General features: G+C 34.9%; 2 protein-coding genes across 2 annotated transcripts; one reads left to right on the plus strand and one right to left on the minus strand.

Moving 5' to 3' along the window:
- Window positions 1-24,628: 24,628 nt before the first annotated feature.
- LOC132549847 (uncharacterized) lies at window positions 24,629-29,031 on the plus strand. Its single transcript, XM_060213821.1, has 4 exons — window positions 24,629-24,710; window positions 26,407-26,470; window positions 26,829-26,918; window positions 28,812-29,031. The coding sequence occupies exons 1-4, from the start codon at window positions 24,629-24,631 to the stop codon at window positions 29,029-29,031; spliced, it is 456 nt and encodes a 151-aa protein (XP_060069804.1).
- A 1,684-nt stretch (window positions 29,032-30,715) lies between these two features.
- LOC132549825 (uncharacterized) lies at window positions 30,716-60,568 on the minus strand. Its single transcript, XM_060213798.1, has 17 exons — window positions 60,511-60,568; window positions 59,426-59,718; window positions 57,676-57,881; window positions 56,127-56,364; window positions 55,321-55,435; window positions 53,163-53,274; window positions 50,954-51,049; window positions 50,604-50,654; window positions 43,774-43,858; window positions 42,372-42,431; window positions 39,474-39,650; window positions 37,880-38,024; window positions 36,089-36,197; window positions 34,853-34,925; window positions 33,308-33,472; window positions 31,337-31,470; window positions 30,716-31,076 (listed from the first exon to the last, which is right to left on the minus strand). Exons 1-17 carry the CDS (start codon window positions 60,566-60,568, stop codon window positions 30,716-30,718), a joined length of 2,478 nt encoding a protein of 825 aa, XP_060069781.1.
- Window positions 60,569-63,077: the final 2,509 nt, after the last annotated feature.

Consider the following 63,077-nt stretch of genomic DNA (forward strand, 5'->3'; position numbering starts at 1 on the left):
CTGACGAACGTTGTACAATTGTTGTTTAAAAGTCACCATAACTCGGTACTGGCATTGTACATTAAACAACATCAACAAAATTTACAAATGATTCGATAATACTCCAAAATACCAAATACAGTGATAATCTTAAACGATCGTAAGTAGCATCACCCTGGAGTCGTCAAATGTCTTTTCTTAAATTGAATTCCATATGTAATAATTGTTAACGGTAACGATTATGATGAAATGAAAATTCAATTTTTATTTGAATAAAGATTTCATCAGACATCGCGCGCAGCACTGACTGGACTGGGGCAGAAAATACAATCTTACGCAAAGATCGTTGATATCAATTTGCAGTTTTCATTTGATTTCTCTGCATTCTATTTTCTCAGTGTCATATTTTTATGGATCTTATTCCTCATTCTAATTCCGTGTCTCATTGACCTGTCATTTTCAATTTGCAAAACTGTCACTACGGAAGACGGCTGTATTTAAACTTGTAATAGTTTGTGCGTTTCCGTACAATTATTTTGGTTTGGGTGAAAGTGTTAACAGCAACAGTAAAACCAATAACTGTTGTGATAAAATGTCTGCACAAAGTAACAGTTTAGACGTGAGAAAACACATCCCAATATGGAAGGTGTCCAAACGTACATTGAATACGATTGCAACGACTACCATTTACTTGGGTAATAGCTAGGAAAGAAATTTAAAATGCATATGTTTATTCTCAGAATATGTTCAACATTTTCATGTTGACGGGAAAATAAATGACAATTCCTGTTAATTGGATTGAAAACCTGTTATTGAAGGTCCTTAACGACATTGAAACCAATGACATACTTAAAATGCAAATATAGCGTGTAAAATGTACATCTAAATGTAATGAATGGTAGCCATTATTGCTTTTTGAAGGACTAACTTCGATTATTTTTTATAATAACACAAAAAGCAGAGTGTACTCTAAATAACCCGAGAAGCGATTTATGCAAAGAGTGCACTCCATTTTGTGTGTGTGTGTGTTATGGATCAATTCCTTATAACTTAATCACAAAGTGCAATATTATTATCATTTATAATGGACGTTACAAAACGGCGTTGATTCCTTTTATGTAATGGGATGATGGTATAAGCAAATGACCAATGAAAACGCCTGTTTCAAAGATGATTGAATTATGTGATATTAACATGACGGTAAGAGGTATGGTGCTTTACGTTGACGGATCACCTATTTCAATTCATCCTCTTGGTCGTCGATCTAAAAAAAAGATTAATTCAATGGCCAGATAACTCCTTAATAAATTACCTTTTGTAATCCTGAAGATACAAAGGACATTGTGATGGCATTCCTCCACGTCTTACTATCTGTGCTACATGAACTGTCTTACTGTCTGTACTATAGACACTGATGTAGGACTAACATGGGAGTAACGTCTTGTCGTCTGTACTACAGGCACTGATGTAGGACTAACATGGGAGTAACGTCTTACCGTCTGTACTATAGACACTGATGTAGGACTAACATGGGAGTAACGTCTTACCGTCTGTACTATAGACATTGATGTAGGACTAACACGGGAGTAACGTTTTACCGTCTGTACTATAGACACTGATGTAGGACTAACACGGGAGTAACGTCTTACTGTCTGTACTATAGACAATGATGTAGGACTAACACAGGAGTAACGTCTTACCGTGTGTACTATAGACAATGATGTAGGACTAACATAGGAGTAACGTCTTACCGTCTGTACTATAGATACTGATGACGGACTAACATGAGAGTAACATCTTACCGTCTGTACTACAGACACTTATGTAGGACTAACATGAGAGTAACATCTTACCGTCTGTACTACAGATACTGATGTAGGACTAACACGGGAGTAACGTCTTACTCTCTGTACTATAGACACTGATGTAGGACTAACACTGGAGTAACGTATTAGCGTCTGTGTTATAGACACTGATTTAGGACTAACATGGGAGTAACGTCTTACCATCTGTGTTAAAGGCACTGATGTAGGACGGACACTGGAGTAACGTCTTACCATCTGTGCTAAAGGCACTGATGTGGGACTAACTTGGGAATAACGTCTTACCGTCTGTGCTAAAGGCACTGATGTAGGACTAAGGTGGGATTAACGTCTAACCGTCTGTGTTATAGGCACTGATTTATAAATGATCGACATTTTAATTGTGAATTCTATATTTAAAGCATACGTACTTGTCCAATTTGAATTTTTTTTTCGCCACGCTTTTGCCCAATTTTTAAGGATAGGATTTAAACCACTTGTCGCAATGGATTAGGTTAAATTACCTATAAGTTGGTACATGTGTTAAAATTGCATTTAAAGCCCTGAAAACCCCCATGTTTTAGTGCTTGTTGCGTCAGGCAGCAACCATCTGTAAAGAATAACAGGACACAAAGGCGGTTATACACCACACTTTTTTCTAACAAAGGTACAAATTATCGGTATCGCCTTGTGGATTCTGGTGTTGATGTCAAAGGCTATATCAACCTATTTATGTACGTGTTGTAACTAATGTTTGACACTGTAATAGGAAGAATCAAAGGATCAAACAGATATCCGAACACCTGTCAAAGTCGTTAAGTCACAAGGTTTTGGCTGAAGCCCTGGATCTGCACAGTAAATTTAAGTCTTGATTCAGATGGAAGGGTCGTCTGTCATTGGCTAAACCAATTAATTGAAGTCGTGATTCAGATGGGATAGTCGTCTGTCATTGGCTAAAACAGTGAATTTAAGTCTTGATTCAGATGGAAGGGTCGTCTGTCATTGGCTAAAACAATTAATTGAAGTCGTGATTCAGATGGAAGAGTCGTCTGTCATTGGCTAAAGCAGTGAATCTGAGTCGTGATTCCAATGGAAGAGCCGTCTGTCATTGGTTGTGCATGTTATCCCTTTAACCGTTAAGACCACAGCCATAATTACCATCAAGGGAATTATGTTTAATTCAGTCGGGTTCTAATATCCTAAACTGTGTCTACAACATCTAAAAGACCTATGGTAAAAAACAAGACATCAATCAGATTCATTATTTTGTAAACTGTCCTTTATCTAAGCGCCATTTTTATTAACTTTGCATTTAATCGTGAACGTTTCTCCATTCCACACATTTTATTTTAAGTTTTGATTACATGTCAGAGAGACACTGCATTAAATGGTCGGAGAGACATTGCAACAGTCAGATTAATTTATCTACATGAAAGTGCAGGTGTTAATGGTGTGAATTCCATATATAGTGCATATAAACAGTACAATTGTATCTAAAACAATCAGACATCCTGTATAAAATTCTTTACCTTTAAAGCCATCAGGTGATCGTATTATTCCGATCTGAACACGTCAGTTGTCGTATGGAGGCATCTAATCGCATTGGCAATGATCGAATAGCGACGCGTTGGTGAAAATCTAATTGACACAGCAAAGGAAAGACGAGATTATGTTCTGCCACGTTTACTGGGTAAACTGGAGATTGTGTCGCTTTCTCTCCAAATTGATGTTGGACCAAACGCCACGTGATATCTTCAAACTGCTTAACACGCTACCTGTGTCTTATCGTCGGTAGAAAAACTGTAGACTTTATTTAATCAAGCCCGACATTTGGTTCTTTTTTTTTTTGCCATAATGGTTATATGCTGGCATCCCAGTACTTATTTCTGTCTCTCTTTGGTCTCCATTCTCAGCGAATTTCAGTCAATTAATCCAGTATCAAAGGCTGACACCATTTATCTCCCATGTTAAAGGTTCTAAATTCATGTGATTCGCATAAGATGGCTGGCAAATGTGTTTATAGCCACGGCTACATGTAGGAGTGTTCCTGTTGCATCAAGCTTACTTATTTGGCTCTGCATGAAAAATCAGCCATATGTGTTTATCATGTCTACGTCCTATATATCTAACGCTTACATAAGGAACTCTGGATTTAGGGCTTTATATAGCGGTTTGTAGTCATGTAAACTTTGTATAGTGGCTTGGTTATTTTCAAAGTTACACAAACACGCGATAAAGTTCGTATTTTGTAACTTTTGAAATAAGTAAGAGAGAAGAAGAAACAACCTACCACAACTACTCTTTATATAACCTCTATATATCAGTCTTTCTTCATCCTGAAACATTTCTGCTTTAAACCATTTTGTTAATATTACGAGTAGGAGATTGATCAATTTAATTACAAAGTTACATATAACCCGATGTCGCGCAGAATTACGCACGATATGATATGTCTCGTACTTGTGAAGACTTTATTTGTTTCTGCGATTTTAATCAAACTCCCTGCCAGTCAACACATAGTTAGATTTACAATGACAAATAACACAATAAAAAAACCCCGATCAACATGAAATACAATGTAGTTCGACATTTGTTAAAGTTTATTGAACAATGTCCATTTTCGACTCGAAAGAACTAGTCTTATACAATTTCAAATAAGATTGTTTTATCTGAGTAAATATTCAGTTAAGCTAACAGAATTTGCTTGCAAAATGATTTAATCAACGGATCTTGTCTATACAATATCAGCTGAAATAAGGTACGGAACTGGCCACTTCCGGTCATCACTTTATCCTTGTTATTACGGCCGTTCGGTCAATAGCTGTGTCTGACGTTCAATCGAAGCAATAATCTTGCCAAGTCGGTGCCTAGACATAGACTTTCTAATCCGATGAACAAACGATTAAACGCCTTTGTGATTAGAACAATGGCGACAGACGGATAATCACGTAACTTTCCGAACCACCTCTTGTTTGTATGCGAAACGTTGACAACTTTTATACAATCAAACAGTAAATTTTACAAAGAATATAAAGCCCTTCCCGTTGTCAGCATACCCCGACAAGTTTGATTCAGAAGAATGGTGATATAAATAAAAATAAATAAACAGTACATGTTTGGAGGTGATTTCAGAAGCCTCGACGGGAAGCCAAATTAATTAGAATAACTTTTTTTTCAAGTCATGACCCCCTTTTAACGTTTTTTAAGAAAACGACATAATATATGTTTATTTGTCAGTATACCATAAGAACCCTTGAAATGGTCTACATCTCACTGGTTTGGATTTAGAGTCAACATTGTGAACGGACGAATATGTCTATGTCACAATATTTCTACTCAGGATCGAACCTGGAATGACCATTGACGTGTAGAAGACCTATTCGTGGTCGTGTCGATAGAGAGATATTGAAAGCAAAAAAAATAACTAAATAACATTCCCTGCCAACCGTCGAACATAAAAAATAACACAGAGGTATGTCGCAACTGAATAAAATATAACGTAGATTCGACAAAGTGATAAGCTGAAAACGAACGGGTGAACCAGACCCATCAATATCGCATGCCCCAAACACCCGATCTGCAGCAGCTACATAACTCTTTTTCGCGTTGAATGGATAAGGTATTGTTCTACACGGTCTATGTCTTTCCTTCTGTCAAGAGGAGGTTGTTGGGGGATTTAGAATGGAAACATTGCTTATTGCTTATGTGAGATAACTATGATAAATATGATAAACCTATAGCTATATGCGGTAGAAGTTTTCCTGTTGGAACGTTTGTTTACGTTGTATTGCTATGTAAGCAATATAGTGCGCTAGAATGCAACTCTGCAGTGGACGGCATTTTAAAATCTGATTAAAGATCAAATGCTTCCCCATCGCATAACGGATCCTGTTTGATAATAGTCATACTTTGTCTGAATGTCGTTTGTGGATGCAACATTTACTGTCCACTAGGTACACTTCTCCGAATTGCGCCTCTCGGAATGTACGTTGAGTCATGTTAATCGCCTAGCCTATTGTAGTCGTCATTGAGAGTTTTGTTTTTCATTACGCAGTATTTCCTCAAAAAATGTAATGCTTAGAGTAAAAAAAATCTTTGTTTTCCCTTATGTCGTTACTGAAGTGAGGCCAGTTCGGGGTCCAATAGTAACCTTTACTACAATAACTTTTGACGAAATGGGTAAATAAAGACAGTGACCTTTTCAACCTTAGTGTGCAATGACATGATTTATGTCAGCTTCGAAGAAATTTGGCACTTTATTTTCTCCCACATGTTTAAAATTTGAAAATCAAGACGAATGTATGTGAAGTTTAGCGGAGAGTTAATTTTTCGACTTTTAGTCCCTGTAGTTTCCTGTAACCTGCATGCCACGTTTGAGTACATACACTCTATTTGAATGACGTTCTTTGAAATTATCAGATAGCTTAAATGAAAAATTGCGATATTTACAGAATTACGGGGCTAGAGCACCTCCCCATCTAGTTTTTGTCCTTTCATTCGATCAATTCTTATTTTTCTCAGGTCAAAAATTTAAGTCCATGCGAGCCAGAAGGCAGCGTAAATGTATGATGAAATTTAATTGACCTTTTGTCTCCAACTAATTTTAAAATTGTAATGAAAGGTGCCTTTTTTACCAACCGTCGAGATATCATACATTGTCGCTGTACAGTCTTCCCGTGATATATATCAGTGATACGCGACTGACGTAAACGACAATTATCCCAACTGAAAGTTTTTTAAAGCATCATTAGATTTCGAGAGCTAAACCCCGAACAGAGATCAAGAATGATTTGTTTGTATGAAAAATATTAATCTTATCTCTCTATATTCGCAAGTTGAAAGGCAAAACAATACTGATGTGAAAACGCACACCTTGTAGACATGTTCATAAAATCCTATATTAGAAATCTTACTGAAGTCGTGAACTTATTCAGTCAGAAAAAGGAGAACGGCCTGTCCATATTTTTCATCATTCTTTGTTCGTAAACATTTCGCATCATCAATATTTAAACCAATATCCGTGTCTCTGTTACTATGAAGTTGGTGCTGATAACACCAAAGCTCTGCCACATCAATAAAACAATATTGAAGATCATACGTTTATCATGACCTTATCATTTCATAAATCATTTATTTAGTGTTTTTCTCACCGTTCCTTTATATCATAGAAATTTCATCTTTATTACTTTTCATATGACGTCATACTAGGTTTACCGCTAAGTTTATTTGGCTTCCTGTTTCCGTATTGCATCTGCACATGATAAGAAGTTTACCTTTTCAATGGTGAGCAATTCTTTTTACTTTTTTTTCATGTTATAAACAATCCCTTCTCTGAAACAGTTAAATGTATTCCCTCTTTTAACACATGAGCAAATGCAAAGCCTTCATCAGTAGTTTGTAAATGTGTAGTATACACAATAAAGAAGTGTTGTGTTTAACCAAACAGTCTACCTTCAGATCCACAAAGTCGCAGCATCTCGCCTAACAAAACGGTATTAATTAGCGTCAACTGTATCTTCTTCCTTGTGTTTATCCCCCCCCTCCTTCAAGGCAGTGTGATATACAGTTAGCATTAGTTTTTGTTCTACTCCTGCCATGTTTAGTCAGGAAAATATTCTTCAACCCACACATTCTGTTAACAGTAAACGGTCGGGTACACTATCAAATCACCGCGCCAGACAGTCAGTCGCCAGTTCTATGAACGTTTCTCGACTTTAAATGATTTTAAATCCTTTAAATCCCCTAAGATAACATGACACATCGTAAGGAAACATTTTTACTAAGACGTTTCCTAACCTCTTATGCTTTCTACTACCGAGGGAATTTTCTTTGATTAAGAAACATTTGTTGATACTGGAGCCTTATTTGTATCAATAATATCGCGAGGTTTGCAAATGCTCGCACAAATTTGTAATTTCACATCTTATAGCATGGTTTATCCTGAGTGCCATTTTTTTGTATCTGTTTCGATTTAGTCCTGGTATACAGTCGAAAGAAGCACAATAATGTCATCGACTTTAATGTTACTGCGTCTAACGAAACAATGTGGATTAGCGTCATCGATGGAACATGTCTACTCCAATTGTAGTATAATGTATTTCGATCTCGACTGAGTCATACTATGGTTCGACCCCCAACCCCTTCCCACCCACCTTTTGAGCTGGTCTTCTTAAGCTTGATGCATGTTACGTTATGACTGCATATTTGTAGAATACTATTCCTAAAGTGGGCTATAGTGGTCTCGACAATGACTCTGGATAAGGGTGAACCATATGTCATAGTCCGTGCGTATTGCGGGAGGCCATCTTGTCTGGGTTAGCGTTGAGTTAGCGACTAATTTGATTGGACAAGTCAATTGGTCCATCTAATAGTTCACTACTGACCACTTTATGGTACTTTTGTCCATTTGTGATTAGGGGAACGACAAACATGTCCTGCAGAATCAAGTTATACCATAGAAGGTGAGAAAAAAATTGGCCGAGAGAACAGGTTCCGTGACAGCCTGGTCAGACAGTATTGATCGTGGTAGGTTTATGGAGACACGAGAACTGTTCTATCAGTGGAAATATTTGTTTTTTTATAGGTTTTTATAGGTATTTGTGTATAGATATGTGCGTCAATGTGAAATAACGTACCGTTATGATTGATATGTTGCAACTAGAACTTGGTGTATGAATCATATTGATTTGTCAGAGCGCCAAATGTCAATAACACGTACGAGATGACACACTGAAGTAACACGTCAGTGTCATTATGATATAAATATATATACTACTCAAATATAAAAAAGCTGGTTTTTAAATGATTTGAGGATAACGACAACTTCAGTATTATGCGACATAAAAACTGATTAGGGCGCTTACTAACTTTTCTGTTTAAACTATGGCGTTTGCATGTGAAGTATCCATTTGGAATGTAATGAGACCAGCAATAAAACTTGCCAGCCATTGATTTACTACTATGTTGCAAAAATACAACTCCGGGTGCTTTTCTTTTGTTGCCTGCATTAGGTTCTTTGTTCGTTCCTTTTGTGTGTGTGTTCAACAAAAATACCCTTGGCAAAGAACGAACTATGGTAAGACATATACCTAAAGAGACGAGTAGACATCTAAAATTGATATTAGTTAATTTAAAGATGTTCATATATTACTTGCTAGACACTTCCTTGTTATTTCATTAGGGCCACCTCTATGTGCGTCGTTATGGAACTACATCTCCTCGCGCGGAGGGGTCTGTGCATGTTAGATTACAGTTTACCGCAGCACAGAATAAACAGATATTAATGAGAACAATAAAGAAACGTAATGGTAACTTTGATGTTATCACACATGTATCGTGGATCGCTCGCTGATTGGCGAACATTCTGTTGTCCTTAAAACATCGTTTATATCGTCATTATATAATCGTTTCATTTTGTCCTAAGTATGCAAATTTAGAAAGAAGTGCGTCATTGTTGTCGAAGAACATGCAATTGACGGTGTTGTATAAATGTGAAGCAATATATGGGAATTGTGACGCTGACGCTCAACAATATAGCTAAGATACATGGCGTATAGGCTGCGAGGTATTATTTGAAGTCGATTCTGTTTGATCAAGTCATAAAATTAATATATTGTGTTCTACTTGGAATGAAGTAACATTCTGTTTGATGAGATCCCGTTGGAGACGGGATAATGATATCTACAATATATCAGACTCTGAAACACAACACATTAAAACGGAACACTTTATCCGAGAAACCTTTTTGAAACAGTCGATTACTTCTTTGATATTGCTTGATTTAGAAGTTTTACATCAGCTCACGTGAACAGTGATTACATCATTCTGTTTTTCCCGTTTGGAAACATCCTTTTTATATCTGTATAAATGATGACGATTATTGATAGATCGAGTAAAGCCTTTCAGGATTTAAATCCCTTCACAGAGCAATGACTACACAAAAACCACTTGACCAGATATGATCTCATTCACAGTTTAAACGTCTTCTCTTGTATTAAGACATTTTTAGAGACATAGTGACATTTTTGTTTATAGTGCCAAACTGTTATCTTTCTTTGACGAACTGATTACTTGGTATAGGACCGTTGGCTTACTGGGATTTTCACAGTATAGAATATTCTGGGTCGTTAGGCGGCTTGATCTAGTGTCACTGTGTTACTTGGACAATTATATGTGTAAAATAATGTGGACTGTTGAGAGGCTGAATCTGTGCCACGGAGTTACTGGAACTTCACAATATAAAATATCTGGGTCGTTGGGCACCTGAATCTAGTGTCACTGAGTTATTGGAACTTTCACAGTATAAAACATTCTGGACCGCTGGGCGGCTGAATCTAATACCACTGCTTTACTGGGACTGCCTCAATATAGAACATTCTGGACCGTTCGGCGAATGATCTAGTACCATTGGTTTTCTGGGACTGTCTCAATATAGAACGTTCTATTGTCATGGCTATACTTAAATGACAATGATGTGATTATTATCAACATTATTATGGACAGCACATTACAGGACATGTGTGAGTAAAGGTAATACTTTGGTTGGATTAAAAACTACAAATAGAATTTACGCGAAAAGAGCCACCCAACATATACACAAACTTAACAAATAACTGTGGGGAACCTTTACTACACTGGATGTAGTACCAGGGCAGTATAAGATGAACAAAGACAATGGAAGCAGGAAGTCAAGAATAAATTCTAATTAAAGAGATTTTTTATTTGCTCCTATGTGGACGATTTCTGCTTTTGCACTTATGATAGGACGCCATTGCTTTTTACCAATTACCTTTGCCAGGTTGCATGAACCATCTAGTGGTGCCATGTAGTACTTTGGATAATGCATTGACACTGTCATTGAATAGTTTCGTTATTTAAACAAAAAGGGGCACCAGAATGACGATAAATAATGCACTGACATTGTGATCGAATAGTTTTTTGATTAAGCGGAAAGGGCACCAAAACGCACTGACACAGTAATTGGAACTTTTTTTCTTTTTTTTTTTTTTTTTATTATTTTTTACAAAAAAGGGACTATAAAAGGATTTTGGAATACGTCACTATCATCAATATACACGCACACAATCCCAAAAATTTACCTCATCCAAAAAACATCCCTACACACACAAACATAACCCCAATAAAGAAGTGAAAGTGATCAATCTCAGGAAATCAGTGTTCTGAGAATTAATTGGAACCTACGGTAATCCATTAATCCGTTATAGATATATGCTGTATACGCTTAGGCTACATCGTGTAGTCTCGATATGGGTTGGGTTAACATAAGGCCAGACAGAAAGGTTTGAAATATCCCAGGGGATGGTCGGAAGCAGACCACGTTTACAGATCAGAAGCCTCGTCTACAGCCTTGTTTTGAACTATTTTTTTAAAGATATTGTTCATGGGTAGACGAAAATTGAGATTTTTTTTTCTAAAATCTTTTTCTATTTCAAAAATTAATTTGGTCTTAGAATGGAGACTTGTCCGAGAAACAATCACAGTACATGAATACCAGTTGGAATACATACTGTATGCCCTACAGTACCATTACACATCAAACATGGTACATTTATATCGGATTTCTATCACAGTTGTTGTCAACCATCAAGTACGATGAGCTGCTTTGATTGAAAACCACCGCGACATGAACAAAATAATGATTGTCCTACCAATGTAAATGATGCATGTGCACATCAATCGGGAGATATCTACCATATCTACCAGCATAGAGTCACAAAGATTACTATGGAAAACTCCGACTCCCTAGAGCCAATGATCCATACAGTCTTTGTTTCCAAAAGAGCAACCAGGAAACGGGAATACTTGTCTGACAAAACATCAATTGGCGATATGCTTGTTATGGGCGCAAAGTGTTTTTGATATATATCTAGCCTTTTCCGTTGTGTTGGCGTTAGCACGTGGTCCTTGCAGATAAATGACGTATGAGGACAGTGTCCACGTGATGGACGATTTGTTCTAAATGTTGTCATCTTTTGAAGACGGCGACGTGCTCAAAAATTGACATCTGAGTTCCAAATATTGCAAATAAAAACATTGAAATACATTTTTTTTCAAATAAGAATAATATTACAGCTTAATTTATATCTAGTTAGGGTTTATAGGTATTTACATCCTTACATATTTTATGGAAAATTCTTACCTTACATAAAGCAAACACAAAAATCTTATCCTTTATATAGCAAACACAAAAATCTTATCCTTTATAGAGCAAACACAAAAATCTTACCCTTTATAGAGCAAATACAAAAACCAAGTACAAAAAGCTGACCTTTTGTAAAGCAAACACATAGATATGACTTTTTCTACAGTACATGCATACCATATGACCTTTAAACAGCACAGAATTAGCATGTGGCATTTTCTAAAGCAAATACATAACTTTGACCTTTCATATAACAAATACATATCAAATTATCTATTTTAAGTGACCCATTGACATTTGATAGGGCAAATACAAATATCATTATATTTTTATAATATATTTCTCAGCCTGTCCCTTATGTAAAAATTTATTTTTATCTTTGTGTAAAGAATAAACATATAATTTGAACTTTTAGGGAAAAAAACAAATATGCAATGTTTTTATAGTGCATGGAAATGTATATACAATGTTACGAAGCACATACTTCGTTCTGACATTTAAAGTATAAAGTAGTGGGCGAGAGAGCTTGCCGGTACACTAATCCCGATTCAGCCATTATCGAATCATCCAGATATGATGGGGAATATGTATCTATTAGTCTGTATGCACACTAGTTCCACTTCTGAAAATGTCTCTCATATAACCATTAGTGTCCTGTATATGGAAAACCGTCTCCGTGTTAACATGCACTGCAGGTAGTGCAAGGTGAATAGCGAGCCAGTTTATTATATTATCTGATATCTAAATGAAATCTGAAAAAATCTGAAATGTAATTGATAGACGCTCTATAGATGGTGCGATGACGTCTTCATTTCAATACGTTTAACTTCAGGAAGAAGACCTAAGAACTATTTCTATATCTGTTTCATACTTCATTTTCTTTTCCATTAATATTTAATCATGTACTGAATGCTGTTGAACAGACCGTCTTACTCAACACAGATAATATGGTATTAAAAGCTAAAATTTCATTTTTAGCGTTAAATCCCGCTTTATATCCTACGTCAGTTTTTCTACTATCTGAAATGGTATTTCTAAGTTGTTTTCTATATACTCGAGAATGATAATTGAGCGTGGGTATGTGTTGTTGCCAAGTAGTTTACTTTGAATCAGAGATTTAAAAAGTACTTTCAATAAAAACGAAACAACAACGTTGAATGTTGTCTACATGTAACATGTCTACCTCACTGGACAGGATGCGGAAGACCCACCTCATGTTATTCAAAGCAATTAGGGGTAAAGTGTATTACTTCAAGGAACAACTACGACAGGACTAGATCTTTGATCTCAGCTTCCCTAGAACAACTAACTTGTTCGGGAAGGGATCGAACCTGACAAGCTTGATTTTTACCTTAAATTGTACGATGCCCTGTCACTTTTTCAAAACAAAGTACAGATCATGGCGGCCCAAATGTTGTTTAACTTACACCTTTCTTCAATTATTGGATCATGTTACTTTATGCGAACCGCATGGTTGAATTTCTGCCAATGAACTTTTCGTCCACGACATGCACGTGTGATAATATGATATTGAAATACTGTGCACTTTTTCAACGTTACTAATAGAGCAGACTGTTAACACTGGAATCGAATGCTGAACTGTTTTGATCATCAACAAGGAAGAGTCGGTGCATTTTCGTGATCTATTCTGTAGAATACTGAATCCTGATTATCTGTTGCATTAAATTGGAATCCACTCCCTACCTCCGGTTTTATTGCTGCAAATTAAATATTGTTGATAGTGAGATAGTCGACTCTCCTACACCGAGTAATACCGATACCATATATGGCTTCCACTACAAATGAAATAGCATCGGTATTAGAAGATCAATTCCCAGGTGACTATCCTGTTTCTAGTGAAAGTAACACCGTCATTGCTGGATCTGCCACATGCTGTATTTGATTTGAGCATGCATGCGAGTACCTCTCTGTAGGTTCGCTGAGTACCACAAAGTAGAAATACCTTTCCTTCTACGCGTACTTATTGATATGAATTATTTTGTTATGCAGGACTTCAACAATTTGTTGGAATGCAACAGTCACATGATGAAATGCATGACTTGGCCTCAGACAAATATGAATACAAGCGTATTATATAGTTATACCTCAAATCCTTTGGGAAATACGCGTGCCAATCTGTTGGCATGTCCTTACTTAAACTAATTAATCAGAATGATTAATTCATTGAACAGTCAAGCTGTCGTTGGATGGTGTTAAAGATTGTATCTGGGCGTTACTAGAGCAACATTAATATAATGTTAGGATATTGCCAGTGAAACATGTTCTTTAGTTTGGCAAATATATAAAGACTAAATGTTCTTATAACACAACCAGTTACAAATGTATATGTGACGTCTTGATGGCGACTACATGGTCACCTTCATCAGAGGAATGACCACTGTGTAGTGTATTAGGCGGTTCGACTTTCTCGGGATAGAACATGGTTTATTCTAATGTATATTTGGAAGATCATATTCAATCTGTTTTCGCTATAACCATACAACTATTTCATGCCATTATAGTTCACCTCAATGAATACTGCAGTCGAAGAATCGTTTCGATTAGGCACTGTCTCGCACAGTTATCGAAACTGTATACTGTTCTTACTGTTTATATGTTCTCTATAGTGTTCACTTGCGATGCGGACGAACTCTTTCATATAAAGGTTCACATCCTATAAATTAATCATTGCTTCAGAACCGAGACGACGGTGGTACCGAAATGTTGTGTATTGGAAATGATTTTTAAATCTCAAATTTAATAAAAAGTAGCAACTACAAAACAATCCACATGTTTCCATACTTTGTTATGTTTAAATACTAATTTCGTAATTTGAATGTTTGATGTGTTTTTTCTATCAGTTAAAAATATCCAGGTTAAAATTTAGGATTATATTTTTAAAATATTGGATTTGAAACAATTTCTGTATAAAATTGATATTTCTGAAAGGACTTTCATCTCTTACAACCCATATGTCTCGAAAACATAGCACAGGTAGCTGTCTGAAATGTCTGTCTCTAAGCAATGGGGAAACCCAACGGGGATTTGGGGGCCTTCCAGGACAGCGTTTCTTGTCTGGAAAATAGCAGAGTGTTGTATTTCATATCATTTCATCGATTGGACATAACTCTTTGGCCAATCCTATCAATAAAATCACCAGAAAGCAGATGCAGTCGACAAAAAACTCTTATCAATACCTGTATGCAGTTATGCTTGTTTGATGTTTTAAATCCTTGAGATACCTATTGTCATAAGCCACGCAAAAGGATAATGCTTGGATTATAGTGTCATTTCACTGACGTCATAGCCAGTGCACGGTAGCTAAGTGATAGCTAGTCATGCATATAACAACGGTCTAACAACACTGAATTGGTCATGCAAGTTAAATCTGAACGGCAAACAGACAGACATTCATTAATGTCTTATAACTTTGTCTTACCGGCGGATGCTCAACACCAATGTTAAAAACGAGGTTTTGCTCACTTGAGTTTTTTTAGAAGGGGAGGATTAGAGAAAAAATACATGAATTTCGTCATCATGCAGTGAAACCAAAAGGTACAATTCTGAAGCCCTGTCTGTAACGACCTGTGGAAAACCGAAAATCTCTACCGTTACAACAGGGATAGCAGGTGCCATTTTCACGTCTTGAATGTAGGGGCGTTTGGGGAATTGAAAGTTTGTACAATTATGGCACCCTAACTGTAGTGACGGGCTGGGTAACTCGATGTTGTATAGGGTAAATGTAGTGGGATGTAGTTGATCAACACTTGGTTACTATATCAACAAACATGTCGTGCCTGTTACCAGTATCGATTTAACTGATCAACGCCGCCTAAAAAATACAGTGTTATATCGCAAAATAAACCAATATATAAACGTAATCATTTTAGGGCCACATCGGAGTGAAAAAAACAAGCTTTATTGTAAACACATGGTTGGTTTATATGTTTAATCTTGTTGTATGTATATTCCTTTTGATAACAGTTGCACAACACGCCATTCTCATTGATGGTAAGCATTTTCATGCCTCGCCCTTCTTTTCATGGCGATGTTACAGGCCTACTTGTTAGATTCTTTCCATGCTAAAAAATTCACAACACAACTTTTTCAAACAGAATCATGTTCTTTAATCTTCAAAATTATCGCCCGTCCTGATCTAATAAACCACTGTAATCAAAATGTTCTGTTCAGGTCATGATTAAATGTATGGGTTGGGCATCAAATAGAGACGTTATTTACGTAACAGACAGGTTAGCCCTAACGTGATAAAGTAAGCATTATTAATCTGCCGCTGTAATTGACATTGGTAATGAAATCAACAACATTGATTAATGCATATAAATTGAAACACGTGAAATAGATCTAATCAATGATCCACCATTCCAACGATTTTGTCAATATTGAATAAGATATACGTATAAGAATTCAAAGATTTCTTAATGGATATTTGATCTATTTCTAGGTTGTGATCTGTTAGTTAAAATATGCGAATATCGGTGAAATGGTATGATGCTAAACGTGACGCATTAACAATTTTTCCTGAATTTCGGAACAGTTTTCGAAACCAACATGATCACATTTGGACTGTCGATGTTGAATTGCAGGTAATGTGCACAAAGTCGTCAACAAAGCAAAAGGCGCTCACCCTTCTGGAACACATAGTCTTTCCTTCTTGTACTCATTCAGGGTTCTATAATATCGGGTCAGCGGTATAAATCTTTCTTATGTTCGGATTTTTCTATAGTTTCATCGAATTTAAGTTTGAATTAAGATTCTTATGACCTATTTTTCCCATTTGTTTTACATTCCACTTAATATATTTCATACATGTTTTACATATGAGTGTTTTCTATCACATGTGGAAACAAGATTTCTTAAAACAAATTATTAATGTCTTATTTAATATTTTCGTGTTTTCGACTGGTCGTCGTAGTTTCATTAGTAGATTAGAAACAAAAACAACATCCTATCGGTTACAGAATCCTACACGCAAATAAATTTCGTTTTTATCCAAACACTAAAACTGCGTCGGAACATATGACATTATGTCAGTAATAAAAATTTAATTTGTTGAAATGTTTAATTGGAATTTGAGAATTTTCGGAAACCTATTAACAAGCATATTTACACACTGGAATAGTTTGATTCATATATTAAAATAAGCTGATCGCATTAACGACATCATCCTAAATGCTGTAATAGGACACAGAATAAGTGATTTTTGTTTGTGAAGTGTTTTACTTCTATTGTACTTCGCTGTTCTGTCCTGTCATTTGATCGGTCATAACAGAAAATAATTAATTTGATAACAGCGAACATAAACGTCACGTTTTCTAAATATTTTCATATTATCTTGTCACATTTTAACGTCCTGGAGTTTAACAGCGTAACAATAACCATAGTTTTCGCTAGGATAATTGATATTTTAATCAGTCGAATTTACATATTAACAATTACGTAGAACATCAGTTTACGGTATTTTTGAACATCTGGTCCTGAAAAAGTGTGTTTTAATGATATTTTTGCAAAACCTTATCAGGCCCACTATTCCAAATGAGCTTATGTTGCAGTTGTCTTTACAGAGACGGTACAGAACCTATTGTGGTCTGACTATTGCATCTGACATATTCAGAGACACAACCGTGCCGTATAAAGTCATGCAGTTGTGAACAATTACCTTTACAAAGCGGAGTCATGTGTTGTCGGGCTGATGTGGGTATTTTACAGACTATGCAGGCCCATCTTTTGTGTTTTAGTCATTGTCATTCCAGGTCCAGAGCTAGCGACCAACAGAATAACCTGTTTACAATTTTACAAATACTCTGTTCGGATAGAATTCCAATTGAGCCTCTCTGTGAGGGAAAAGTGATCAGATTTCCATGCATATCAGACGACAAACGACATCATCAGTTTATTATCTCGTCCAGTGTCAACTTTGTATCACGACATCTCCTTCCAAAGCGTTCACGCACCATTTAACTTTCAATGTACTAATAGCACAATGGTGTTCCATCTAAACAATTGTCAGCGCAATGGTACGGTCAAAGCACCGACGCCTGTCAATACACTATGTACTTCAAAGTCTAATATTTGTGTGATAATTTTTTAGTGAGCATGGGACGCCTTTGTATCCCCGTAAATAACTCTACAATTCCCAGCCATGCTGATAATATTTTGATATGTTGTGTATTAAAAACAAAGAAATACCCAGGTTACGTGTGGTAATAACAGTTACACAATCGAAGTATCGCAGCAAGAGTCCGATGAATAAGGGAGAATTGTCAGAATTATATCGTGTCGTCCGTAGTGACATTTTGGTATCTTATTTTTTAATACTTCTGAATGATTTGGAATTATTACTTTTTTGATAATATTTAAATAACATTAACAACCTAATTTCCAATAGGAAAACGTTATAATCAGCGCTTGTTCAACAAATACCCAACAAATTTTCTGTAAATACTCAACGGATGCCATATAAATACTCAATGTATGCCTGTGGATATTTATCATATTTGATCAAAAGATTCTCAACGGGTACTCAACAAATTTCATAAGGATATTCGCTAAATTCGACTTAAACTCAGAATGAATTAAATGTGAAACTCAATCTAAACTCTTATATTCAAAGTAGTTTGACGGATGCGATATTTGATGATATGAATACAATAAAAAAGTGATTTGTATAAATGCCAATTCATTACTTGAGGTTTACGATCTATCAAATTCAGCATAATATTTGATATGTAATATTGGATCTAATTATGTAATGAAGAAATAGATATGATTCACTGGTACACATTTAAACCTCAGTACAGTGTTGATCTATGTCGCTTTGGAAAATCAATGAAATTTCCACGTAAACATGTGCAGATGTGTAGTATTAATCGTTTTTTTAATATTATTTATATATATATATAGTTCTGAACACCTTACGAGCTGATCTAATTACGTTATCACGGCACGGGTGCGGAAGAATCAATCATACTGGTGTTAAATGATATTTTGTGATATACAATGCATCTAACTGAAGATGATATACCACAATAAGGCCACATCCCCAGGGATACTGTGACAGGGTTAGTTCAGAAAAGGTGAGGAGAAATGCCGGTTTAGATGTGTCAGCTTTAGAACTACCAATAGACATAAACCACAAAAGTCACTTAAATCCATCAAACTTTCATATGGCTGAAAAATAATCTTCAGAAAAAAATTGACGTTATCTCAGGAATTCAACACACACACAATGCCCTTGTGTAATACTTATATGTGTTACTCTGGTGTTTTACCAACATCAACAGATATCTGATTACGGTAAAGATTATATCTGTAACATACGACTCTTTTACACGAATCAAAAATTAATTCGTCCAACGAGACTTTGCTTGATATTACTAAAATACAAGTCAATTTTCAAAACTGAAAAAATAATAAAAACTTCGAAGATTTCTTTATGCGGGTCAGGTTAAATTCACACAACTAAATTGTAAAAAAAAAAATAATAAAAGAAAAGAAAAAAAACTAATGTCAAACAGCCTCAACCTACAACACATACGGGTTTCACACATAAACAACTAACATCTTGTTGCGGAAAGCATTACAATTATCTGTCCGATCATTGTGTGTAACACCATGATGACATCGTACATGAGGGTATATATATATATATATAGTTACCAGAAACATTAAAAACGTGTTCATTATTGACAGATATATTCGTATGTATTATTGCGGAGGAAAGGGCGTTATTGTTATTCGAATGTAGGAAAGGTCATTGTATAACTTCCAGTTTATTACTCTGCTGATGAACAAATACTACTTTCTATTCGTGGAAAACATACTTAACGATTCAATAGTGTTCGTGACGCAAACTGATGGGCGTTTGTCAGGCGGAAATATTTCAATGACACTCCCACATTGCACCAATACTCAAAACCTTGAGCGACAAACAACAAAGGTAGCCAATCCTAGGTGTTCCAGGCTACAAAGAGTGAGAAAGAATGTCGAAGTAAAAACCAGTCCAATGTGTGCCTATTTTCTGTGATATCTTTTGAAAATTGTGAGCGATGACGTATTTTGGATAAAACGGAAAGTATTATTTCTGGTAATTTTATCACTAAAAAGATTTTGTTTAATTTTTTTCATAAAAGATACAGTCCAAGCGTTTGAAAATTAATATTTATGTTATAAGTAAATCTCAGCAATTTCGTAAAACAAATAGTACTTTGTTGTACCGTATTAATGACAACATGCACTAAAGTGTTTTTGTTTTCTAGACTTTACTTTTTCATAATAAAATCGATGGATTTTTATCATGGTTCACAGGATAAACATCTCATCTGAAATTCTGTCTATCTTTGCTTAAGACTTGGTATCACATAGGAGGTTAACATATAAAGAGCATAATACTCGCGGAAGAGGAAACGTAAAAAACTGTTCTATAGAAAGGAGTAACGTGAATGCTTTATACTATATTTGAAGTCACTTTCATAACACTAATGAAATTAATGTAAAATTGTTCATTAATGTAAAATTGGTTGAGACTGATCAGATATTTTTTAAAGATACCACTATCACGATACTACCAAAAAAATTACTTCAAATTAAAGAAAAGCATGCGTCTAATCAGAGAGTGTCTCCATAACTGCCATTACGATATAGCTGTGGGTGTTACATTGGCCTACAGTTGGTGTCAGATCGGCGAGCATTTCCTCGCCCGGGAACATACTATAACTGATGCGTATAACACTTATCTGAGCCTAAGACAGCATGTATGGTATGAACTATACCTGACTAGGATATTTTGGTCGACAGTAATATGTTCTCTGACGGTAAATTATTGAAAAGTTGTGGGCGGAAGAAAACAAATTAGCTTTCGGAAATAACAACTGGTCGATACGGCTATTACAATGATGTCTTTTAAACAACAGTTGAAAGCCTCGACGTTTATGGTTTTTAACATAGAAGACAAATGACTGTGGGAGACAAAACACATACTTAAACATGTCTAGCGCACTATGACGTCATTAGTGAATGTTCGATCGGGTAAGATCAGGTTATATTAAAGTACCTTCCTCCAGGACGATTGTGTCTTAGCAATATCTCGGCCAAAAACTAAACAGATTGGACTAGATAGAGACACTTCCTGGTGCCGGATATACTTTCGTAAGTATGATATTTGCGTTACCAGAAACATATTCGTTATCATTTATTTCGAGATAACAGACACCCTAGTTGTAGATTCGTGAGTGTTTGGATTCGTGATACTAGGGACATATTCAGGAGTTTTCACATCATACCAGCTTTATTCTTCGTGGTACTCATATCTTTTGTCTTCTTAACCTTACATGAACATAATTTTAAATTGAGAGATGTTTTGCTAGGAAACTGTAACAAATATTTTCCAAGCTCGATATACCACACGCAATATAATCGCTAATTAGTATTTTGATTTTTATTTATTTAATGATTTTTTCCCCATTTTTTCAAAAAGAAAAAAACCGCTTTAAATAAAAGCCATAAACGTGACTGAAATATGCCTAAAATAACTTTGTTGCATAAAATCCGTGTCCAATAGATTTATGCCTTTAACACTTCCATTGCATTTCAATAAACTGAGAGCTAGATTGGAGTGATCGGAGTCTCAGTGTCTCAAACTGTCAATACTTAATAGATTAATACAATACCCTTGTAATTGAAATTGCCTTCGCAACAGTTGTTGGCTGATATTTCAGTAAATAACCGAACAAACGAAATTGATGTTCTTACACTAATTTAGCTTGCAGTCATATATCACAACACCAGTGCAACACTGGTTTCTGAAATTTGATTTGATGCGATTATCTGTGGTACGGAGATACATCTGTTTCCAAGAATTATATGAAGGAATATATGTCTAACTCAATTTTCCTCGGGTACTCCAGTTTCCTCCGACTGTAAGATCCTTTGCACGCTTCTATCAGGGCGAACAAGAGTGAGTGATATACACTGATAGCTTGTTTGCAGTTGTTGTGAACTAAATAAGTTTCTATTTATATGCATATCAAATATTGTTTATCGAGTCCGTACATTCGTTGTAGCTTGAGCATCAAAATGATTGTTGGGTATTTTGTGTCAGCTCTCTGTATCTCAGTAAATATCATATTTGAAGTTTGTAGAGTCTGCAAATCCTAATGCTTGAGCTTGTAAGAGCTATACGTTTAGAAAGTAGAAACGGGCACAACTGCATATAATCATCTTCGACTTAAGAGCATTTGCAAGTCCCAATACATAACACCATTAACAAATATTGGAATACCCCCAGACCCATGTCTAAGAACTTAATTAGGAATTTTCTACACTTCCAAATACTTCAACTTAGAGTGACTAGATCAATCGTCATAAATGTTACCTCATTGTAGTGTAAGCATTTTTACAAACCTATAATTGTAAACAATGAATCTATTGTGTATATGATAATATAGTTCCGTAAATGTAAGTGCGTGAGAAATTATACAAAGAATTTCGCCTGCACCGTCAGTATTACTCATCAGTCATATATAGTTTACAGTAATAAGCATCAATCAGTTCGTTAAAATACAGTGGAATGTAGTCGCTATCATTATCAGAATGTATAGTTATATATAATGTATATTTATTGTTAGACAAAGAAGGTATCTTAATTAATGAACGCATGGAAACTACGTCTGTCCAAATATGAGAAAAAGAATAGACATTTCTAAATGTTTACGCTGCCGGTTTAAGCAGTATAGGGAATACCTTCAGTCTCAATGAAAGCCATTTTTACCAGAAGGTGTGATGTCATACCAGTTTGTCTTACTATATCAATAGAATTTCGTATCTGTGTATTCACATCCGTGTTCATATAGATCACGACCGTTCCAGACACTTTCTATTACCAGTTGTTATCTAAATCTTACATAGCAATGTATAAACATATATATATCTCAGACATGTAATTTGATCAGCTAGTGATGAGACGGGTATTTGTTAGAAGTCTAATGTCCATTGTCTGATGTACAATAGAGCAAGAGTTTTGTCTATAAATTGCGCTAAATGCTAAAATAAAGCTGTTTTCCGTCACTGCAGAATACAGCAAAAATATATTTGGCATGTGCATTCCGACAATGGCAACGCCAGTTGCAGGATAAAATTTAATTATTTGTTTACGCTTTTATATATTTCATTGTTTTTGGCACTAAGACATATTTCATTGTTTGTTGACACTATGACATATTCCATTGTTTTTGACACTAAGACATATTTCATTGTTTGTTGACACTAAGACATATTTCATTGTTTGGTGAGGCTATGACATATTTCATTGTTGACACTATGGCATATTCCATTGTTTTTGACGCTATGATATATTTCATTGTTTGTTGACCCTATGACATATTTCATTGTTTTTGACGCTATGACATATTTCATTGTTTGTTGACACTAAGACATATTTCATTGTTTGGTGAGGCTATGACATATTTCATTGTTGACACTATGGCATATTCCATTGTTTTTGACGCTATGATATATTTCATTGTTTGTTGACCCTATGACATATTCCATTGTTTTTGACGCTTTGATATATTTCATTGTTTCATTTATTTTTTGTTGATGTGCTGATATACATGTGTATTTATTATACAGACTATACGATATATTACATAGTGTTTTGATTTTGCAATAGAATATTTTGTTGTTTTACTTTTGGTTGATATTTGCCGACAAGACGTGAAGTTTGGCAGATTAATCATTTGCTGCATTTTGTCATCTATATTAGTTTCATTTTTTCTTTGTTCGTCCCTCGTGTCAAATCAATTTCAATGCCCATTTGTCACCAGTCAAAAAGCAACCGCACTGTCTCTCTGGTGCAACATAATAACGTATCCGTCTTTATTTCATAATTATTGAATTAAAACGTAAGTAAAAAGTCTCAAATCGATTTTACGGAATTACAGGAAGTTTTCGATAATTTTGTAATCTTATGTGTATTCAAAAACTTTCGTATTTTCAATAAAGGCACATAAACCTGTCATCTGATGAAGCCGTCCAGTTTTATACAAGAACTGTAAGACACCACACAACAAAGTCTGTTTAACATCGTTATAGTTCGTTTCGAAAATGGACGATACTTCTAAGGTCATGTGAAGGTTCATTTGTATGTTATACTACTTATGACGAAACCTTTTCATCTTATATTTAAATTTAATTTCATTGTTTCCCTTGGTATTAACCTGTTTTCGGAGAAGACATTACGACTTGCATACTATTGACAACGTACTTTCATTTAAAACCCATTGCAAATGCAATATTTGAGAGTGTGTAATCTCATGCGACACCAATTAATTTGTCTTTCTATGATGTAATTACAAGCAAAAGAAAACACATTAAAGAAATTGTGTTTTAAAACACAATATCGAGTAAGGTCTGCTGGGACGAAATTGCTTTGAGACATTTTTTGTCTTCCTTCCAGCTATAGTTTGCACTAAGACACATACTGATTGCTTTATCTTAAATAATTACGCAAGCATGAGATAGCAAGAGGTATGTCATTTCAAGAAATGTTTGTTTTGTGTTTTATGCGATTTGAATGTGATGTTTGGAATGCACAAAAACTGTTATTTGTTTGTTTGATCAACCGCAAACATATTTTATATGTTCCAGACAAAGAAAACTTTCTACCGTCATGGCAGCTTCGATGTCTTATGTTAACCTGGGCCTTGCTTCGCTCTTTGTCATCGTGTTGTGTCTCGGACTGTCATTAGCAGGTAAATCGGGATATAAAACAGCATTGCTATCACTTCAATATGATATGTTTATAGAATTGGAATAACCAGAAATAAAACTCTAATGACAGCAAAAGTGGATGCCTTAATATGGCATTGTGCTTTGATTGTTGTAATAAAATGTATGACAAATCCGTTCAGATGACAAAATTAAAATCATAAAACTCAAATTAATGTTGGCAATATAAAGTGGTGCAAATAGAATTTAATTCCAGAAACATCTACTTTAATCTAAAAATGACTGGTGTACAAATGACACCTTATGGTATTAATAAGCCACAGGCAGTAAAAATTACACATTGTGATAGTAGATTCGCTATTACGGAAATACCTTTTCTGTTCATCGTTCTACGTTCCTCATCAATTGCTACTAAAATAATTGCTAGACCTTTCTTTTTAGCCCGACCTGTCGTTTAACGTCTACATAAATTCTTTGTTTTAATTAAATGCGTCTTGGCTGATCGTTATCAGAGATCAAAAATCGCATAGTTATGAATGCTCTCTGAAGTTTCTGTCCAAAGAACACTTATTCCCCCTGAGTCAGTATGTTTCCAATCAATTTGATGTAGATACATATACTAGAAATCGACCATTTTTCCTTGATATGTCCGTTTCACTTACATAAAGTGCAACGTGATTATATAAACGACCCATACATATCTGGTGCACTACTATTTAATATAGTTTGACATAGCATAAACAATAAAAATATACATTATACTAATTTCATTTGACTTTGGAATCATTATTTGATAATGTCATTAAATAAAATAACAAAATCGATTTCCTAGTTTTATAATACAATACAAAACGGTTCACAGCTGTTACTTGGAATTAGAATTTAATGCGACATACAATAATGTAAACAGCTTTTCTGAAATATCATTGGGCGTCTTCAAATGAATGTATTTATTTCAATTTTAGATAATGAACAGCAAATTCAAAAAATTTAAAATGCTACATGAAGGTTTGCTTAATTCATCATTTAACTGTAAGTTAATCACGTTAGCTGTCAGATTCTGTGACGATTGTTTTCCTCCTAAAAGTACAATTGGTAATTTTACACGAAAGTGGTGTACTGTTTTCACACTGATCTCGTTGATGATTATGTCATGTATGCGTACCGCCGTCATTTCACTGCAGTGTCATAAAAAAGGTAGCACGACAATCAAAAGGTCACATTATTGTTACACCGGACTATCTAGACCTTACTATAACGAATCTAAATATAAGTCTGCCTCACCCTAAGGTAAGATTACCGGAAGCTACGGAAGATCTCGAAAACATTCTTTGAAGTTACAGTGGCAGCTTTGCATATAGCTGATAGGCCTGTAAATATTAAGCACGTGAGAACTTGAAACGAAAAACGTAAAGAATATAGCACAATTTCACGTGGCTAAATATTTTTGGGGGTCAGAGAAATGGAAATGGAGAGTTTTTTCATTTATTTATTTATCAAAATTGAGGTATGTCACTACAATGTAAGTAGGCGTTATCATAAAATGACTATCACAATAAAAAGTATAACGTATAGGTGTGCATAATTGTCTATAAAGGATATTTATGAAGTATGTTATTAAAATGCTCAAACAACTCTTGTTATCATAAAGGTCAACTGAACACATCTTGGCCTCATTAATGGATCGGAGTAAAAGAATATCTGTTTGTCTCTTTTTAGATCAGTTTGGTTATCCATCGCTTGAGGAAGACAGTCTCGACGACGCAGTTTCCGCTGACAAAAGGTATATAGTATCCATCAGTAAATAAAACCCCAAAGAGTCTCATTTGGATTGAAACATATTACAGTAGTATGGTGACATAAACCACGTGCCTGTGTTAAATTATGGTGTTTTAACTTGTGAGTAACAAATATTGGTTATCTCGATAATTATGATGAAAAAGGAATTAATCGATCACAGCAAAGTATAAGAGTGATCAATTCACTTACGCTTGACAATTGTATAACCGTTGTTAACTCGTATTTAGAATATATTTCTACTTAATTATGCCTTAACATACTGCTTCCTTTGCGTGAAATTTACAGTATTGTTTTACTTCACTGACAATATGTGTACATTCGTACTCTACTCTTTCTACCAGATACGCCATGATGTCCTACGGCTATGGACGGGGAAGAGGTAGCAGAAATAGGTATGACTATTACAGAAACTATTACGGCAAACGTTACAGGCAAGTCGCTATACTCGTATACACGACAAGACATGTTCTTTTCACCCCTTCATATCCTTTTAAGATATATTTCATTCACAATGTCGTCTTCAGACATTTTCCAATTTTCCTGCTGTCATTCTGCATGCGTTTTTGTGGCTCGTTTTACTCCAGCTCCAAGTGATCTTGCCACGTGATTCCGGAACCACACCTGCGTCGCCTCCTGGTGGCATTTCACACAAACGTAATTACAACCGTAATGTAATCATCAATGTATTTTTGTCGGTTCCAAAATGAGTTAGCGATAACAAGGAGATCAATGAACCCATTTTCTTCAAAGATCACAAATAATCAGTCTATTTCGACATCATGATTAGAAAAAAAGACGAAAAACATAACTAAAGTGTCGGAACGTAAAAGGCATGTAGTCGTATTAAATTATACCATTTAACAATGACTGCTAGAATACCGGCTTTTCTTGATATGAATGGATGTAAATAGTCGTTCCATTCAATTCATCATCAGACGACATGTGTGTTGCATGTTTAATGTAATTGGAGTTAAAAATAATTTTTGACGTGTACAAAAACAAATGCCAATTTAGACCATCGCTTTATCGGCGGAAACGCCTTTTATGATATTAACATTTGGTAGTAGAATTGGAATACCTACCAAAGGAACCCCCGTTTTTCAATCAAATATAGTTCCTAAATACCTATTCGCAGATTACTTATGAACAGCGCAAACTCTGTTAAGCTCCCTATCATACATGAATTTAATCTCATTTTCACACTGAAAGAAGAAATTTAAACGTTGCATATGTCATTTTGTAACTATGATGAAACGTTTAGTAGGAGGATTACTCTATCCAAATAAAATATTGCTGTATTTAGAAAGTTTAGTACAGACTTTAGCTTTGTCTCAACATATCATCAATACCTAGTCTTCATTTTTTTGCTTTTTAAGACGAAATATATACGCATTAATTTCATTTCATTTCAAGAAAAGGTTTTGATATAAATATTAACTTGATTCTGTGTACTTACTCTAATTGAACAAGCGTACATTAAACTTCTGACACCAATACCAATGTATGCATGAAAGACCTGCTCACCACCCTTGCATATGAGATTATAACTTCTACTGGTAGTAGTAGTAAAAGATCTCCCACCAGCCCCAAACCCAGCCTCTTAGTTCCACTTATTCTAGGCATATAGCATTTATTATCATCAACTATGAACTAACATGAATAAATGGAATGAAATTAATGTTATACCCATTTCAAGTATTGTTGTTGTCTTTTGGCACTTCAAAATGCATATCAAAATGCCATGCCGGTATTAATCTGTCGATTTCACAGGATCCCATCAGTTTATTATAGGAACTTTAGCTTCCATTTTATAGCCAGTGCGTTTTCTTTTCTATTCGATAACCTCGTAAAATCCTCAAGTATTGTAAACATACTCTCCTCTAAAATCATAACAGATTCTTGATATGTTTCAAACGTATGTTTTATTTTATTGTTACAATCATTGCGTATGATACTTTACGTAAACTATCTTAACAACAACAATATAAATGAAATAGCGCTATCGATAGGTAACATAATAAATCCATTAAAGTAGTACACAAAGCGATATAGGAAATCAATACTTATTAAGTTAATAATGAAGAAAGATAATACTCTATTTTATACGTATACCTTGTAAATATATTCCTATTTCATGTGAAGTTTTCATTGTTTAAATCTTCTCCTATTTCCATGTTACAACAGTTTACAGATGAAGAATTCGCGGAAAGATAGCATTAATAAACACATACATAATCTTATAACAATTCATTTTTATCTAAAGTGTATTTACTTTTGAATTATGCTTTTCTTATAAATGATTGTAAATGATTGTCTCACTCCAGGTACTATTCCTACTGGCAGCCATGGAACCGCCTCCCAAACAGGAAATGCTACCGGCAGAAATGTAACTCGAACAAAGACTGTTGTCGATATCACAATATTTGTGACAAAAGTGCCAAGATATGTTACGATTGTTGGTATGGTTACCCGTGCAGAAGCTCACGCGATTGCTGTGAAAGATTTCCCCACTGCAGCTCCAGAGCAAAAATGTGTACAAATTAAGATACGCATTCAAGTCACATGACGTCACTGAATCCTCGCTCATGAAAAATAAATCCATATGACGCATTTTCTATTTTTGCTATGCCTTTTTTGTGTCGAGGAATGCAATTCTTCTCATCTCAACATGACCCTGTTTTTGACGTTAAGAATTATCCCACTGTTATTACAGATTATATACCTTAGCAAAAAATCTGCAATCAGACTTCCGATTATATTAATCCAATAGTCCATTCATTGTGTAAAATTTGTGGGTTTTTCATTAAATATTTTGATTTGAATAAGATCGTTTGCTTCTTATCTTTAAAACATGTATCACCGCATTAACTCGTTCAAATGATCGATATCATATATACCAGAAAAATATGTGGAGACATGTCTTTAAAACTTTCATGTTTATTTCCACGCATTAATTGATCGAACGTTATTTTTATTTAAAAAAATAAATAACATGGCATTTAAGATATTAATATAATAGAGATAGAAATTACATTAAGTCGTAAACATTTTACCAATCTTTTATCTAAAATACATCTATATTTCATAAAATGATATTTTTTCTTGGCGGCACCGTGATACTCGCTCTACAGAGTGCATCGAAGTACTGCAGAGCTCGTTACTGTTCAATAATCTAAATAGCCAAAAGAAAAGCCGATTGTCGGAATTTTTTTGTTCTTTTTGTATCTGTAGGATTTTTTCACTAGCTACAGGATTAACTGTAAATGCATAGCGTCATCATGACATAAATATAATACATTTTTCTTACCAAACTCACTATATGTATTGCCAAGGGGGTGATAATAATACACAAGTTACAATAAAGGGTTTGCAAATTGCTTAAATTTCTCTAAAAACTTTTTTACTCCTTACAAGGTGACGAGATTACAATTGTTCCAAAACATCGCATTTCACGATAGTTTTAACACCATATTTAGTTAAAATACACCGGACACAGGGAATAGTCTCTTACATAATTGAAACACAAAATAATTACTTCCTTTTGAATTAAACATCTTAAATTGTTAACATCATAAGTTATGATGAAATAGTTGTTCAATACTGAATCAGTTATTCGGCTTTTGTCAAACTTATTTTGAAGTATATGTGCATGGAAGCATTCCAAGTTCGGTTAAAATGATAACAAAAATTGATAAAGAAAATAATTTGAGAGTTTTGCGTTTTTCATCTCAATTCAATATTTAGAAGTGCATATTAGTATGTCGAAATGAAGTAAAGACTTAAGATTCAGTACTTAGACATACATTTTGATGCACAACTATCTTTTTTAACGATACAAGCAAGTATGTATTATTTAGCATGGATGTACATCTTTCTACGAATTTCTACATTATGTTGGTAAAACTGATGCAGATATTTAAGCGTATTTTCAGAAATTAATTAAAATTACAGCAAAAGCGAAATACAAAAACAAAGGAGGCATGTTTTCCATGACCAATATTTACATCAGGTGAACATTCTGCTGTCTATTATTCCCTGCAGAACTATTAATCGGTTCCCATATATTGTATGACATCACTATGTATGAACTGTAGACAATATGACATTATCACCAAGGCCATTGCCGATTTATCAATTATAATCAGTAAATTATCTAGTGTGACGAACGTAAAAAAGTTAAATGAAAAAAAAATATTATACAAAACATCAGCAGAATGTTTAATTCTACCTAACGTAAAAACAATACAACGAAAAAAATACTAGCAAAAAGTAAATCCAGTCGCATTGTTAGTGATCTCCCCTTGTTATTACCAGGGCCGTGTGACGTTAATGGGGGATGGGTAGATGAAACATAACTCGTACAACCGCTCAAAGACGTGCTAAACGTGGCCTGACCGGACGGTCCGAGTTGGCATACAAAGTTCCTAACTTGATTGTTAATAAGAAAGGACATCTCCAGTTCCTCGAATGGTACCCCCGTCACCACCACATCCACAGTTATCTCCCCTCGCACCACACGGTTTACGCGCTGTGGGGACATGGGGACCCACTTGTTGACCTCTCCCAATACACCAATTGTAGTTCCATTCCTGAAACGATATCAGATTGTAGCTTATTCCATCTTTAAAGTTATGCAAATATAAAGGGTCCAATTAATTCATTCGATATTTTCTTCTAAGTTTATATAATCTTTATATCATAGTCGTAAGCTTCTCGTGAAAATAAGGTTTGTACATTTACCAATTGTTACTATGTATTGATATGTTTATAGTAAATTATCGAAATGCTGTGTCATAGTGGTAACAAAAATTTCAGATAATTGATTTTCGAAGTATTAAACCTAACTCACATGAAGTAGACGGTGGAAAAGTAGTAGAGACAGAAATTTTCGTCCGTACAGTTTCTTAAATGAAGCGGGTTGTTGTCATCAAACTTGGAAACATTGTATACGTCGTTGTAGGAGAATACTACACCTGAGGTAAGCTAATGAAAAAATAAACATTGTTAGAAAACACATCAGGGATATAGTCTCACCTCATGTTGTAATGAATAAGATATTTATATTCGACGATTTAAAATATGGACATTTTCATCTGATTTAGTTTTTTTATCATTATATTCTTGTTTAACGTGAACAAGATAGCACAAAGCAGTGGAATAAACGTTTACTACAATACATAACGGAAATTGAAAAATGAGTGAAATATGTCAAATATTGGAAAGCGAGGACAGGGTGGAGGCGACTGGCTGTCCTGTTGGTAGATGACAGATCTTTCGCGATATCATCATATGTGACTTGTAGTATTGTTATCGCCAATTTCTGAACATTTTATTAAAATCGTCTTTCAACTATTTCAAAGCATTTCCAATATAGAATATCCACTGCTATGTTTTTTTCAAAAATGGATGCTAAATACAGTTTCATGTATATAAAAGAAAACCGTATCAGCCCCCCTTCCGCCAGAATTCTAATCCCAAACGAGAGTGAGTCTTAAAAGTTCTCCGACATGATTCTGAACACGACTTATACATGCAAATTGGTAGATGACTCATGGCTATAGAGTAGATTGCATACGAAACGGAACATCTTTAAAGAAGAAATTAGATTAACCGATCCATGTAAAGACAGTTCTCATGAATTCCACGATTATGTAAGAATATTCATCATTTAAGCTTAATTTTGTATATATGTGATTGGAAAGTTAACCATTTGGTTCCAGACAATATCTTCATTGTTTTACACTGTAATGCCATGCTGTGGATTTGATGCGATCGATTGAAAATTATTCAATTGTGTTTTGACTTCAAAATAAAAATTTTAATTTATGCCTATAATGGCATATGTAAATCCAAGACTGAAATAGAGTACAGGATTAAATATTATTTGTTTGCACTAAGAATACATAAAGTATGGTTAATATGACATTGTAGTTGCTGGCAATTTGTCTCCACATAGATTTTCTTGTCTTGATTCGTACTTTGTTATGCACATAAGTCTCAGTTAGCTTCACGTTTCGCTTATAAACAGACTTAATTAGATAGGGTCGTCCGCCAAGCATGCTATACTACGTTTAATCAAAATCATATGAGCCAGGCCGTAATTATGTCGCAGAACGGTATGTAATATTTATAATATATTGTAAACAGAATGGTATGTAATATTCATAATATATTGTAAACAGAATGTTCTGTAATATATATAATATACTGTAAACAGAACGTTATGTAATAATTATAATATATTGTAAACATTAATGAACTTTAGCATTCACTCTAGCTTTATACAAACAACATACAGAAACCGTAATTGTCCCAATCATTTTTAGTGCATTTCTTCTCGCGCGAAAAGCACTAAAATAAGGTAACCACTAAAAGCGGTATTGTAATTTAACTATCTCTGCTTTGAAAGATATCAACAGATACTGTAGTACTTAAAGCAGTCAAGATAAATCCTAATCTTAATCTTCAGAAAACTGTGATGCTCTCCCTGTTTTAATGTATATGTTACAAAAGATATTTATACTTCATTAGAATATTCCCGCAACATTTAAACTTAAGTGGGTAGCCATAAATTATCAAAAGCTACGTCGTTTATCGCGAATTTATCAGGAAGATGTCTCTTTTATTTGAAATGTATTAAATTTTGGTAAGGATTTTACAGCTTAATGTTGATCAGTGTTTTATCTAAAAATCATACTGTTTCCTGCAATACAAAAATTGTAATGGTTAAATCGGTAATTACCTGCTTGAAAGGCGATATGAAGAGATCATAAAGAGAACTGTTTAGGAAATGGCATGTAAAAAGAACAGAAGGTTTTACCTCCGATGGAAATTCAGTCTGGTTAGGATAGATAACATAGTCTGATGTCATATTGGCTGCGAACAGAATACCATAGTAAGTATATGGTGCTTGGTTTTGTTGCTTTATCTTCGAATAAGTTGTCCATACTTCTCCGTTAGGTCCGTCAGCACTTGGCATTGCTTTCTTAAAAAGGTTAAAGCAATATACAGATATAAATGAAATTTATTTATGATATGTTACAATATCAAAGATGATGACATTTGTTTTTCCTTTGTGTTTTTACGACAGGCTATTGCTCAATTCAAACTTTAACAAATTCATTAAGCAGTGACGTGAAGGATATCTATATATGAACATAGATAATTGATTTTATAAAAGTCCAAAGCAACAAAATTGTCACCCATAAAGCATTTTCAAATGGTAAACATTTTGATATTTAACTATCAGTCAATGATGCATAGACCCCACATTTTAAAGCCAATGAGGCGATCGACCAATAATCAAAAGTGGTTGAAAGACGAGACAGTGCACTAATCCCAATTTCTTCATTACGTATGTCTGACACTCTTCGAAAAAAGTCAAGTACATGTTTATATCCTGAACGTTGCCACTATTCAAATGAAATAAAACGTGACATGCAGCTAACGGTAAGCCCTGGCGTCGGAAAATCAACCAGTAGTATCTACCCCCTGCAATATCGATGATTGTACAAAAGACATACAACTAGAGTTAGATGAAGAAGTTTAATACAATTGCGTTTAAAAAAATAAAGAATGATACCAAAGACCGGGAAAGTTTCGCCCCCGTTTAATGTTTACTATTTTCGTTCAAGAACAGAGACCGTGAAATTAAGATGGGGCGATAATTTGTTACACTTAAATGACCTTTTTATACTATCCTCAGAGGACGAAATGGACAAGATTCTGTTAATATAATGGCTCAAGGGTGAATATAACATGGGGCGAAAATATCCCTGTATACAGTAATCATATGGTAATAGGCGAGGTGTTTAGTGGAATGGAGTGGAGGAGGACAAATTTTCGCGATTTTAGTCGCAAAAATAAACACCTTGAAAATAGAATTAATCAAGATAGTCTATGTCCGTGCCATTACATCTGTAGATGATGCATCCTCGCGAAAATTTGAAATATTTGTAAGCATGAATTTGAATATTTGTTTTGGATCTATGAAAGTAAAACGTTTTTGAACTAAATGTAGATTACGGCTTTATGAAGAAACATTTAAGGATTAAGTTTTTAAAAATATTTCGATCACACAAAAAAGATATCTGTATATTGATATCTTTTGATAATGAAAATTAATTAATCATGAAAAGTATGATTTGGTACCTCGAATATGCTCACCTTGAGACATGCATCGGATTCATTCTGAAGACTTAATCATGTGAAAAGTATAAAGTTACATGTACACATACAAGAGATCGGTTCATTACAGGTTAATTCAATTAAGTATCTAATTGAAATCGAATTTCCTTGATGTGCATTACATCTTTTTGTGTTTTGCCTGTAACCAGACAAATTGTTATACCTAAAAATGTATTACCTTAATCAATTGTCGATCAATAGCTTTTGCGGGTTTAGATGGTTTCAGAATTAAACCGCCATCGTTGCAGCATCTGCAAAAATATTGATTTTTTTAAATCGTGTAGCGTTTCCTCCATAACTTTTAAAATCAAGAAACGGAAAAAACGCCTGAATAATATTTGGCAAATCTCGCTAAGTATACACTAACGTGAAGGTTGCATTAAAACACTCCAGTAATTCAGAATTAGATCAAATTGGTCCAAATAATGAAGTGAGGCTAAGGAGCTGAGTTCTAATACCGAAGCAGTGAATGAGGAAAATCGATGATTGAACGAAATGTCAAAATCTAGATGGGCAAGTGCACTAATACCACGATTTAATACCTTTCGTAAGTTCAATATGTCCGATAACTTCAGAAGAACGTCAAGTACATATGTCTAATAAACCACCAGCAGTTTCAAATATTGTTCAAAAGACCCAAGTGAAAAGCACGTTTCAATATAACCGATATGACAGCAAGGAAAGCAATCATTGAACCACCAGTCAATCTAATGATCATAAAACATGTCCAATTTCATATGGCGCAAGGAGATACATCCAGATGAAAATATTTTGACAACATTCAATAATCTTCATCGAATTAGCTTCGATATGTTAATACCGAAATTTGGAATATAGGAATGTTGCTGTCCAGGAAAGGAAAATTCAAAATAGGGAAATTAAAATCCTCACACATCTTGATAGTTCCTGTAGGTATCATAGTAGGGAAAGGTCGAGGTCAGCTGCTAATGTAAACGAGATGACTACTTGATTTCCAAATGATGTAGATGTGATAAATAATTTTCCTGTTATCTGAAGACAAAACATCCAGACAAGATAAGTCAGCCAAGAGAAGGGCAGAGTAATAATAAAAAAGATATTATTACGTGTTTTTCACGTGTGATAACAGGTTAACCGTGTTATGTAAGGCAAGGTTAACAAACATATGTCTTTAAAAGATTTGGAATTATACAGAATAAAAAAGGCAAAACTTTGGAGTCATCCGATCGGGATAAGGCTTTCTTACCTGACGATAAAACGGAAAAATCAGCTTATTGGAATTGAAGTCATATTCACAAAATCTTAAACTCGTGAATCATCCAGTTTGAAATCAATGCGGTATGGACAGTTAGAATTAATGTTATGAATCATAATTGAACATGAGAATAAGACAGCCAGAATCAGTGCTGCATGTAAAATCAAATATATTTCGCACCTAAGCAGCTCTTCTCTATTAGTGGCATTCAGTTTATCGCCTGGTCCGACTGGTCCTGTACTGAGTGTTGACACAGCTGATTGAAGGGCTGGATAGGGTTCACTTACATCTGTAATCAATATTCAGGATGACCACATTCCATGAAGACTTTCATTTAAATACATTGTAGATTTTCTTTGATGCGCAAGTAATGCTTGGGGTCTTAAAACCATAATGCAGATGCTACTTGCCTTATTTTGATGACGTACACAGACTTCATTAATTGATTTTTCAAAAAGTATAGCAGATGGTTTCAACAATGTTTCTTTTTCCTCTGATAATTCTATCACCCCGTTTCTATAACAACATATCTGTTCCAGGGGTCAATATGTTTACATTATGAAATGATCACATTGATGAAAATACCTTTCAAAGACAGAGAACAAGAAAAAAAATATGGAAGAGAAGAAACCTAGCGAGTTCATAAAACAAAAACCGGCATTGTAATGCTAAAACATGAATCGAAATATGCATTTATTCCATTATTCAAATATCTTTATTAATTATTATCATTTCTGGATGACTCTAGAATAACGTCAAGTTCACGTTTGTCATCCTTGATCGTGATCTGAAATTAAGCCAACTCATTGAGACGGTCTATGAAGACATTTCAGACGTAATCTACAGCTAACAACCACAGGAAAATTCCTGCACACATTCTCTATTCATGTGTCATGTGGACTGTGTTTTGGAGAGATATTCAGATATTCATCTCAGCAATATGATGTCAGAATTATTTACAATGATTTGATAATTCGTTCTCGTCACATACGAAATAATTTCATTGCAAGTACTGAAGGCAAATCTGCAAAAATCTGACAATTAAACATAAATCTTATTGAAAGTTAAAGTTGGAATCCAAAAACTGATACAAAGTTGTCAATTAAGCAATTTTCAAAAGACTATCGCATCAATACCGGAATATATATCATTATGTATAGGATTGGGAAACAACTCAAAGTCCCCGATAGAATATCAACATATAAACTATGAATAAATCATCAAAACATTTTCTGGCCAGTTTTCCCTAGCATCCAAGTAATAGCAATTTTACACGACTTTGCTACAGTATAATACGAGTGCACAAGTTAGGATAAGAAGGAAAATAATACAATGAAATTAACGAAAAATATTTTGTAATCTAGTATCAGATAACCCATCTCAATCATTTTATTAATATTCCAAATTCAAAATACAAGGGTTTGGTGATTACGACAGTTCTCAATTCTTCTCAATTGGCTTTCATGAAAGTGATTAACGTTGATTACAACTTCATTTGCTTCTTCTGCTTGCTTCAGGTTAATTTAAGGCATAAAGAATTTCAAATGAGTTTTTATTTTAAATTGTATTTTATTAAATAAGTCCTAGAAATGTATATTTTTGTGTGCGAGCAAAATTTCAAAATTTCAGACGGGTATCCTGAAATCCCATATTAAATGAAATAAACTGGAGAAATGTTTGAGATGTAACATTATGATTATAATAGTGAAATAAAAGAATGTTATTGAAGGAACAAGAGTTCACCGAAGACTGGAAGTAGCTATGGCTAACCAAATTTTCTGAGGCAGGAATTACTCCGACTCCATATATGGCTAATTGGAGAGGCAGTTTTTGTACCCAGAACGGCAGAGGAACGGCCTTCGTGTCAAAACATGATCTCAGTCAGATAAGCTACGCCTACATGTTTCTAACTACACATCGAAGACCCTCTGTTACCAATATCGCCATACCAAAGAAAAAAAGAGTAGTTACCTGGATAGCGAGAGTTGCCCAATTGACTTTCTGATGTCCAAAATGTATCTTTATACGGTGCAAGGCCCATTGCGTTGGCAAAGATGGATGAGACTCCGATCTTCCACTGGTCAGCAACCAGGTGATAATCCTCGCTTACTCTAGCCTTGGTAAAAAGTGGGGAAGAAAAATTCTCTGAACAGCTTTTCTTGTGTGAAGAAACAATTGTCATAACTTATACGCATTAAAAGGTTTACTATAATTCATTAATTTGAACGATGGTGATCACAGCAAATAATTTTAATTAGTGTGTATTTAATATTCTGTGGGAATAAGTAGGAAGAGTAATTTCTCAGAATAAAACTACAACGTTATTAATTCGTAAAGTATTTCAAGAGGACGGGGGAAATCTAAAACATTGTTACTTAGATATAGATAAAACTATGAAACCAAACATTATAAATGAAGTAGACATGAAAGTAATGAACTATTTTCATTTAGAAGGGAATATGGAGTTTGTTTTATTAGGGCCTGTACCACTAATGAGTATGTAGTTATTGATGCTCAAAAGTTTGCTGAAGTTATTATCCTTTTTATTTAAAAAGAATTAACCAATTTTTATATCGATAAATATCGAAAAATATTGTTTTATATGCAAATAGTTTATACACATCGTATGACGTGAAAATGTTAAAAATGATCACTCGGAATAGGACAAACCGTTGAAATGTTTATCAACCTGTTATTATTGATGTTTAGGATAACGCCGCGAGAGGAAGATGGTGGTGATATCATTTTTGTAGATTGGTTGATTAAGACTCTTTTAAAAGTCATCAGGATATCGTCAATTAGTTTTATAACTAATTTAGAGTGTAGTTGAAGGCATTACATGTCTATATTGACATAACTGTTTTACGGCACCTGTAAAATTATTCATCGTTAAATCCGTATTTACATCATTACGTCATTATTTTGTATTAGAAAATTACGAGGTTTTCTTACAGATTAATGACGTTATTTGCTCACAAACGAATAGTGAACAATCATTATATGATCGGTAATTAACTTTTAATTGCGAAAAGATTGAACACGCTTAATGTGGACACAGAGCTACCTGATACTTGAATTTGAAATAGATTTCAGATACCTGTATAAAGTTTCATGGATGTTTGACAAAATTTGGAAAAACATATTTTGTATCAGACATGTTACTTATTCTAAGTAAATAACCAAATAAGAACTGAATGCATGCATGTGTTGTAGAGAGCTGAAAGCAAAAAGAAGTAAAAATAGCACCAATACAATGAACCATAGCAATATGATTTCCCGACAACTTGATCTTCACAATTCAGAAATATGGTGACAACTGCATTTCTGTGGCTTCAAACACTCAAAACACTGGACACACATGTTCAGTACTAAGAACATATCATTAAGGTCCTGCTAAATTGTATTAAAAATTGTCCTCATTTCTGATGAATTTTAAAAAACAAATCGAGACTTTCTACACATTGTAGCGGAGAGGTCATTTGATGTGAAACGGTAATATATTTTATTAAAGGTTTTCCCACTGTCATAATTTAATGGGGAAAGTGCACGGAAGAAGCATAATAACCTGTGTGACTGCTGGGTTTTTCAAACTCTGTAAAGCATGTTTAGGAAGTGCCATACAGTACTGAATCGTTATGTTGAGTTTCTGAGCGGCATCGTTCATTTGTTTTAACCATCTTTCACCAAGGGTAAGGTCGGTCTGGAGGGCGACGGTGCCGATAGTCTGAATGTTCAGCCAGTCCTACAACATAAGAAATTATTTGAGAAAACGAATTGTCCATACACTTTTAAACATCGTGTTAAATTTGACAGTTTAAGTATTTTGACTATTCTGCGTAATTGTTATCATTTATATAATATAATAAACTTTATTTTACAACAATTGCGAAGCAAGCTTTTCCAACTTATATCAATCACTCTTGTTGGCTCGAATAGAAGCGCGCGAGGAGTCTTAGTATGGGAGGAAACCGGAGTACCCTGGGAAAACCCACGTGGTCGGGCAGGTGACCCCATACCTTTTCACCTCCATTCCGGGAATCGAACCCCGCACGGCTAGGTGAAAGGCGAGTGCGTTACAACTGCACCACTGCACCACCCGACCACCCTGTTTTGTGTTATTTATATATAAACTCTATTTATACTAGATGTATGCTTATTGCTTCCAAACAGAATCTTGGGAGACTCAAGGAAAGTCTCAATCTTACAATAAGGGAGGACCTGTGTTCCAGGTAAAAGGTACTAAAATTGTTGACAGTTTACTCTAGCCAGCGTATATTTCCTCGGTTGTTTCAAAAATCAGCCCAGGTTTAGTATTACTACGGAGTAATACAGTCTGGTCTGGAACTACTGAAGCTTCTCTAGACAGTCAGAACGTCAAAAGTGTGCTTCCAGAGTGATTTTAGAGAAATCGTATGATGCTTCTTCAACAGAAATTTGAAATGGATACCAATTAAAAAATATTAAGTTCAAAAAGTCAATTATGACATATAAATGTATAAATGGTATGGTACCACAATATCTTTCCAGTGATTCATTTTGGCTGGAAATGTTCATCAGCAGTCTACAGGGCAGGTATCTAGTAAAATTGCATTGATTCCAAAGCACAGGAAAACTTACTATTCCTTGTTCATGTTTATGTATCTTGCTGTCAGGAATGGAACAAACTTCTAAATTAAATCAAATCTGAAGCATTTTTTCCTATGTTCAAGCAAAGCTAGTTTGCTATCATTTGAAATCTTAACGAATTAATTTTTAGATTTTCCTTCTAATACCATTAATGTTTTACTCTATGCTATAACAGCATATAACTATGTCAATTATATACTATAGTATATAAGTATGTATGTGTAATAGACAAATTGTCCTTAAATGATCAAACAATTTGCATGAACTTTTGTGCATTCTGTGATATTCTTAATTATGTACCTGTGATAAAGGTATGAACATCTTTTAATGATGTTGTGAACAATAATGTATTTTAACATATACCATGTTTTACCAACAACAGGACCCTGTGGAAGATTAGCCTCGGCTAAACAGGTTCTGAAATCCTTATGAAATAAAGTATATTATTAACTTAATCACAATGTGACAAGAACAGTGGGAATCTAATATTATATTTTGAAACGTTCGCAAAATAGGATCAAAGAAACATCACTAGGTAGAGCATTAAAAACAACGAAAAGAATATCAAGTGCATCGAAATGATTATCGAAATGATTACTTTTTATTTGATGCTATCGATGAATCAGGAAAGTTTTATTTAGATCCTACTAATCGAGAAAAATTAAATATTTCAATAGAATATTAGTACACCTGGAATATAACTAACAATTATTTGAAATGTCATCACTATTACTTTGGATTGGTGGGGAAATATTTAGCTCGATAAAGAGACGGGAAGGGGAGGATGTTACAAACAAATCAAGAGACAGAAATCGACGGAGATTATGTTTGTTGATTACCATCATGATTAGATGAAAATCTACATATGTCGGTGCGACAGAAAATGCCCCTGTCTGAAACCAAGGATAAGTATGTAGCTTGTTTGTGCTACTGTTTTAATAAGTGCTCTTGTAACTTTTCTAATCCTGAAAGGTATTGGTTGAACGGGGCTGACGTCTAAACTAAATTAAACACTGAAAATGAAAACTCTCAAGGGTCATCAATATTGAAACAAATCAGATGCAATTGCATTGCTGATAAAGGACATAAACTATGTTAACAAAGTGTGTAGGATGCACGCCTGGGCAATATAGTTTCACTCACTAATACAAATGTGTTATTTGGATGATTATAATCTCATATGTTGGAAAATTTTATGAAAGATAAAATGTCACTGAAGATCCTCTGGGCCAGATAACTGAGCATTGGATCTGATATGAGTATATGATATTGCAATGATAATGAACATGTCTTCCTCCAGGGTTTTGTAGTTGATTCTCAAGTTAAAGTTATAAAATCCATAGAATTGAAATATATACGTGATTATATATCTGGTCGGTCCACTTTGTTAGAATCTTAATTTTAAGAAAATGTATGACATGTAAGCACTGCAGGTATTTTGTCATAACTAAATACCGATGCCTGTAAAACATGAAAATGACATTTCGTAGATTCTTAAACTCTCTAAATTCACTCAAATATGACGTTTTAACGGTCTAAACAACACTCTTCTCGAGGAATGAGAGAGAAACTTGTATGATATTTGACAGTACTTGTTGCCGTAACAAAATCAAGGCCTGGCCTAACTCTTATCATAATAACACTGAATACCAGGTCTCTATCATTTTAAGAGTTCATGAACGGAAACAAAGTCAAAATGAAATAATGACAGAAGATGGCCATCGAGGAAACTATATGTTCCCACGTTTATTTATATGAAGGAGACATAAGATCGTATTTCCCCGTTATATACTGTACTTTTTCGTTAACTTTCGTTAATTTATGTTGTCTAACCTACCTGTTCATACATAATCAGGCCCCACTGTTTGGCTGTTGACAGAAAGTTGTTCCAAAACGCCTGAAAAAAATACAAGCAGATTTCACTAACTGAATATTGCTGGATGACTTCTCGTCCCCGAAGTTTACATGAACCTGCTTGCCCCGTTCTTGTTCATTTAAATAGTGGTACGGTTCAGAATATGTGCATATACTTGAAGTTGCTTTGAAATTGGCAAGTGTATATGAAAAGTACAATAGCGATGTTTAGTTTAGTTGACACGTGTGTATAGTTAATGCTGTAGCATTTCCTGCTCAAGCCGAATTGTCTTACACTCAATGTCAATGGCCTTAAAGGATAAATCAAAGCAAAATTCCAAAATTGCAATGTATGTGTATATTCCTATGTTTACCAGGAATATTTACAAAATCAGAATTAAATTATCCTATGAGAATTTTGAACGTCGCTCAATTCCAGTTAAATATTTTGATAACCAGTATAATGTTAGTACCAAACCTTACTGTGATGTTTTCCTGTGTACAAGGTTAACATAATCCTCTATGGTGGTAAAGCAATATCAATGTGTTAACTGTCATATCACAACTCTATTGCGACGTCAAAGGTTTCTTTAGGCACCGTAACTCGCTTTTTTAACTGTCTATACGTTGACATTTAAGAGACTTTGAAGGCTTTGGTGGCCAAACATTCAAACATTTAACTTTTGTTCCTATGGGGACTTGGTGAAAGGTTAGGTTTCAGAATGCTATTTGAAGCGAAAATCAGCATGCCACTGCACTTATATTTCCGCCACAGGCTGGCTTCAGTATGTGTTAAAGGAAATTATTCATTTTCGCGTATCAGTCTTACTTTTTCAGAATAGTAGGTAATCTTTGTTATTTTCTATTTTTCATTTATAGATAATAGGTTATAGTGTTATAGTTGAACAATAACAAAAAATGTGATAACGTTAATTTTTATTGAATTTAACGAGTTTAAATCTGTATAGCAACCACAAAATAAACATTTTAAAAAATGTCTTAGATAGTTAATTTGACAATGTTATAAGACTTAATGTTATCACGACTTTAATTCATTATTTGAATGGAATTTATCTAACTCTAAATTTTTATTTAACAGCAATTATTTAATAAATAAGAACTTATTTGATGGGTTCATCGCCCCGTGAACAGTCAGAGCCATTTTGAAGAATGGACTCAATTTTTTCAGTGATATATAAAAACTCCCTGGATGTATTTGACACTATGCATATAGTAACTATGTATATTCAATATTGAATGTATATTCTATTGTGATAATGCGTTTGTACACGCTAATATTAATTTTCTGAATTAGTAAGTTTACAGCAGAGTTCTTGGTTACGGTATAGAATTTTAAAATAAACAGATGGTGTGTGTGGACTTACCTGGTCATCAGGAATGGAAAGGAGAGTCTCTTTGATAAAGGTGTAATTTCCACCGTTAGTTTTGTCGTAAATATTGTCAGAGGACCTAAATAAAAACAAATACTAGAAAATACATAACCGCAATTCATCAACGAACAAACATATATCTTTACGTTACATTTTAAACATCATTCAAAATGGCGATATTCAGTATCATGGTATTTCATGGTATTTCATGGTATTGTATGTGGTAGATACAGGAACCTGACATTCTTCTGAAATAATTCAATACTGAAAGTTAATGAAATTATTGAAATTTGGGATAAATGCGCCTCCTGCTGGTTTCCTATTTGTTTATTTTATCTATTACTTTGCCAGTTAGATTTTCCACCGACAGCTCATCAACTCAGGCCCTTAGATCGCCGACGAGTCACAGAAGGATGAAACAGCTATATGATGCAGTTGAATTAATTGATTAGCTCTGCTTTATATCTTATGCTGAATTTGTATGAAAAGTTGTTCTTCAGTTTTTTTTATTTTATTTTTTTTTTTTTTTTTGTATTTTCTACATCACTACTTCTTTATACCATGTGATGCAATCATCTACATCTGAGTTTTCAGAATTATCTTTTAAGTCATATATAGTCAACGAGCACCAATCTCGTTTGTATAAAACAATATATATAAATCTTTTTTGTGAATCAGATTAACATTGAGTTGTTGTGTAGGAAGGGGTGGTATATGTTGACGTCAGGCGAGTAAACAAGCCGCTCTAGCAATATTTCTACTGAGACTAGGCATCAAGATTCATTTTTCACGCGTGGATCACATATAGGAGATTCATTTACCATTATCAGTGTTTACTTCTATGTTCCGATTTAGACTTGACACCGGGTTATGCTCCTGGGGCTGATTGTATTACGTTAGATATAACTAACAGCGTTAGTGGAAGTCTTGACGACGCCCTGACTCTTCATGATGAAAGTTACGATTATGTATTGAATTAACGTTTGAGTGAATTTCCCTTGGGTACACAAAACTGAAATACAACACTAATGAAAATTTGGTTCTCATGGTAATATGAAATGACATGTAACGTACGGCATGCTCCTGTTTGATAAGGAGTGTTATGTGTAGTTGACACCTACAACACAACATTACAGGTGATTAATTCCCCATTAGAGCATTTACTCCATGTAAAGCATTAGAAGTGTATTTTGAATGGTCGCAATTTTTGTGGTTGAAATGTTGTTTCAATGAAAGCGAGACCAATGTAGATAACATATTAAACGTATAAACGGGTTTAATACTTCACAGCGCTTCAGCGTGTCATATTGAAATGCCTGTTACAAAATGCAGTTTACACACCAGTAATAATAACAAAAGAGAAACAAATATTTCTTATATTTACATTTTGAAATATTTTTTTCTTTGTTAACTCACCTGAGAAAACAATTAATCGTCATTCATAGGACTTTAAAGTGAACACGCACGGACGGAAAAACCAAATAACCGATGAAACTGCAAAACAGCTGATTCCAATTTTACAGAAAAGTATGTCAACTAGAGAAGATCCACAATTATATCATCACTTAATAAAACTTTTGTGAGATATTTAAAAAAATCTTCACATTTCCATTTACAAATCGCTTTGAGTTTTCTAGTTTAATACAAAATTAATTCACAAAATTGAAAAAGAAAAAACGCTATAGGGGATTCACACTATTTCTTACCGCAATTATATAGCAGTCGGGCTTCCTACGCGCCACACTTTGCGTTTACCGAAGTGTAAAGATTAATTTTGCTCGTAAGGCCAATTAAGGAATACACAGCGTGAATGTAAATATTTAGAAATATAATTTTCACTAACCCGCGGAGATAGTAATTCGTCAGACATTTTGGAACCATGTAGCCATTTTCGTGATACTTCATATTTATGAACACGAAAAATCGATCCTGCGAATTGTTCAAAGCTACTTAAACCGCCAGAATTTAGTCCAGCGGGAAAAAAAACTGATTTCAAGTTATGTCAATCACTCCCATTTAAGCTACTTCCCCATTGTAGATTACCAGCCTAAGTCATCTACTCAATTGTTATTTTTATTTCATTATTGTAAATCACTCAATTAGCTGTAAAATACTTACTGAACTGTAAGTAAACAATCCCTGGTCACTCTGTAAGTCATTTCTAGAGTATTAGAAACTTACACCACTACGAGTCACTCACGCCACTTAGGTTATTCCACAATTATTCTGTTATACCACTGTAACTCCTTCACTGCACTTTAAATCATTAAAGTCATTTACTACACTGCGTGTCACTCTATACACTATGTGTCACTCTATACACTGTGTGTCACTCTATACACTGTACGTCACTTTATACATTGTAAGTCACTCACTATACTGTACGTCACCCTATACACTGTGGGTCACTCTATACACTGTAAGTCACTCTATACACTGTAAGTCACTCTATACACTGTAAGTCACTCACTATACTGTACGTCACCCTATACACTGTGGGTCACTCTACATACTGTAAGTTACTCTATACACTGTAAGTCACTCTATATACTGTAAGTCACCCTATACACTGTAAGTCACTCTATATACTGTAAGTCACTCTATACACTGTAAGTCACTCTATATACTGTAAGTTACTCTATACACTGTAGGTCAGTCTATACACTGTAGGTCACCCTTTATACTGTAAGTCACTTGCTACACTACATTTCTCTCTGCACTCTATGTCTCTCAAACCACAGTTAGTTACTCCCACCACTGTAGGTTTCTCACACAACTATAAGTCACTCACATTTCTGTGAGTTTCGCATACCGCTGTAAGTTTCTCACGCCACAGCAGTCTCACGCTTCTATAAGTTTTCTTACTCGACTTTAGGTTTCTTACACCTCTGTAAGTCACTTACCCCAACGTAAGTCACTCACAGCACTTTAGGGCAGGTTTCTCACAACAGTGTTAGTTTCTCATACCACTGTATGTTTCCCACACCACTATAAGTTTCTCACACCTCTGTGGCTTACTCACACCACTATAAGTTTCCCACACCTCTGTGGGTTACTCACACCACTATAAGTTTCTTACACCTCTGTGGGTTACTCACACCACTATAAGTTTCTCACACCTCTGTGGGTTACTCACACCACTATAAGTTTCTCACACCTCTGTGGGTTACTCACACTACTATAAGTTTCTCACACCTCTGTGGGTTACTCACACCACTATAAGTCAAACTACTGTAAGTTTCTTATACCACTCTAAGTTAATCACACCACTAATGATTTTTCACACTACCGTACGTTTCTCAAACAAATGTAGGTCTCTCAAAACACTGTAATTTTCTCACACCATTGTAAGTCACTCACACCAAAGTAAGTTATTCACACCGCTCAAGGTTTCCCACACCACTGTAGGTTTCTCACGCCAAAGCAGGTTTCTCACACCACTGCTCACACCTCTGTAATTTTCTCACACCACTTCTCACAACCACTGTAGGTTTCTCACACCTCTGTAATTTTCTCACACCTCTGTAATTATCTCACACCTCTGAAGGTTTCTCACACCACTTCTCACACCTCTGTTATTTTCTCACACCACTTCTCACACCTCTGTAAGTTTCTCACACCTCTGTAATTTTCTCACACCTCTGTAATTTTCTCACACCTCTGTTATTTTCTCACACCTCTGTAGGTTTCTCACACCTCTGTAATTTTCTCACACCTCTGTAATTTTCTCACACCTCTGTAATTTTCTCACACCTCTGTTATTTTCTCACACCTCTGTAAGTTTCTCACACCTCTGTAAGTTTCTCACACCTCTGTAAGTTTCTCACACCTCTGTAAGTTTCTCACACCTCTGTGATTTTCTCACACCTCTGTGATTTTCTCACACCTCTGTAAGTTTCTCACACCTCTGTAATTTTCTCACACCTCTGTAATTTTCTCACACCTCTATTATTTTCTCACACCTCTGTGATTTTCTCACACCTCTGTTGGTTTCTCACACCTCTGTGATTTTCTCACACCTCTGTAGGTTTCTCACACCTCTGTAAGTTTCTCACACCTCTGTGATTTTCTCACACCTCTGTTGGTTTCTCACACCTCTGTAATTTTCTCACACCTCTGTTATTTTCTCACACCTCTGTAGGTTTCTCACACCTCTGTAAGTTTCTCACACCTCTGTAGGTTTCTCACACCTCTGTAATTTTCTCACACCTCTGTAGGTTTCTCACACCTCTGTTGGTTTCTCACACCTCTGTGATTTTCTCACCTCTGTAATTTTCTCACACCTCTGTAATTTTCTCACACCTCTGTTATTTTCTCACACCTCTGTAAGTTTCTCACACCTCTGTAATTTTCTCACACCTCTGTAAGTTTCTCACACCTCTATTATTTTCTCACACCTCTGTAGGTTTCTCACACCTTTGTAATTTTCTCACACCTCTGTGATTTTCTCAAACCTTTGTAATTTTTTCACACCTCTGTGATTTTCTCACACCTCTGTAGGTTTCTCACACCTCTGTAAGTTTCTCACACATCTATTATTTTCTCACACCTCTGTAGGTTTCTCACACCTCTGTAGGTTTCTCACACATCTATTATTTTCTCACACCTCTGTTATTTTCTCACACCTCTGTAGGTTTCTCACACCTCTGTAAGTTTCTCACACCTCTGTAATTTTCTCACACCTCTGTAATTTTCTCACACCTCTGTAAGTTTCTCACACCTCTGTAATTTTCTCACACCTCTGTTGGTTTCTCACACCTCTGTGATTTTCTCACACCTCTGTAAGTTTCTCACACCTCTGTGATTTTCTCACACCTCTGTAAGTTTCTCACACCTCTGTAAGTTTCTCACACCTTTGTAAGTTTCTCACACCTCTGTGATTTTCTCACACCTCTGTAAGTTTCTCACACCTCTGTGATTTTCTCACACCTCTGTTATTTTCTCACACCTCTGTAAGTTTCTCACACCTCTGTAAGTTTCTCACACCTCTGTAAGTTTCTCACACCTCTGTAAGTTTCTCACACCTCTGTTATTTTCTCACACCTCTGTCAGCCATTCCAGCTGATTTATTTTGTTGTTATCTTCCATTGTTCCCCATCAAATCATGATAACAATTTCTGTATCCTGATTGTTTTCGTTTTAATCTTTGTCTTTTTTGTAGAACCGTTAATTTATGTAATTTCAATAGTTATGCAGATGTTTGAAATATTTTTACAACATTGTAATCGCACCTTTTTAAACATAGCAAACACAAATTAACACAAAAATACAGCTGCGTTTTAAAACATACTCAACACTGCCAGATTGGCTCGTGCTAAGCAAAGTACAAGGTACATGCACTATTGTGTTAAATCTTTACATCAGCATAAAAGGTCGATAAGGCGTTCAATTAAAATGTCGTGTGTACTTTATATTCAATTTATTGTATGTAATACAAACTCGAACATATATGTGTTTCCATCAAAGTCGTTAATTTTTTTTTTTTTTTTTTTGTAAAAAGATAAAGTATACCTACTGCCAAAGGACCATAGCACATGTAAGTACCGTAAATTAAATGTAGATCGGTAACATCCATGGCATGATGATACTCTCCGTATTCAAACTAAAATTCTGATATTTCGAAATAAATAATAGGTTATTGAAAAAATGATGTACTCTCAATATTAATGTCCATTTTTTACAATATGTATTTGCAGTAATAAATCTGTAGTTAATATCCGCAAAACAATGATAGGATTCTTTAACTTGGCTTTAAAAAAAACTTCATCTATCACTGTTAGAATCAGGGTAAGGATATTAATGTGCAAGGTTAAACTATATTGTACAATGTATATTGTTGAGCAGTCTATTTCGAACGAGTTTATGTTGGTCAGGCAATACAACCAGTATCAAATGGTATTGAATGTACATTTATTTGTGGATTTTATTAAAAAAACAATAAAGAAAAAACCGACATGTTAACAGAATCTGAATTCAAGGTCAATTTCAATGAAAGATTTACAATATGAAAAAGACTACTGAAAAAGAATTAGACCAGGTGTTCCATAAGGGAGAGAGACTCCTGCTTCATTGACGATACCTGTCATGTAAAATATCAGGAAGCACCGAGCACATGCTTTATCAAACAATGATCTCAGTCCGATCTTTATGAAAAACGTTTTTGATATTTTGAATCAATAATAACCCATATGTGATATAAAATTGATAAACATTAACAATTAAAATTATCGAAATTATTTCCGTTTTGAAGTGCTGATTTTAATGTTGTTTTTGTAAGCATCAGAAACTAATAGCTTGTTTTATTATCGTAGTATCTCCGTCATTGCTCGTTGCCGCTTCGACGTGAACGCAAGCATTTTGACACACAATATTTAAGATAAAGAGGAATTAATATTCCTTAGTTATTTATATCATAAGCGTGTTTCAACACTTTCTGTCCGTAGAATAACAGATTATTTATAGAAAATCTTAACTGTATGTTTCTGACTAATTCATTCATCTGGGTTCTTTTCGATCACAATAGTTCCAAAAGCTTTGCTGCGTACCTTACTTGTCCTTAGATCCGACTGGTGAACGCCAACTGACGCTAAATAACATATTCCTACAATTTCTGCAAAATTCATAGTTTCATTCAGAAATACAGAAACACGTCATTCATGATCTTAACTAGCTTATGTCAATTATGTTTATAAGTCATAAATCATAACATGTTATCGGAATACCTTTCGACAACAATTTTCACGGGATTTTATATGCATATATAATATCTTTGGTATCGCATCGTTTGTTAGAAATATTCTTTATCACCTTACACCTTTACTCACCAGTATCTATTGTGAGCTGCTATCGGCCAACCTGTTGTCTCGGAGAGAAATCTGTTAAAAAATAAATAGATTTCAAGTCACTATCACATTATTCAGGAACATATCTTTGTTTTGTTTTTCTTTTAAAATTGAGATATTATGGACCGTTTCTAAATCTGTACATGTGATAGTGATATTGTGTTCGTTTTCAATTAAATCTTTTTAAGTGTATATATACGAAATTTGTTTACATGGATACAGACTATAAAGGTAATCTGTCATACAATTATATAATCCAGAAACGAGCAATATTTCCAATTGATGTAACAAAAATAAACAGAAAAAAAAGACAACAAACAAACAAAACTTACTTGATACCTCTGGGAAATATATCCGGTCTATACGACCATTGTTTGATACCTTCCATTAACCCTTTGTAATACCACCATGAGTCAATCTGCAGATAACTGTGGATGGAATTTTGTAAAAGTTAACGACAAGGAACACGTGCAGTGATTGTCAAAAAATATATCAGAAACAATAATATAACCATATTCCAGTTCGATGACTGCATGTATCAAATAAACACTGAAACAAAGATTTGAGAAATATGACGTTTCGATGATAGGTTTCTCATTTTTATCAGAGTTTTATGTGTGACGCTTCAGTGACCAAACATTTTCTATGTGAGGTTTCGATAACAGATACTTCGCCTTCATCAGAGTTTTATGTGTGAAGTTTCGAAAAGAGATATGTCACCTTCATCAGAGTTTTATGTGTGAGATTTCGATAACAGATATGTCACCTTCATCATTCAGATATTGCTAACTTTACTTTAAAATCCATAAGAAGTATTTTACGGACTATTGGTACATGATGTTATACAGTATCCTGTCGCAAATTAAGTAATTAAACGATTAAAAATTTTCACGAACATGTTCGTTTTCTAGGAATAATTAACATTTGTATGCATATAGTTTACACGACACAAGCATTACCAAGTGTATTCGTAATTATAGGAAAATACCGTCTTCTTTTTACATCGTCAAACGGCCAAATCGCTGTCTTTGGGGATTTGCTTTTTTGTAGAGTATTTTGGAATATTAGAGTTGAATATCAAGATAAGAATATTTCTGTTATCAGCCTTTGCCTTTGAATAATTGAACTTTGTTCTTATCTGAAGAAAGAAAAAGGTCATGCTGCCACATTTTTCACAAAATGGCGACATTAAGTATTTCATTTCGTGCTATTGTGTTCGTACTGAGCACAACCGAACTTGTGACTGGTGTAGTTCCCCTTGCACAAGCAGAATTTAGCTTACAGATTGAAGATTTGAAAAAAGACTTCCAGAATCAAATAGATTATATGTTCAATATTATCAAAGAGAAGGAAAGCAGTCATGCAAACGAGATAACAAACCTGAAAAGACAGGTGGATATTTTACACGCCCAGTGTAGTAGCCCCAAATATCTTGAACAAGAATCTTCGTCAACCGTAACAAAGACAAACACTACAGGGATTGGTAGTATTAATGACCTGACGGCTCAACAAAACAGGAGAGGAAACTCCGAACATCGACAGGAAAATGTGTCTAAATCCGGTGACCACCTGTCGACCTCGACACATCAGCGGAATGCGAGAGTAGGTAAGTAAGAATACCCTTTAACGCCGGCGAGGTATTTTTAAGCATTTAATTTATGCATTCCAAAGTATATATGATAATACTTATGTTGTATGATACAATTTCAAATCCCGCTTTTTGTGTTTATTGTTCACATTTTAAAAACACTTCATGTCTTTTAATGTAAAACGATTAATTTTATTAATTTTTCAGGTAATGTGTAAAATATAATTATATTTATAGCACAAGAAGTTGTCGGTAACACGCGTTCAATTGTACTTTGGCTTATCGACATAAGTGGAAAGAAAGATAAGTTCACGTTACTACCGTGGATGACCAACAATGAGCACAAAACGAAATCGTTATTGCAGTAATATTGGTTGTTGTCATCTGATTATGATGAAATACATTTTAATCTTTGTCCTAACTTCAGGTCAGACCTACAGTAATCACGTGGCGTTCTATTCCTACCTCGGTAATATACTGACTAATCTCGGAAACAATCAAGCAATCGTATTCGACCATGTCGTCACCAATTTGGCAAACCAATACGATGCAAATTCGGGTATATTTCTGTGTGGCGTACCCGGGGTGTATGTATTCAATGTACATCTTCTTGTTCTTCCTGGCAAGGATGTTTCTACCCAGTTGGTAAAAAATGGGAATATGGTTTCCACGATATATGCAGCCGGTCGTGGGCATACCTATGACCACGGTGGGAATAACGCTATCATAGAGCTGGCTGTTGGAGACAAGGTCTGGGTACGGAATTACAGTGCAACTGATGATGGAGCTTCCCTTGATTACTATTACTCGAGCTTCTCTGGTTTTCTGTTGTATCCATACTAATAAAAACCGCAATGTGAAGACCAATATGATTTCACTGCTCAGTATGACGTCATGATAAAATAACGATAAAAATGAGCACCTTTCTGGTGTATGTTCATGTCAGTGCTCACCTGTAGGGAATTTTGTGAAGGCTAGAATAAGTCTTGACATCAGTAAGTGTCTGTTCGTACGTTATGTTCTTTCCGACGTCCGCGTCTTCTGTGTTGTAATAGTAGAACGCCCCTGTCAAAAACCAAAGTAGTTGTAAAATATAAGGCAACTACATCAAATATATACGAGACTCTTCTCTGAGCACATGACCGAAGCTGCAGTAATAGCACATATGTCGTTATTATGATAAAGGGGCGGGTGTCGGTATAATAAATGATATATGAGGATAATCACGCAAAATTAGGAAGTTATACTTCCTTTCTATATCATAAGGGAAATTATGCTTTTAAAAAGTCTTTATACATATTGATTAGTGCATGTCAAGTTACCAAAATATTGGCTAAGTAGCACTAACTGTTTAAGAATGAATCTAACAAGGAATTTCTAAAATGAAAGACAGGAAGGTACAAAACTTACCGGCAATATGTACGAAAAAAACAGTTTCATTTATATGTAATATGTAGTGATATAGAACACATTAACATGTTTAACCTCCAGGAAAAATTTTCAGTATAAGTTACCAAAATCTGTATACCACGAGGAGTACCTCTTCTATGTGACTAAATGCATAGTTATAAAATATAGAAAGTTCAATAAAATTACTTAAAATCAAACAATTCGGTATAGCTCAAGCTACATAATGTGGTTTGTTACTGACCTGTGTATAAATATACAGGACAACCTTCATAGGCACGTTATAACTTATAAATAATACATCAGAGTGTGGCGCGTGTTGACTTGATATGTATACGGGGTCTTTGACGAACACTAATTTACAATCAAGACAAATAATGAAATTTTAATGAAAGCTATCCACCTACAATCATTTGTTTGCTGGAGTATGTCTTCTGAACTGATGGTGATACAGTATGCAATTCTAATTGACTTTCTGATCTGGCAATATCAATGATCCACTGCCACTTAGATTTGGCAGCTGAAGCTGAAAATATATTGGTATAGATCGAGGAATGACAAGATGTCATCTGCTGCTTTGTAGACGATCAATTAAATGCGTGCATTCAATCCATGTGATATTTTGAGCAGTAGCTTTTTGTGGATAAATCGATTTTCATCGGACATTGACTTTGATTTTTTTTATTGTAATTACAATCTACCTATAATTCCCTAAAATTGTTAATTATGTTACAGTGAAATGCACCAAAATATACACCAGTGACTAGATTTCAATGCAGTTATACTTCTTAACTGAAGAACAATCAAACACAAAAATAACAAATTAACGACATTTCAGCAACCGAGTTCCATGAAACTATTGCAAAATATGAACAAAAGAAACATTGACAAAGGAAACTGAAAAGTACTAGAAGTCCAGATGTTCCAGAAGGGTAAGCATCTTTGCTTCATCGACGACACCTGCTACGTAAACGTTGGTTAATCCAGATAAGTAATGTCACGTTCTCAACGCATTAACAATAGTAGAACCACCAGGCACGCCAACGAGCACTATACAAATCCAATTTTATATCGCAAATATCGGAAATAGAATATTTTCGGATGATATCATTATGACGACCTTAAAATCACATAGAGATCTTCATCAATCGGCATCTATCGAAACCCTGTGTTGTCAATTTATACCTCAGTTACAGACATCTCGTACGAAAATCGTAATATTGGAAATAAGCCCTCGAATATCGAATAAACCGCGACATGTAAACATCATTTCGGGATGAAAGGAACGTTGCTGTTCAAAACTGGAAAATTCACAGTAGGGAAATTTAAATCATCGTGTTTAGCATAGAGTTGGGTGGAAAACTGTTGGTTTCGTTGAAAGGGAAAGGTCGACTAATGTAGAAGAATCTGTCATTTCTATGTTGTTTATAAGTCAAGGACAGACAGCTTTGAATCGGCCACGAAAAATGACATTAGGATACATCCAATTTAGACTTAAATATACCTATTCATTAAAGACGATATTTCCCTTAGCAAGTAGAATGTGCCTTATTTGTTCTGTTATGGTGAGAAAAGCGTGTTTAGCTACTCAGCTCCAAGAGAAACAACTCTTTCTAGGATAAAGGGTATGGTAACTGCATTGTCCAGCTACTATTTACTGACCAGTACGGTTTGTATTATCATATCATTAACAACGTTATTTACCATTGTCTGTCCAGTATCCTAAATGGCTAATAGTGGTATCCGACGTATATATTCTGTGTGTTGTCCCGTCATGTTGATGGGCGCTGCGCAATATAAGTCCCCATGTTTCAAATGCCTGATGAAACACATATCAGATACAGTCTAGGCGGTGGATATCTTTTTAAAATGCGGGATAGGTTACGCAATGATACTGGTATAAAGATATATATATATACAACATTGCAATATCGCATATTGTACAATATAAAATTGATACTTTTTACAATATACTTCACAAGATTTCGGGAAAAATGATTTTACAATATAAACACAATACTTGGATTGTAAAACAAAACATTGTAACGATGTAAAACATAAAATTGAACAATATAAAACACAAAATATAAATAATGTTTTTCGAATTATGCACCACAAGATTTGCTTGATAAATGACGAAATTAAAGACATAAATCACAAGTTTTACAATATAAAAGAAATTGAACATGAATCACAAGATTAAGAATAAAAACCAACGTTAAATAATATAAATCACAAGACAATCGCATTTAAACACAAAGTTTTGAACATGTATCACAGAATATTTGAATATTGACATGCAGTCACTATATAGATGTAATGTTGTGATAAGTGGGTAGAAAACTCATATTTCAATACTGCGATATATGAATAAGTAGGAACCAGGTTTAATATTGGAACGTGTAGACATTACATGCTAAAAGAAAAACACATCCAGTATAAAAAATGTTTGAGTAGACATATCTATAGGGGAAGAATTAATACGAAAAACCGCACGAGTCCTTACTGACCATGTTGATGCCTTGTGTTGGTACGAGGATTGTTCTCACAGAGTACCCCGCCGGTATGGAGTCCACCCCGCCCATCACTCCCCAGTTGACACGCCCTCCCGGTGAGTCTTGGTGCCACATGGATGAGGCCATAAAGTTGTCAGCTGACGACAGAAGAAGGGTTGTCCCCGCCTCGTCAAAGATGGCGACCGGACCACTTAGCATACCATCAGCCAGCTTTGGTGTGTTCACTCCCCATCTGTGTTATCAAATGTTTAAAAATGCTTGCAACATTTTGTAAAAACAATACAGTTCTGTCCATTGTTGTTTTACGTCCTATTAACAGCCAGTGTTATTTAAGGACCTGCCAGGTTTGGGTGATGGAGAAAGCAAGAGTTCCTGGAGAAAAACCACCAACCTGCGGCCAATACCTAGCGACTGCCCCAACTAGGTTTGGAACCCGCGGTCCAAAGGTGAGGGGCCAATGATAAAAACTGGCTTTCATTTACATTATTAACGAGACAATAGAAAAGTTTCATCGATAATCAAAAAAGGTATTCATATACATTAAAAATTCTTATTTTGACGCATTCAAATTTTAACGCATAATCAGTTTTTGCGAATGAGCGCAGAGATGATAAATAATTGATACAAAAATGCGACTATAAGTGCAATCATTTCAGAGCAATATTTTCAGTGTTAAAAGTGCTAAAGTAGTATTACCGCTAAAACATGTACGTTTTCAATAATTTAAGACATGTATATGTTTTTATTTTCATGTAAATAGGAATTTGGAATAATAATTTTTTAACATTTTATTCTCATGGTAGTGTATCTTGGAGGAGACACCATTATTTAAATGTTCCCCTGTACACCACGACCAGAGCCCTATTACAGAGGACGCTTAACTTCATTAACACAATAATGTATTTCTGTATTTTTTCCAAAATTTCCAAATTAATCATACTTTTGTATACATCCTGAATTTTTTAATGATATTTTTATAACGTTTTTAAAAAACCTTCATCTTTAATTAGCGGAAACCACTAGATTTTATTGATGAGAGTACAGAGTAATAATTTTCCAATTTCCAACTCGGAAAAGGTATTGTGGAGAGCCCCAAATAGTTTCTGCAAACTGAAAAAGGACAAAAGCACAGTTCTTAATGAAAGCGAAAATATTAATGTATAATACATCAAATATCATATATTTCTATGTTTCAGTTTTCTAATTAATGGTATACAACGGAGCTGTTGATAAACAAAACGAAATATCATAATACGTTGCGCCTAACGCTGATAGTGTTTTACTAATTGCAGTTCTAAATTGAAGTACATGTAATCAGTGTTTTACTAATTGCAGTTCTAAATTGAAGTACATGTAATCAATAACGGAAGTGTCGGAGTAAAGAGCGTGATGTATATGATGAGGATACCATAGAGTAGCAGTCGTTCATTAAACATGTTTAGTACAGTTGGCGACATAAGCTGACAGACAACTTTACAAGATCTTCTCGATCACGTGACTTTAGTTATAAATATATTCAGCCAGTAAACAACCGTATACTTACGGTCCAAAATTTTTTCCAACGTCACCCATCATTTTATCAGCAAATGTCATGTATCCTAGCGATGGAGATCCACTCTGTTGTGCTACATGAAACGATGGAAATGCCCCCACTGTAGAATTGTAACAGGTTTCAAACCCAGGTACGGGCGGCCATGGTGGGGGATGACAGTCGGGGGCCTGTGTCCAAGGTGTGGCATTCACGTACACCTAGATAGTAAAATAATGATTATTCTTTAAACGATGTTTTAATCGTAGGCTCACTATATTTATATAAGAAAATACTACCAATATTGATAAAAAACATTATATATCTCTATTGTAACAGGATCATAACTACAATAACATGATTATTAAACAATGGTTTGCGTCATTCTTCCTACTATTATACAAGAGGTACTGGTGTCGTTTCAAACGAACAAACAGATGTTTACTGGCTTAATTGTGTTATTAGAAATAGTGCATAAGATATTGTGCCACTGATCAGTGAGAAGAATAAAATCTCTCTACTTATTTTGCGGTTTTTACGGCCTTCTGCAGACAAGTAGCCGTCTCTTAGTAGCTACATTACATAGGATAGTGAACTATTGTCAATGACGATTAAGTCATGGAAAAAAAATCAACGTTTATCGTCTACGTCATCATTAGAATCGCTATTACATAAAGTAACATAGTCTATCAACCATACTGAGGAATAGTAGGGGAATACATGTCCCCCACTGGTTCACACAAGCTATTAGATGGTACAGTTTGGGATTAATTTTGAAGAAAGGAAAAGTATAAAGTTAGTTTGTGACTAATTTTAATGGATATTGCATTAAATGAGTATGGAATGTAACAATACAATTTCATCAACATTGTAAAAATAATGTGTAATTGTCCTTTGTAAGCGTGTATGGTTTGATAAAAATGCTAATAGTAATAGTGACCTTAGCCCAACAACCCTGAAACTCGAAGTTGTTTAAGACATTTAAGTGTTTCAAATGTGTGCGAGGTTTGATGAGAATCCCCAGAGGAATGAAGAAACACTTAAAGTAATGTAAAATGACCTTGACATTGACCCCGAAACTTGTCCACGATAATTTGATGCTTTATAAGTCTGTGAAGTTTCACAAGATTGTCTTACGGTATGTAGCCGCTAGCGAGCTGACAATGATTTTCAGTGACCTTTGATCTTGACCCCAGTATGCGAAAACTCGGACACGTCGGAGATATTTTGATGCTTAATAGGTGTGTGAATTTTGAATTTTAGAATCCCTCAAGAAAAGATGCCGCTAGAGCGCTGAAAAACTTTCACTGACGCAGGAACGGACGGACGGACGAACGAGGCGAACAAACAACTTGTATGTCCCTTCCCTCCTTGAAGGGACTTTCCTTCTCTCATAGTGTTGGCATGGTGTTGTTGGCAGTACGCAAAATAGATTACAACAGGGAAAATACCGACATGTCAACAGAATCATATCAGCAGGGGGGAAATATGAACACAAGAAAGATTTACATGGAGTCTTCTGAAATAGTACAAGAATAACAATATAAGGTGTTCTAAAAGGGTGAGGTGTTTTTCTAACCTTTTTCTAAAGTTCGTTTTAAACGTTTCTGGCATTACGAAGAATAGCTAGCAATAATAACGCTCATCTTCTAATCCTTGTGCCATTTGCATAACCCTCACCTCTCCCACTGGTTTTATTGGCATCACACTAAACAGCTACAAAAACATCGACAATATGCAACACAATATATAGCGCAACACTTACCAACTCGTATATGAAGAACTTTGCAGGAAAATTGTATTCCTTAAAGTAGATGTCAAAGAGGTAATCTTCTGACGCCCTGAGTCTGAAACTGGAACAGTCATACATTCCAAAATCATCCTGTTGGTGGGTACAGTTTCTGTTGATGGAATCCACAACTAAGGATGAGTTACCAAGTGTGACCGTCTCATTATTGAGGCGAAGAAAGACAGGTGCGCTTTGTAACCACACTTTGTTGTTGACCAAGATGGTGTAGTCACCAGAATCGGATATCGTCTGACTAAATTCGATGTTAGCTGTAGAAAACGATACGTTTGCAAAAGTCAACAGTTACGAAAAATCCATAAGTATAGTTTTACCTATTTCATTGCCATAATTACCAATGGGGTTAGGCGAAAGTATACAACGTACAATGAAAATAATCCTTGTATGAAATAGTAATTTAAAGGACATGGTAGACCTAAGGAAAATGACTGGATTACATAAACTGACGAACAGGTCGGCATGGCCCTAATTCACAGTCGTAGAGGTAATGAGCAAGAACTGCAGAGGTTGTTATTGTCGTGTAGTTCTGTTTTTCGTGGGCTTTTTTTTCAAATTAAGAGTAAAAGTAATAGTTGCCTTGAAATACAAAATTGATAGAAAAAAAAAATTCCATTTCAAGAATACATGTTTTTCTCACAACTAATATTCATATTTCTACAGTTTGGAGAACGGCGACAAACGATTTTCTTATTTATTACACTTTGTTGAGGATTTGTTATTGTAGTGATAGTCAGGATAGTATTACCAATCTAAATAACACATATTTACTATGTGTATTGGTAACAGAATTTATATGCGCATGTTTTTTTATAATGTCGAGTGTTTGACTCTTTATATATATCCCTTACAGTGAAAGAATATTACCCGACATTTGATGCTGAGATAGCCTGACCAATATAGCAAGGAATAAAACTAAACACAAACCACCTCTTTCTAATTATTAACACGTATGCTCGTTATCTAGGTGTTTTCTCGTACATTTGCCATGACCTTCAACAGTAAGACGTTGTATAAAGATATTACCAGGAATAAGCGCCACTCACCACAACTGTAGTTCTTAAATATGACAGCGATGAGAACCAGACTCCAAAGACGGATCATCTTGGTAAAGGCGTTTGTTGATGGCAATGAACACCTGACCAGCCTGTTTGTAACTCAAACTGATTACATCCACCGAGAGTATCAGTCAAAGTCAACAGAAAAGATAACTGACCCAGAATTTAAGATAGGGAGGACGTTGGTTAAACGACTGTATCACACAAAACGTCCTGTTATCTAATGAAGTGGCCCATGTGATATATTTTGAATATGACACTAGCTTAACATACACTGGAGCATTTTTTTCGTTGGCTGCGTCAGTCAGAAATTGGTTGTGATGTCTTAATAAGGCTAATGACGTTAAGTCAAAATTTGAAAATGGTCCAACAAAATGGCTGCCTTCGTTTGATTTTGTTAAAACTTGTCAAAATATAGTATTTCTGAGTTATGTGAGAAAAAAACTCGTCTTGAAGTTTCAATTGTTGCCCGCCGAGGCTCGCAAAATTAAGAACTTCGAAGACTTGTTCAATAAAATCTCATTTGAAGGGAAAGTTGATTTAAGATCCTGTGTATATCCAAGAACCAAGAGAAAAAAATCGATCAGTGTTAAAAATATATCACTTTGAACTTCAAAAGGTAGCGTGATAACTCAGTCCGTTACATGTATGTAACAGGGTGTACTCAATGTACTCAATGCACTAAGCTATTTATGTTTACGTACATAATATATGTCCTGTGCTCGTGTCATAACTAGTACGAAGTTTGTATGAAGAGTGTATGTTGCACGGGTATTTACGTACTCAAGCCACCCTGCACACATACCAAAGCCCTGTTCACGTCCACTACCAGTCACTTTCCATCTGACTGCTGGACGATCATGATCAAGACTCTTAGAGACAGCTGTGCCACGTACCTCATGGGTCTCTGGTAAGTCTTAGGAAATAATCAAATATTCCAAACCAATTTATATTGTCGCGACAGTTAAATGTATATCGTGTGTTCCTACAACGAAAGTAAAAGTAAGTTCCTTAGTTTCGTATTTATTATGTTGTAGGTTTTCTTAATTATTGATTAAATGGAAGTACCAAACTTTTGAGTCGTCTCATCACTAAAGAGCTGAAGGGTTACAATGGCGCCCAACGTAAATTTCCATTGTAATTAGGAACCAGATACTGTAATGGATGGTATGGGAAGTAGCCTCGTAAGATGGCCATATGTGCGACCTGCGACACACGTACGCGTGTACGCTAACGTTGCAATAATGGTGTACAAGATGTACCTAGAATAGGATGTCAAGCGCTGTGTGCCTATACGGATTGTGGTAAAAACCAAAATTAGATGCCTGCTTGTGAGCCGAATTTTAACATTCTTGGTTACTGGTAATAATTAACATTTGTACCGGCCAGGCCATGGGGTGTCAATGTGTACATGTACCTGTGTGTGTTTGTGCTTTGACTAAACTGCTAACTTCGAGTAGATTCGACGTCGGAAGGCTGTTTAATTCGTCATTGTTGTGAAAAACATTCATCTTTAAAGTTTCTTTGAGACTAAAGGACTAGATATTGTCAAATTTGTTGAAATGTGCTTCTAATAATTTTAAAGGACTCTATATAATGAATTTCTATATGTATATGTAATCAGTCTGGTAATTGTAGTCAAATAATCATTCCATTGGACATTTTATAATTTTACTGAATTTCGCATAGTTTCATCAATTTTCTCCTTGATAATGTATAATTTCATGAATTTATTTCTAATTTATGTAATTGTATTGTAGGCTATATCTGCATGTATTTTGTACATCTGGAAAAGTGAAAGAAGCAAGATGTTTGTAAGTACCAGGGACCTGTGAGGGACACCTGTGTAGCAGTAGGACCTGTTGACTCTGCCATTATATTCATTATTGTTTCCCTGCACGCTTTTTCCCCACCTTCCCAATCATCAGAATGAGAGATCAAGGTACAGTGAATAATTAGTGTCTTGTCATTTGTTTGTGATTGTCCATGTGAATTACGGTCATTATTTCATTACTAGTGCATTTCATTACTGAAGTGTTGAGTACATCTTGCTGGGATCCGAGGTAGTTCGACTGTCCTTGTGCTGGCGCCACACTGTCCCAAAATTGAGTAAAGATGGACATCAGAACGGAATGTTCAAATTCTGCTCTGATTGTAAAAGCATCGGACCATTCGCAAGGGTATCTTAAGCCATGATAAGACCGCTGGTGGAGTTTATAAATCTCCAACAGCAACTTCGTGAGCGATGGCATATTTGCCGGAAGGCATCGGGTAGGTTCGTTTTCGTACTGAAATCGTATGTCATTTTTGCTTTTTATAAGGCAATCGTGAGGACATCTTGTCAAATTATGTCGTCTTCGTCTTTACTTCATGTGATCGGGTGGCAACATGACTATGTGAAGCGCTAACAATTAAGTTGCATTAAAGCTGAAATAACGTTGATATATTCTGTGTGTTCTGCTCCTAGTAACCTGTCATATCCCAACGGTCGGTCGAATTTTATCTATCATCTGATTTAACACTATTGCTGGATCTATCGGACACTTGTCTAATCA

Source organism: Ylistrum balloti, unplaced genomic scaffold (assembly GCF_031769215.1).
Source record: "Ylistrum balloti isolate Yb309-2 unplaced genomic scaffold, AGI_CSIRO_Ybal_v1 Utg370078, whole genome shotgun sequence".
Taxonomy (NCBI): Eukaryota; Metazoa; Mollusca; class Bivalvia; order Pectinida; family Pectinidae; genus Ylistrum; species Ylistrum balloti.

Coding starts and splice junctions, on each gene's coding strand:
- LOC132549847 (XM_060213821.1), top strand. CDS start 24,629: ATGGCAGCTTCGATGTCTTATGTTAACCTGGGCCTTGCTTCGCTCTTT. Junction 24,711..26,406: donor TCTCGGACTGTCATTAGCAG/GTAAATCGGGAT, acceptor GTCTCTTTTTAG/ATCAGTTTGGTTATCCATCG. Junction 26,471..26,828: donor GCAGTTTCCGCTGACAAAAG/GTATATAGTATC, acceptor TCTTTCTACCAG/ATACGCCATGATGTCCTACG.
- LOC132549825 (XM_060213798.1), bottom strand. CDS start 60,568: ATGATCCGTCTTTGGAGTCTGGTTCTCATCGCTGTCATATTTAAGAAC. Junction 59,719..60,510: donor ATTTAAGAACTACAGTTGTG/GTGAGTGGCGCT, acceptor CGTTTTCTACAG/CTAACATCGAATTTAGTCAG. Junction 42,432..43,773: donor TTTCCATTCCTGATGACCAG/GTAAGTCCACAC, acceptor TATTTTTTTCAG/GCGTTTTGGAACAACTTTCT.